We start from the raw sequence: 60,948 nt of genomic DNA, 5'->3' as shown, positions 1-60,948 counted from the left end.
ACATCATCCTGGTTGGCACCGTGATTACGTCACACATACTATTTCTCTTCCCGGTCCATCTATCTCTCCAAGTTCATCGTCTTCTTCAAGCTCTTCAGGTACTCCCTATCCTATATCACACTTTATGAACTGTGAAAAATTTTCTATGCGCTATCATGTCTTTATTGCAGCTATTGATACGGCGGTTGAGCCTCGTAATTTCAAAGAGGCTATGCAACATGAAGGATGGAGGGAAGCTATGTAACAGGAAATTTCTTCCTTAGAAGATAACGAGACTTGGTTATGGCAACCTTACCTCCGGGCAAGAAAGCTCTCGGATGCTGGTGGTTTTACAAGGTGAAACATAATTCTGATGGCACGGTTGAGAGCTTAAAGGCTCGTCTTGTTATATTTGGCAATCATCAGGTTGAAGGTATTGACTACAATGATACATTTGCCCCGGTTGCTAAAATGGTCACAGTTCGTGCATTCTTAACTATTGTTGCGATGAAGAATTGGAAACTTCATCAAATGGACGTTCACAATGCCTTTCTCCATGGTGATCTTGATGAGGAGGTTTATATGAAACCTCCCCCGGGTTTTCATACTTCTAGGTATGATTTGGTCTGTTGTCTCCATAAGTCCATGTATGGCCCGACAAGCACCTCGATGTTGGTTTTCTAAATTGGCCACCTCTCAGAAAAGGTACGGTTTTCTGCAATCGTACTCTGACTACTCTCTATTTACTCTGCAAACTGGATGTATTCAACTTAGTGTTTTGGTGTATGTTAATGATTTAATCATCCCTGGTAATGATTCTTCTGCAATTTCACAATTCAAATCATATCTGAGTGATTGTTTTCATATGAAAGATTTGTGTGTGTTGAAGTATTTCCTTGGTATTGAGGTTGCTCGTAGTCCGGAGGACATATTTTTGTGCCAACGAAAATATACTCTTGATATTATTGCATAGTCTGGTTTACTGGGGGCACGCCCGGCAGGTACTCTAATTGAGCAAAACCATACTCTGGCAACATCAAAGACTCTTCCTATTGCAGAGCCCAAAATGTATCGGCGTCTTGTGGGTCGTTTGATATATTTGTCTTTCACTAGACCTGATTTGGCATATACTGTTCATATTTTGTCACAATTTATGCAACAACCTCGTCAAGCTCATTTGGTGGCCGGTCTGCGTACAGTTCGTTACTTGAAAAGTTTCCCGAGTCAAGGGATATTATTGAGTTCAGATTGCGACTTACATTTGACAGGTTGGTGTAACGCGGATTGGGCTAGTTGTCCTTTGACACGACGATCCATTACTGGTTGGGGTTGTTTCATGGTAATTCTCCAATTTCTTGAAAGATTAAGAAGCATGATATTGTTGCTAAATCTTCTGCGGAGTCAGAGTATCGTTCGATGTCTAAAGCCACTGATGAGCTAAAACGGTTGAAGGCACTACTCGAAAGTTTGGGAGTTTTACATCCGCAGGCGATATGATGAGTCTCTTTTTTGATAGTCAATCTGCGTTATATATTGCGCAGAATCCGGTCTTCCATGAATGTACTAAGCACAATGAGCTTGATTGTCATTATGTCCGGGATGCAATTCAGGATGGGATTATTAGCCCGTCATATGTGAAGACGATGGATCAACTAGCGGTTATTTTTACTAAGGCATTAGGAAAGAATCAATTCTTGTACTTACTTGGCGAGTTGGGCATTTGTGATTTGCATGCTCCAACTTGAGGGGGTGTCAAATCTTGTATTATATGTAGCTAATGGGCCGGTGTTAAGCCCTAATCTCTTCACCTAGGTTGTATAAATATATTGTGAATATCGTAATACAACACATAGAGAATCATTTATTCTAATCTTCCTCTCTAATTTGACATTTAGTTTTTATGCTTTAGTGGGAGACTCAAATCCTACGTACAAATAATTTATATTTTAATTTTAGTTTGAGAATCTCTTTCAATTCTACACTTTACCTCTACATACCTTGGAAAAACTATTTTATTTTTCACTACTAAGTAGAATTAGGCCTCGAAATCTCTCCAATTCCATCCTACAATTGTAATAGATGATATAAAATCTTTTTTTTTTTTTTTTTTTTTTTTTTTTTTTTTTTTTTTTTTATATATATATATATATATGAAATAGATGATATAAAATCTAACCTGCTCTTAATCTCACAATTGCAATCCTTTATAGACGAACAAGACCTAACAAGCTATTAATATCATGCAATATTAATTAGGTCTTAAAATATCTTTAATAATAGACAGTACACCTCCACCTTTAAGTTTGAGCATCTATTTCAATTTGACAATTTACCTTTACATTTGTTGAAAAATCTATTTTTTCACTAGTAATAATTATAATTAGGCCTCAAAATCTTCATCCTCCCGCATTTGTAATTATATGTGAATATTACCTATTATAGACAATCAAGATCTAACCAGCTCCTGTTACCGTGCATATTATGTCTTGATTTCTCCAAATATCTATTCTCTCCATCCCAATATTTAGTTTCTATTTGTGTTTTTTCATGGTATTTAAGAAATAGAAAGAAAAAGTGGATGAAGGGTCTTCCCTTCAGCTAAATTTTTGTTCATTTCAGTTCAGTTAAGCTCCAATCAGTTCAGTTCAGTTCAACTCTAATCTGTTCATTTCAATTCAGTTGAACTCCTAATTTAATTCTCTCATAAAATGTTCATTTCAGCTCTATTCAGTTCAGTTCAGTTCAGTTCAACTTCAATCAATTTAGTTTAGTTCCCTTCAGCTCAATTCAGTAAATGTGAACAGGCCTGAAGTACATTAAAAAAAAATACAAAGCACAATTGTAAACAAAAGTTAGAGAGAAAATGTGAAAAAAGTAAAATGCAAGTGAAAAAGTAAAGGATAAAAGTAAAATGCAAGTGAAAAAGGAAAGGATAATTTAGAATGTATAATGAGTAAAGAAAAAAAAAATGAGGATATAATAGTTTTACATACTATCCAAAAATAAAATTTTGGGTCTCTAAAAAAGGAAAAAACAGGAAACCCCTTTCGTGTTTTAAGTGTTACACTTATCAAATAAGTCCGTGTTTTTAATAAGTGTTACACTTTTTTTTTTAAAAGCAAAAAGCTATATTTTGATATTATATCTTCAATCTCTTATAAACCCACTACTATTTTTTATATTATTTATTTCTTTTCTTATATTATTTACTTTTCAATAAATTATTAATCTAACTATATTTCTTTTACAATTTTTTAATATTTCAACTATCCCGCTTACTTTTTATTTTATTTAAGTTAATTAAAATATCTAAAATTATATGTCAATTAAAGTGTAACACTTATTAAAATGTAGGAGAAGATGGAGGGAGTATAAAATAGACACCTCTACCTTTTGTGAGTGCTGCCTTTTGTTTTTCTGATGGAAACTTGGAAGTAATTCGTGGCTCTACATACACTGACTGTCTGACACACTCGAATACAATTGCAAGCTTACAAACTCTGTTGCTACTATTTATAGGTTGATGTCGGTCAGATTTACTGCATCATATTTTTGCTTTTCATTGAAAGCTAAAGGTTTTCTACGGAGTAGTATATTGACTTTGCCGACATCCTTGATATTTTTAATTTAATGTGCATACTCCTTTGTCTTTTTGCCACTTACTTTTAAATACATAACATAGAACTCCAAACTTACAAATGTGAAATACTAGCTCTGCTTCATTTTATCTTAGAAAATTCTATCTACTTTATGTACTAAACCCTCTACTTCGCTTTTAAACCCTCATGTACTAAATAATCCAATCACCAATGATAAAACAAATTGATTAATAAAAGCCGAAGCAAACATCAAAATTTTAGCTTAGCTCATAAATCATAAACGGAGACAGAAATCAATAGTAACATATATAACCATAAAAGGGAAAGTGTATTAATATATTGGCTTGTAAAATAAACGAAAACGAAGGTAAAAGTCCATTACAAATTGAAGAAAATGAAACCCTTAAATCTAACTAGTACGATACAAATAAAATTAACATCCTAGCTAGCTTAGTCTTATGCTTTCACCCTTTTCCTTTAATTAATGAGTCTTGATATCACTTTCCTGTGCAAATTATAAAACACGGTTCAATTTCTATTCAAACAAAGATAGAGAGTAAAGATTCAATAAGGCAAAAGTAGCAAGACAATCACTACCTTAAGCATTGGTTGATGTAATTAAATCATCACTTAACCTTGCCCTTGGCATTAAACCCTTTATAATCTTTGATAGCATACTTTCTAATATTTTCCCGAACGAACTTTTCGTAAATGAATGCTGCCCCTCTGAATTGGGGTAACACCAGCCACACCACCAACAACAACTTCACTGTGTACCAAATTGGTATCCTGTAACAAGAGACGTACATACAATGGGTTATTATACTCTGTACAACATTAATCGTCTCATTATTACTTAAAACCATTTATTGTGTTGGATACGTGTACAACTGTCACACAATCCTATGTTCAGAGGCGGAGCCAGAATTTTAAGTGAGAGGGACCAAGATTATACGTACGTATTACATTTACTTTTTTAAAAAACATAATTAAAAAAAAAAAAAAAAACAAAGTTTGTTAGCTACAAGATTTAATCCCTTGACAATTTGAATACTATCACATGGAAAAAACCAACTCCTCTACACCAAAATACATGATAATTAAGAGCAAATTTAATTATTATGTGAGCCAAGGGGGAGGCCAATTAAATAGGTCACTTGAATGCAAATTACTCCTTAAACGTTAAACAAAGTGATTAAATAACTTGATTAACATTTTAATTAAATTGTATGATCACAGGAAATTTAAACATACCATTCAAGTAAAGGCTCCAATACCATCTCAGTAAGGGTGAGGAAAGAGTACAAGATCCAATATGCCAGCCATTGCTCATCGTCTTCTTTTGATGGGCTCTCTATAGCCATCACTGACGCATACCTAGATATTTTACACCGAAAGCCGAAAAATAAGTACCTCATATAATGATTCAAATTAGCAACATGAATACCATTCATTCAAAACCACTTTTGTGTGTTTTTAATTTAAATCGGATAGGTAAGATGAATGACTCAATTAAAGCAAACCCGAGTTCATCATCTAGCCTTTGACCAGGTTTGGTGGGGATAAGGATGGTGACCTAAAGTTAGCGTTAGCAAACTTGTGACCTTTAGCTTAATCCAACTGCACCGAACGAACTCTTTAATAGGTCCCTTTTTATTTTTTAAAGCGGACAAAAAGAAGAAGAAGAAAAAAAAAAAAGGCTTAGGAGAGACTGCTTTCAAGCCCAGGAAAATACAAGTTTATCATCATCATAAACAAAAAAAAAATGTTACAAATTCACGAAATATTCAATTGACAACATAATGATTTTAACTAGGATCAACATGAATCGAATATAAAGCATAAAAATGAAAAAAAAAAAAAAAAAAAAAAAAAAAAAAAAAACCAAACAAACTAGAAGAAAAAAAAAATTCTTTTTATTTTTATTTTATTGGAATGTTCAGCAATAAGTTTTTGGTGTTACTTAGACTGTAACTGATCCTGGTATCAATTTACACGTCACAAAAGAAACATAATAAAATTAGAAATTGAACACAAATTGAACAAGAATCTAGATGACACATTGATTAAAATTTTAAGAGTGGTGCTCTAAACCTGAGATCAAAAATCAGGTCTATATTATTTGTTATTCATTGTGAAATAACAAATAATGTAACCAGACAACAAATTGAACAAAATAATGACTGAGAGTGAAATACTTACAAGGGGTACAGCAGCATTACCACTGGCCTGCATCAAAATAACATACCAACAAATTTTAGAGAAACATTTATAGAAACGTAATCAAACAACAAAAACCAACTTAAAACTCTGATCAAAATTGCAATGAAAATAGGAAAAAAAAAAATATTACCCAAGAACAGAGTGAAGATGAGTAAGAAAAACCCAAAGTTTGCTCATGTTGAATTGCTTTCTTGTTTGAATTAAGATTAACAAAAACTATTTAAACAGACAAAATGAAACTTTAAAAAGAAGAAGAAGAAAGCAAAAGGTTTGAGAAGTCCAATGAAAAAACAAAGCAAGGATCTAAGTTAACTTGGAAATTAGGAATCCTAAATGAAGTTACAAGAAATAAGAAGAGAATAGCACGAGTTTATATGCACATTTGTAAAGGAGAAGTCACGTGGCAGGTGGGTATCTGATTCTGCCTTCGACGTGTCTTACCAAGCATTGCACCGTCCTACTTATCAATTCAAGTTTTATTTTTGTACTTTTTCATCATTCTATCTCTTCTCGATTTCGTTAATCATTTTAATTATATTAGATTGTAATTAAGGGGCGTTTGGTATAAATTCCGTAAACGGAATAGAAAGGATTTATATAACTTAGGGAAATGGTAACGATACATATTATCTTTGATATATGTTTGGTATGTTTATAGAATGGAAACAAATCGAAGAGTTGATGATTGAGGAGGGAAACACATTTTGTTTTCACAAGTTGGATAAAGGTAACAATTTGAGGGATTTTGTTATCCTTTGAAAACGGTATTTATTACTTGTAGCTCATACCAAACTAATAGAAATGGAAACACTTATTTGTTTACGTTTCCTACATTATAAATTTTCATACCTAACACCCCCAAAGAATGTACCAGTTCATGAATCATGATCCATCATTTGATGATAAATACTCCCTCCGTCTCAGCTTACTAGTATGGAGTATTATTTTGTTTTTTTTTTTTTAGTAATCGCGAAAACTAATTTAATCATCTTTTATGCTAATGTATACTTTGTATGTATGTGTATATCTTCAAAATATTCACTATTTTATGTATCTTCTTCTCGATTTTTTTTAATGCAATACGTACTTGAACTTTTTGATTGGGTCAACCAGCCAGATCATGAGTCAAATATCATGATCGGGTCGACCAAGCCAGATCATGAGTCAACCCGATCATGACTGAATAGAAAATTGAAAACGTACTCAACATTTTCCCAGGAAGTGAAGGATGAGACTTTATTTCCGTAAATTGTATCACTAATATTTTCGGTTTTTCGCTGATTAATCGGACCATTACCCCCCAAAGCCCCCCTTTAGGGGAAGGAACTGCAATAAGGCTGCCCCTTGCTCATTTTCCCTACCTTTTTGGAGTTCGGGAAAAGAGCGGGGCAGAAACAAGCGACCGGGCTCGTGAAATCCAATGAAAAGAGGCTCATAACATAATCCTTCCTTAACTTATTGAGACAGAAAGAACTCCCAACTTAGTCCCTTAAAGAGGAAGCTTAGTTATTACACTATTATTCATATAATCCACTTACCTAACTTTGATAATTTATAGTTATGGAACAATATAATCATAATCATGTGAAATGTTATTAAATCCATCTTAATTTATACTTTATTAATATCAAAATTTTATAGTTTTTATATATTAGTACTAAAAGATGCTATTGATTTAAATACAATGAAGCATTAACAAGTATGTAATGAAAATTGTTGCAATTAAAAGAAAATAGAAAATTTGAACTTTCTTAGAGATGGTCCTAGGTTGGCTAGGGCATCAGTTTGTGTGTTATGATCTCCGGGGTATTTGTTTGATAGAAAAAATGGTGAACATGGGTGCTAGAGATTTGGCGAAGTCTAGGTATATATAAGATCATATATCTTGGAGTCTTTAGCTACAAATTCACCGTTCATTTGACTTGCTACCATGACAGAGTCACAGAACACCTGCAGATTAGAAGCTCCAAGATCCTTTGCTAGGTTCATTCCTGCAATCAAAGTCTCATTCTCTGCATGCTTCATTGTTAGTAGCTTTAAAATCACAACAGATCAGCTAGATTGTACCATCATGTCCCCCTGTGGCAACTTCAGCACTACGCCTAGACCTGCACCTCGAAAATTTGATGACCCATCGACGTACAAGATCTAGGTTTCTGTGTTTGCGATCTGGGTGATTTTCTTTAGGTCAGGGCTAAAGTCAGCCACAAAATCGGCCAGAGCCTGCGACTTAATAGTTGTTCTTGGTTCAAAATTGATGTTGAATCTACTTAGTTTGATTGCTCATTAGTTCATTCAACCTATCAATTTTAGTCTGCGTAGCACAACCTTGATAGGGTAATTAGTTTTCACCACTATTGGGTGAGTTTGAAAGTAATGACGCAGTTTCTTACAAGCTACTATTAGTACTAACACCACCTTTAGTACTAACACCACCTTTTCAAGTGATGAGTATTTGGTTTCATCACTAAAGAGAGTTTTGCTAACATAATAAATAGGTAATTCACTACTAGAATCCGGGTAAATAACGACAGTTTTTCTACGACGGCCATAAAAATGTCGTGATATTTTAAATCTACGACGGTTTTTGTAACTATCGTAATATTATGACGGTTTTTTAGCCAATAAACTATCGCAATAAACACTAAAAATAAATATAAAAAAAATTAAATATTTACGACAGCTATAAACTATCGCAACTTACGACGGCTTTCAAAACTGTCACAATTTGCGACGGCTTATGGCTATCGTAAAGTTGTTTTTTTAAATGGTATTTAAATACCCAATTCAACAAGCCCACACCAAACCCTAAATCCTCTTCCGCCGTTTCATAACCACTGATTCCCTCTCCTCTCTATTTCCCTCTCAGTTTCTATCTCCTTTCATCCCCTTTCTTTTTCTCTGTTTCGCTCTCCTCTTCTCCACCTTCCCTCAGTTCCTCACTTCTCTCTTTTTCTTTCTCCTCTCTCTTTCTCGTCCTCCTTCTTTCTTCTCTCATCCTCCTTTCTTTCCACACTTTTTCGTTTATAAAAATGGCTAAGGTGGCTAAGTAAAATCATGTTTTTGAGGTTTAATTTCGTGATGTTGAGGTTTTTTCAGTCAAATTCGACCATAAAAATTCCAGATATGGAGTTAATATGGTCGAATTTGACCCTTAAAACCCAAAGAAGAGGAAATTTTTGAAGGTATGTAAATTATTTTCGTTCATCTTCGTTTGATTTTTGTTTAATTTGCTTAATCTTTGTTAAATTATTTTGTCGTTTATTTTCGTTTGATTTTTCTGTGGCATTTTTGTTTGAATTTTGTACTTTTTTGATAATTTCTGTTATTACATTAATTTTTTGTTTGATTTTCTTGGTTTTGATTATTTGATGTTTATTTGTATTTCTTGTTTGATGTTTGTTATTTTAATGTATTTTTGTTTTATATTTTCATTTACCTTTGTTTATGTTTATTATGTTGGGTTTTCTTTGATTTTATTTGTTGGATTTTAATTTTTAGATTTTTTTTTTTTTTTTTTGCAAGGTTAGGGGATTGTCGGTGGTGGTATTAACCGGTAAGGGGAGTTGTTGGATTTTAGATTTTTTTTTTTGTTTTAATTTTAGATCTAGGGTTGTTTGTGGGTTTTATGTGTTTTCTGGGTTTAATTTGGAAAATGTGTGGCGGGGCTAGGTGGTTTGTGATGGCGGTTGGTGGTAGTTACGGGTTGTACGGCTGGGCTACCGTGGGCGAAAGAGTTAAAGGAGAAGATGCTGGGTTGGGTGGTTTTGTTGTTTTTTTTTTATTTTTTTGCGATGGCTAGCTGTCGTTAAAGTTAGTTTTGCAATAGTTTTCATGGCTGTCGTAAATTTGCGACGGTTTTAAGCTGTCGCAAATGAATTATTGCGACAAAAAATGAGACTGTCGTTGAAATTAGTAAAACCTTCGTAAAAAAAAGTTTACGACAGTCAAATTGTCACAAAAATAAAATTTTGCGACAACGCTGATTGCGAAAGACGATTTACGACAGTTTACTGTTGCAACTATTTTTTGCGACAGTTTTTGCTACTTTTGCAACTGATTTTGGCTGTCACAAAATAGCTTATTTCTTGTAGTGATTGCTGACTTTCAGCTTCCCTTGCCAGGACAACACTTACAGCTTGTGTGCTAAATGCAAGGTAAAGCTGTAAAGACTCTCCTTCAGCAGGTTTATTAGACAGCAAATTGGTTGAATATTAATGTAACATATAATTCTAAAATATTGTGATCTCTTAATTAAATTATAAGATTTAAAAGAAACCTAAATCGGTTATTCAAATTATCTTATTAGGCGTGATTTTCAATAACACACCTTGAACATGCAATATGGTGATAAATAATAACAATAGAGTAAACATCAACATTGGAATCAATTTAAAAATAAATCATTAGTAAAATCAGATCATAATAATAACCCTAATCATGATACTAGCAATATAAAATAAAATAAGTAATTAAATTTATTAATTACTCACATTTTCACGTTACTTTAGATTGCTACATCTGAATAAATTGTTAGTAACTTCAATAAAAATATAAATCAAACTGAAACAATTAAATAAAATAAAAAGTAGGAGTTGATTTGGTCCAAACTCTCAACGATTCTACCTTTCACGCCTTGGTTTAAGTATGGAATTTTGTGTCAAGTATGGAATCCTTAACTTGGAGTGCTTAGGGGAAGTATTATAAGAGAATAGGAAGGTTAGTTGTAGACACTTGATTGTGTCTCCCCAAAAACCAAACCCAGTGATGAGTATCTTTAATGTCATTGATTATCGAGTAAGGTGACATGTTGAAGAGTCTCGTTAATTTTCCTTTTTCTAACCTTTCTTAGAATGTAAGTCAAAATCATTCATTTCGTGCCTTTAAACCCAAAATAATTCATTTCGTGTCCCTTAAAACCATTCATTTCGTGTCCTTTTTATGAAAAATATCCAAATCATTTTATTTTGGTCTATAATCTAGGTCCACTAATTGTATAGTTAGAAATTTAAATATTAATTCAAAAGCGCATGGTAGTCTTTAATTCTTTCTCTCTCTAGAAATAGAGAGCGTGAAATCTCTCTAGTCTTTAACTAGAGAAGCAGAGTTCCCCTGTGCGTGTTTTTTCCCCTCAAATTTGCCTTCCCTTTCTTCAAATCTCTCAACCTCGTTTACTTCATGCCCATGCACTATACACAACAACACCTGAACAGGATGGGAATTGGTGTTCCCAGACTTCAGGAGGATAGTCCGGAGGATGTGGGCAAGTATAACTTAGCTGTTGTGGCAAAGGTCTTGGATGTAAGGGAGTTTTCTGAAACTCAACTTCAAAATTGGGTGGACAATTTATGGAAGACTAATAGAGCTATTATAGTACAGAAAGTTAGTCATTCTAGATCCCTTTTCTTCTTCTTCTGTACTTCCTGGGAAGACAGGGAGAATTTTATTAGCCATGGGAACAACAAATTATAAGGGAGCGCTAGTGGTGTTCAAGGAATGGATCATGGGTTCGAAATAAGAGCTGATGGACTTCTCTGAGTCAGCTTTATGGATAAGGGTAGAAGACCTACCCACATAAGAGTGCCAGCCAAACCTAGCGAGGAGAATTCTTGGAAAGTTAGGAAGACTGATTAGTTTTGATCATGCTTCAATAGATGATAGGCCTCATAGCCTTATGAGAGCTAAAGTCATTATCCCTTAAACAAGGCTTTGATTCCTGGTTTCTTCTATGAGTACTCTGAAATTAAGGCTTTTTGGGTGTTCCTACGGTACGAAGGGGTGTTTACTTTTTGTAATAGCTGTGGAAGAGTGGGGCACAGACAGCCAGGATGCAGAACACCCCCTCATTTAGCACAACGGGAGGTGAGCTACAGAATTAGAGCCTTGTGTGGACCTGAACATGATCTGCTGTTCACTAGATCTCCAACTCTTCTGTTCTCAAAAAAAGTCATGGGGCTTAAGGACATTGAGCGATTTAGAACTACAAGGGTGAACTTGAGGGTGTATCCCCACCCAAGCCCTACCTCCCGGTCATCAGAACATACCCAGCCATATGATCCAGAGGATAGAGATGGTCAGGAGGAGAATAGTTCACAAAGTGGTGACTCCGAAAACTAAGACTCCAATGAGCAGGGTGGTGGAGACCTAGAACAGAGTGACTCATCGGATTCTTCCTCGGATGGAAGCTCCGGTGGCCAGGATAATCCAGGACCCAGTAATACGGTGAATAACTCACCAACCCAGTTGAACACCAAAGAGGAAACTTTGCCCAATTGGGAGACTCAGACCCCTTGTTCACAGGAAAAAAATCCCATTATTTGTTAGAAGAGGTGTACTAGAGATTCTCCCAATCATTATCCCAGCTTTACAGCAGCGGGGGAATCCGTTGGAAAACTGGATTAAGTGTACTAATGAAAAGGAAAGTGAAGCTCCGGTAGCTAAAAGGTTTGCAAGGAATTGGAGTGTGAGATCGGGTCCTTACACTACTTCAAGCTCAAGGGAGAGATACAAACGGCGTAAGTTAGGAATGGGATCCGAGTCACCTAACCAATTGTGTTCATCTGTCAACGGGAAGACTGAAGGGAAAGGGTCTAAGAGGAAGGATCCATCAGAGGATGAGGAGTGTTAGGGTCAGCCGGGAAAAAGAAGTTGTGTACACCAACTCATGGATAACGTGGAAATCCGACAAACTCCTATGGAGGAAGAGGATTTGAGCCAAGTGGAGTTGCAGGATAATGTGGAGGTGGCCGGTGGTCGGGAAAATAGTGCTTCTAAAACGGAGATGGCTAGTCAAGGTACTTGTTACACCTCAACCACCCTTTCAGATTATTTATTAGCTGTTGCTTTCCTGATTCGGTTGACTAAGTCTCTTACCTTGACCCCTTTAGTCAAACAGTCTATTTTAGGAGATCAGTTAAGTTGGTTTAATTTGCCCCCTCCAGTATTGGCAATGTGCACCCCTAGAACCTCAAAAAATGATTTCAGACCCTCTTTAAGAGTTTCTACCTGGTTAATGAGGGAATTTATGGCAACCACTAGTTTGTTCCCCCTGGATTTGGGTGCCCCAACCACCTGCATTTATGTTAATTCCATTCCTATCTTCAGTTTAAATTCCTCATATTCCCTTCTATTATTTCCTTATTTAAAGAAACCCCCACCTTTTAAGGAGAGCTACCAGTTAATTTTTCTCCTACCACTTGTCTTCTTCCTTACCTTTCCAACCTATAAAACTTCTTCCAATTATGGAAATGTCTCCCTTTCTGGGCCTCAATAAAGAAAATGAACGTGATGACACCTTTTACCCTACTTTTTTGGATACTGATCGTATTATCCTCGTAATTGACCCCTCAAGTGGTGCTTTCAAGCCAAAGTCAACCCTCACTACTTTATGGATAGCCCAACTGGAACTGTCCTTCCCCCGTGCACCAAAAAACCTTCTACCCTCCTAGAGGTTTTCACAGCACCTGTGTCACCATAGACCAACCCTGTTCAGACAAAGCCGGGGATGGTAAAGAGGTAGTGCCGACCTCGCATATGTAGCTGAAATTGAAAGACGTAGCTGGTGGTTCGGGTAGTTCTGGCTACTCACCATCGTGGTCGGAGGGCGACTCGGTGAATTCTTGTGGAAACTCAGGGGAGTTGAAAAACCCCCCTAATTCCCCAGCCTCGGTAAACTCTTTTGCCACTGCTCCGTCCTCGCTGTCTTCTGAGTCGTTTGACTCTATTATGAGTTTTAAGCTGCTTCAACTGAAGAGCGAGATAGAACCAGATACAGAGTTGGAAGACGAGTTCTACTCGCATGAGGAAAAGAAGATGCTCTATAAGAAGAGGAAAGGGATGAGATGTGTGAATGAAAAACCCCAGAAGAAGAAGTGGCACACGGCCTAACTGGAACATGTTCAGGACGGAAGGGGAGGGGTATCAGTTAAGCTGAAGAGAGTTAGGGTGGAGGAAAACAGGGGTTATCAGAGTGAGAAAAAAAAAATTAAACCTCAACTTGTGTATGGAGGGAAAGGAAAATGGAGGTTTGGACTTGATGAAGGGGAGGATTAGGGCTTGAACTCGGAGGATGATCTCTGGGAAAAATTTACTGATGCGGAGAGTAACAACGACAAGTCTGTCATGATCAAGGTGTTGAGGGTGAAGGGCGCGGCTGGCCCCGGACAGCCTTTGGAGGGAAAATGAAGGCCCTCAGCTGGAATTGCAGGGGGTTGTGTGATCGCACTTCCCCGATTTTCCCTTTTATTTTTATGTTATCGGATTAATATAATGTAGATTTTATTTCCTTATCAGAAACTAAATGTAGTATAAGTAGCTTAGCGACTTTGTTTCTAAATGGGGCTTCTCTGATTGTACGGGGGTCTGACTCGGACAATGGTGGGGTTGGTAATTTTTTGTGTTGGTCCCACCGTGTTAAGGTAGAAGTAGTATTTGCTAATCGGCATGTAATCCTTTGTATAATATTATCTATGAATGGGTCAAGTTGCTTTTACGCGTTTGTGTATGGTAGTTCGTACTAAGCCGAGAGGGGGATGGTGTGGAACAATCTCTCTTCTTTGCTCAAATTTGAGGACCCGCTAGTTTTGGTGGGGGATTTCAACCAAATTGAGCTTTCATCACAAAAGTTTGGGGGTAATCCTCATATCCCAAGCCTGACCAATTTCATCAACTGGAAAGCAGACTTGGGCCTATCTCAAATCCCTCCTAAAGGGGTCTTTTTCACTTGGACAAACAACAGAGCTTCCAACCCAATCCAAGAAACGTTGGATCGGGCCTATGCCAACGATGAGTGGCGCTTGGCCCACCCGGAGTCCATAACTTGGAATTTACCTATCATTTTTTCGGACCACGGACCAATTTTTCTGGACCCTAATCCATGCAAGGCTAAAAGAAAAGGCCCATGTCGAATGGACGCTTGGTGTTTAAAGATGAAAGAAGCCCGCTTAGTTGTGGAAAAGGCTTGGGCTTACACTGTGTTGAGCTCCCCGTTGTTCAGGGCCCAAAGGAAGATTAAAGCCTGCTTAAACGAACTAAGGATGTGGAGTATCCAACATAAAGCACAAGTGGGCCTTAATTGGAAGGAGTTCCAAGTGGATTTGGAAGAAGTCCAATCAAAAGATGAGATGCTAGGAGAGGAGGAGTTTGGGAAGAGAAAGGAAGCTGAGCAATCCTTATAAATTAAATGGTGGTACTGGAGGCAAAGAGCGAAGTCAAAGTGGGATGCTTTTGGGGACCAAACTTCGAGTTTCTTCTACAAAGTGTTAAAGAGAGAATGGCTAGAATGGAGATTAGAGCTTTACAAAATGATGAGGGGACTTGGCTCGAGGACCAGGAGCTGATCAAAGTAGAGTTCTTCAATTACTTTAAGGGAATGTATGCTGGAGGCCCAAATATGGATGAAGGGGTATCTCCAGAGGCCCATGAGTGGTTGGGGATCCTACCAAAGATATCTGAAAGCCAATCTCAAAGCCTTACTAGACCCTTTTCAGAGGAGGAAATTAAAGAGGCTGTATTGCACCCCACCCCTTAAAATCACCTGGCCCAGATGGCGCTCCCTCCCTTTTCTTCTAAGAAAATTGGGATAATATAAGGAAGGAGGTTGTTAGGGGAGTTCAATCTTTTTTCCGACATGGGCATATGTTGAAGGAGACAAATCGAACTTTTTTATCCCTTATACCGAAGCTGAAGAATCCTTCTGAAGTCTCAGATTTTCGACCCATAAGTCTGTGCAACTCGCTCTATAAAATCATATCAAAATGTCTGGTTAATCTCTTAAAGCCAATATTGGAGACGGTTAATGGGGAGTTTCAAAATGCTTTTATACCGGGTAGAAGTATGATTGATAATTGCTTTATAGCCCATGAGATTTTAAGCTCAGTTAAAAAGAGAAGGAAAGGCAGAAGGTTTGAAGCAATTCTCAAGGTGGACTTAAGCAAAGCTTATGATCGAGTGAGATGGGACTTCCTTCTTATGATCCTTAGAAGTATGAACTTCCCGAACGGTTGGATCCAATGGACAACACAGTAGTGAGATATGGTATCATGGTTAATGGAGAGGCCACTAAACTCATATTCCCCAAAGTTGGGCTTCGACAAGGAGACCCATTGTCGCCATATTTGTTCATCCTTCTAATGGAATGCCTATCCAGGAAATTATTAGTGTTGGAAGAGAGCAAAATCATTCAAGGAATCAAGGTTGCAAGAAAGGCTCCTCCAATTTAACATTTGTTCTTTGCCGATGATGCTCTATTCTGCTTCAAAGCAACTCCAACATCAATAAGAGCAATGAAAGCAACTCTCGATTCATTTTGCAAACTCTCAGGTGAAGCAATATTCTGAAGTATGCATAGAAAATAGATGGAAGAGAGAACAGGATTCAGCAATTTTTCCTAGCCGTGTTCTGGGCAATTTGGACCCACAAAAATGATGTAATCTTTAGAGATGTGAGTGTCAGTCCATTAGCTATTTTGGATCTGGTGCAGGTACACATTAAGAGATGGGGAACAGCAGCACAACTTAGAGACAAAGAGCGTCAATTGCAGCAAGGCTACAGGGAATGCAAGAGGAGGATACCTTCAATCTTCATTAAAGGACAAGCAACGACTCAGGAAACCCGATCAATTCTGGTGGATGCAGCTTGGAAGGAAAGCAAAGTGAAAGGATAAACCAGGGTGGGAGGTTGTTGTATCTTGGGTAGAAGATAACAAGGAGATGCATTCGAAAGGAGTAGCTAGAAGAATCTTTGCGACTAGTGCAAGGCAAGCTGAGGCTTATGCAGTTTGGTGGGCTATAAAGGAGCAGCAATCTAAATGCAGAAATGTGATCATCAAAACGAATTGTCAGGAGATAGTCAGGGCTTTACACAATCCACGAGATGCTCCGGTAGACTCGCAAAGCATAGCAGAAGACATCATCCGTATGACCGCCAAGTTTGATCTTGTGATCTGCATCAAAGTTCAAAGAGATTGGTACACGCTGCGCATGTTATGGAAACAGAGGAAAGGAAAAGATAGGGATCCTGTACTCTGTTTCTTTCTTGTTTTCCTTCTATAACCTTTGTAAAAAAAAAAAAAAAAAAAATTCAAAAGCGCACACACTCTTTGGAGACAGTTCATCAACTTATTATGCACATATTGTTAGGATCATCAATTTATACCACATATATAAATATATAATGCACATATTGTTAAGACCGTCAATTTATACCACATATATGATGCACATATTGTTAGGAACTCTTTGCATCTTACCATAGCTTGTTTGTAAGTATGCATGAATGAGAAAGCATTATTAAATTGTGAAATTAAAAATTGTGTATTTGTAATTCAATCGCTGCTAGGGTAGTGTTTGAGTAGCATTTATGAGTTCAAATTCAAGAGGTTATAAGCAGGTCAACTAAAATATGTTGCACACCTAAGTTGAGGCTAGCCTAGTTTATCTTGATGACAAACAAGAGTTATTTATGTAATGATAATTGTGTAAATATTTGACATTGAAAATCATATAGTTACTTAAAATGATAGTTCTTACGGTATAGTGTTGTACAGCTATAAAGTAGACAAAACCGATGAATTTAACGCTGTTCAATTCTTCTCCCATTGAAAGAGCTCATGCTTTCATCATCCGTTAAAGGAACTCAACTTTTTCTCCTTTCATTAAAATGGCTCATGAACCACCATTTATTCCACTTAGGGTTGTCAAAAGCTAACACGACATGATAACCCAACAAAAATAAACGGATTTGGGATAAGAATTCTCGACCTGTTTATTGGGTCGACACGAACCCGAACCCGAACCCGAAATCGACACGCATAACCCAATTATGTAAATGGGTTGAACGACAACCTGTTAATACAAACCCGACACGCTTTACCCAATTATTAAGTAGTAAATGAAACCTGGATTTTTTTATTCTAAACTTGTTATGTACTTGTTTTGCAGAAAGCATTGGCGCTATTCTAAAATTTTGGTAATTGTTTGACGGTTTAATTTGGCAGTCAAATAAACTTTTTTTAACATTTTTACATTTCATTTTGTGAATTGCTAAACGTCGCTCCCATTTTACATACTAACGCTCCATTTTTGACATGCAAGGAAAATATTGGCCTTTGTGTAAGTTGTATTGTATAATGGTATAGGGGGTTGTTAAATATCGCCTTCGAATATTACTAACGCCCGCAAAATAAAATAAAATAAAATAAAATAACTTACTTATCCTTATAATAACGATTATAAAAATAATTAAATTTACCACAATTTCACACTTTTACCGTACACAAAATTTTAACCGTTCTTTCTAGTGGTCAACGGCCACCAACGCTATCGGTCAACCATTCCAACCACCGTGATTTTCAAAATCAAACAAATTTTTAAATTGAAATTGTACGGACTCGGTACATTGCGATAATTTTATTATAAAATTTTGAAACCCAAGAAAACCCTAGGATTTTCGAAAATCCTAGGCTGAAACGCCTAGTTTTTTCGCAAATTCTGGATTTCAATTTTCAACCAAAAAAAAATTAGTACAAATTTAAACTATAAACAAACTAACGAAGCTATGAATTTTTTTTTAAAAAAAAAAAACAATAATAATAATCAACAATTGTGAAAAATAAAAAAAATGAATTTAAAAAAAAAATTAAAACCTAGGCAAATGCCTAGATTTTTTTTAACGTCCGAGGCTCAAACGCCTAGTTTTTTTTTAACGTCCTAGGCTCAAACAGCTAGTTCGTGCGGACAATCTTGCGGTTGTTCGAAAAATTGGGCGTTTGAGCCTAGGACGTTCGCAAAAATCGGGCGTTTACCTGCGATTTCTGAAAATAAAAAAAAAATAAAAAAAACAAACCTTATCTCCGGCGATCGACTTCCCTTTGTCCTTCCTCGTCATTATTGCGGCTATTTAGATCGTGAAACCGGTGGTAAAAAGAGTTGGTTGTTAAAAGAGGAGGATGAGGTGGTGGTGGGTTGTATGAAGAGGTGGTGGTTGTTGTTGTTGTTGTTGTTGTTGTTGTTGTTTAGGGAGAGAATTATGTTTAAGAGAGTGAGCAAGGAGTGAGAGTACGGGGGGGGGGGGGGGAGGGTAATTTTTTTGATAAATTAGGGGTATGTAATTTTATATTATTTTGCGGGCGTTAGTTAGATATTCGAGAGCAATGTTTAGCTTCCCAAAACCAAATGTCACGCAAGCAAAATTGGCGAATCATATAGATAAATTAAGAGATTATTAATTTCTTTTTGAATTAATTAAATCAAATGTCACACAAGAAAAATTCGCACTTTCTATTATGCTCCCGAAGTACTGTGAGCATGGTACTCCGGGTTAATTATACAGCTTTTTATTAAAATTTAAAAAACAAAAAAGGGGAAAAAGGAGAGTGCGTGCGATAGAAAAAAGGGGAAAAAGGAGAGTGCGTGCGATAGAAATTAGGGGAAAACGAAGCAAGCAAGAAACTTAAAAATCATATTTCAATATCATTAATGAGGGCTAATTGAAAATTATGTTGAAGTTCTGGAAAAAAAAACTATAATGATGAGATAGCTAGATTGTGATGAAGAAAACTGAAAGAAAAGGTGAAATAGTAAAATAAAGCAAACAAAAGTTTGACAAATTAAAATAACTTAAGTTATAAACAAAATAATACAACCTTTAAGTAAAATAGCATAATTTTTCAAAAAAAAAAAAAAAATGTTCACACAATATAACTAATTGATTTATATATAAAAAAAAATAACACAAGATGTAAGCAAAAATAACATTATATTTGAGCAAAATAACCAAAGGTATATATAATCTAAATTAACACCATGTTTAAACAAAATAACAAAAGAAATAAATAGCACTATTTTAATTTTAAGCGCAATAACATTAAATCATAAAAACATTAATATAAGGTTTTATACTAAATAACGCAGTATAACAATAAAAATAACAGGATTAAGTAACATATCGCAAATTATATTAAAATAAAAAAATCCAAAGTAGTTTTTGTAAGATATCACATGGTTTTAACAAAATATCACAAGGTGTAAGCAAAAATAACATTATATTTGATGAAAAATAACATAAGGTATAATCTAAGCTCAACAAGAGCAGATTTAGTACCTCTACTTTAACAGTATATTTGAGCAAATGAAATGCAACAATTCAAAATTAATAAAAATTAAACCCTAATTAACAAAATAATTTACAATTCTTCAAATACTTACTTCTATTGATGCCATTGAAAGTATTTTAGGTTAATTTTGGACATGCTTGAGGAGAAATTTTATCTTAGAAGAATGCAATTGAAGAATTTTCAACCATTTCAAATGGTGAAATACAGAGAGAAAAAAGAAGAGTGAATTTCGTCCTCTTGTTTTTGCAATTAAAGAATTGATTTGTTTTTCGTCCCTTTTTATATATATGGGTATGTTTTTACGTTATTACATTATGCTTATTTGTTATTTCATGAAATAAATCTTAGCGCACTTTTTTAAGTTGGGTTTCTAGCCTATTAATTTGATTGGGTCTGGAGCACAATACTAGATACTCCAAGATTACCTAATACTAATTGAGCAAAATTGGCGAATCATATTTTTCAGTTTAAATTTATTAAATATAAAATATTATCTTTTGATATTAAGAATTTTATCTAAATATGTAACAAATTTTAACACATAAATACAAAAAAAAATAAAAAAAATTCAAACAAATCGTGCATCGCACGGGTTTCATCTCATTTTTCTTTAATTTTCACTAAAAAGTAATTTTCTAATCTCCCCCCTCTTGATATTTTTTTAATTACTATGTTGAATACTTCCTCCGTTTTCTTTTACTTGCAACACTTCCCTAAAAAGGAAATATCACACTACTTACAACACACTATAAAAGGAAAGTTACTTTAGGAAAAAATTATACTATTTCCCTTATTTAAAGCACATGGCTCACTAAATTACACTTCTAACAACCACTCATCTTATTTTAAAGTTTATTATATCATGCAAACTCAACTTTCTTAATTACCGCGCTAAAGGGTGTGTTGCATCTAAAAGAAAACGGATGAAGTATTAATTATTATTATTATTATATATTATGTGTGTTAAAAGGTTATTCGGGTAGCCTATTTAATAAACAGGTTAGGTTTGGATCAAGATCGAGTTTTCAACCCATTTAATAAATGGATTAGATTTGGGTCAAGGGTTTTTGAACCCGTTTAATATTAACACGAACACAACACTACACGTTTAACATCCCTAATTCCACTACCATATCGAAAACCCTAAAAATAAAATAAAGAAACAAGGGACATGGTTATCCCCAAAGGGTTTGGGTTTGTCTTCATCTTCAATTTGTCCATTGCAAGTGACCATTTCTCCATTGAAGGCTTGAGAATAGAGGAGAGCGGGAGGATGAACTTCACAGCGTTAATAAAAAAGGAGTTGATGAGTTTTGTTGATTGAACTTTACATATTCACGAAATTACCTAGATGCCCTTACAAAATTGTTATAGTTGATATTTTTACCCATAACATTACAAATTTATTATCAAGATAAACTTGTAGTTTCTCATAAAGTTTGGTGTTGTCTGATCTCCATTTAACATGAATAACAGTATAACACCATATGTTATCCTTTATTTTCACTTTCTTACTCCGTACATTTTTTTAGGGAACCGTACAATTTAATTAAGAAAGGCAATCTCAACATTTATAGTGTTTATTTGAGATGCTCTTTGCAAATTTATTTTAGAGATTAGATCATGGTTTTTATTTGCATTAATTACAAGGCACGTGCATGTCTCGTATTTTGAAGCTTACTTACAATGTCGGTGGCATGTGTGATCAATCTTTGTTGAGCTTTTATGTCTTCCACAGTTCCATTATGCTCTGAGAAATCGCTGTAAAAGAGGGAAAGCTTAGTGTCGAAGGAGTCTTGGTAAAGTTGTAAGGATTTAGAATAAATGAATAACTTTGTATCATAGGTGATAGGTTCATAATTAACATCGACCAAGCCCATCTACCAAGCTAGATCACCATTGTCCAAGACTTTGAAAATTCAGCCCAACCTCCTTCGTTTTAGCCCAAGTCCAATTTAGATTGGTGTTTTTTTTAATCTTAAAATACTTGTTCAAGGATTCCCTCTTTGATTAACTTTGGCTATCAGTCTTATGGCTCTTATCATTACCTAGTAAATTAAGGGGTTGTTTAGTTCATCATATTTTTGCTTATCTGATATGATATGTTCTAATTTCACTAAACTTTAGCCTTATGTATATAATTATCAATAAAAAAAGAAATATATCAAGTGAAATCTTGTTAGATGCATATTAATGTGTATTTTATTAATATTTATGTAATTTTTATAATTTTTTGTTACGTAATTAAAGCTATTTTGTGTTTAAAAAACCACACATAAAATGATAATCCTATCTGAACTTATTTTTCTTATATGATTTTTTAATTTGATCTGAACTTATTTTTCTAAAATAAGTTAAAATTTGTTGAACTAAATAAGGCCTAAATGACCAATATTAAATTAATTGACTTGAAATTCCAGCCAAGTTGAAAGTACTTAGGCCATGTTTGATTCACCTTAATTTTGCTGAACTAAAATTATTTTTATTGAACTGAACTTATTTTTACTGAACTGAACTTAATTTTACTGAACTGAAATTATTTTTACTGAACTGAAGTTATTTTTAATGATTTTCTATTATAATTCTTCTTTAAGAAAATTGAATGTTACTGAACTGAACTTATTTTTACTGAACTGGAATTATTTTTACTGAACTGAAATTAATTTTAGTGAGCTGAACTTATTTTTACTGAACTGAAATTATTTTTACTTAATATTATTTTTTAAGGTGAAAAGAATAGGGCCTTAGTCTAATTTTGACCTGATCCAAGCATATCTTATTTCCTGATATTAGTGTTTCTAATAATGATTATTTTACTATATTGGCTACACCATCATCGAAAATGGCATGATTCAAACGTGAAATCAACTCAAATAAGTCTTACGCAAAATGACTTGACTCGAACTAATTATTCGAATGAGCCGATTACCATTGATTACGTACCACCTCTATTATAACTTGTTTTGGAATTAAAAATTAAATTTATGGATATTTAAACTTCAAAAAGGTAAGTACGTAGATGCCTATTAATTTTAAGGTCATTGATAATTTATGTTCATCAATCCTAAGGTAGTACAAATTCAAGAAATGACGATCCTCTCCGAGTCTATCCTCCTCTCTTTTAGGGTTTCTCTAGTTTTTGTCGTTTAGGCTGAAAATAGTATAATTTCTTATGAAATTAGACTATTTCAACCATTTTTTCCTTTAAATTTTAGTTTTGCATTTTTGGTTTTTATAATTTTACACGAGTAGTGTAGAGATACTTGTTCGTCTCCATATCTATGGTGGAGTCGTAGTTTTTATTGGTTTAGTTGTTTGGTTATGTTTAGGGTTTATTTCTGTATTAGGTTTATCAAAAAAGTAATCATCTTTTGCCCTATTATCAGTTTGTTGGCTGGTAAAAATTTGTTCAGAGATCGCAACAACTGTCAAGTTTTCAAATGTGCTCGAGTGAATCAGATGAAAATCATCCTTACGGGTATAATAAATCGTCTCTGCGAAAAGGCTGTATGTTCCAGCGATGTGTGCGAGAGATATACCACAGTGCAAGCTCTATCCAACTATCATAGTTTTTTTCATTTTTGAGGGACCACGTTAGGCTTGCATTTTATATTAAGTTTGTTCTCCTCCAAAGTAGAAATGCTTTGGGGGAACGTATCCATACAAACAAGTTCATCATTTCCATGAGTATCCCATCTAGAAACTAAATGGGCTACGATATTACCTACACGTTTTACATTAGAAATGCTAAATAAATCAAAAGATTCAACAAGTTGAAAAATGTCATAAAAAATCAAACAGAGAGGAGACATTCCTGTGGTCATCTTATCCACCCTTCGAGCTACAGAGAGAGAGAGTCACTTTCCACCACACGCATCTATACCCAAATCATCTAGCCACTTGCAGACCATGTCGAACAGTAACAGTTTCAACTTGATCCACACTCCAAACACCAACAGACTTGCGAACTGAAGCTAGCACAATCTCACCCCTTGAATTCCTAACAACAGCCCCCAAGCCAACATGAGAGTTAGCAGCAATGTGGGCGTCAACATTTATTTTGAATACACCCTTTGGAGGGCACACACAACTACTGGCAGAGAGGAAGTCCATTCCAAGAGGGTGAGTAAAAACTTTGTGCGAGTAAGAGCTGTAGTCAGATGCATTTTTCACAAAGCTTATTCCCATTGAAACTGGACCCAGGCTTCAATTCTATTTTCAAAGATTAGTTTATTCCTACAAAACCAAACTGATAAGGCCATTGTAAGAATTCGATTAAGCACATCCTTAGACATCTTGCTCGTCATCCATATCATTTTTTCATTAAAAGATGCAGAAGAAGAATCTTAAATCAGATTGTTAAACTCACTGCTACCCCAGACCTCTCTAGCAACAAAGCAATAAAAAGGATATGATTGATAGTCTCACTTTCAGCTTCACATCAACCACACAAGTTATCAGCAGCAATGTGGCAATGAAAAAGATTTGCTTTCTGTGATCATACACTAAAGTACGGTGGCGTCCAAAAGGGAAGAAGATAGAGCAAAAGAGTCGCCAACAAGTTTTAGGAACTTGTAAACCATTCACAGGGTGAAGGTTACACCCCTTCACGATCCTAGAGATCGTCAACTCCATAAGGTCTTGAACCAAATAAGGGTTCGGGGATGAAGGTACAAATCAAACCTAAAAGAGATTGAACCTGCCCTAATAATAGGCCTCTACTTTATTCTGATCATATTCATGTGCGCTTTCTAATTAACATACAATCAATAGGATTAACCCTAAACCTGTTTATCTATGTTGGTTGAATTTAAATGCACAAATAAATCTATTATTTGCGATCACTTGAACTTATAATCACATTAACCCTAACAAGATTATTAATTGTCTTATATAAGCGTGATTACAAGTACCAATTCCCTTTAAACATGCATAAAAGTGTGATCAAGCAATATCAATAATTATCATCAAGCAACATAATAAATAATCATAAACATCATGATAATAACAATCATCATAACAATAATCAAAATAATAATTATAATCATAATCATAACAATAATCATCATAATAACAATCATATTAATCATAATAATATTCATATTAATCATAATAATAATAATTATAGCAATAATAAAATCATAATCATAATCAAAACAATTATAATAATAACTATAAATCATGTTAAATCATAATAAAAATAGCAAGATCCTAGGCATGATACTAACAAGATTAATAACAAACCCTAGCATGTCACTAAGCAATAAAAATCAAATCTTTAACCCTAACATGATACTAACAATCATAAGTATTAGGAAGAACATAGGGAGCATCATACTTTTAATCATACTTGATATTAAAATTACCATAGACATGATACTAGAAATATCATAATAACAACATAAACATGATTTCTACATCATAACATCAATAAAAACCATTAAACTACTTACTTTGATGCCTCGTACCTCTTTTTAATAACAAAATACACACGTTAGTAACTTCAAGGAAAATAATAAACAACAATTAAATTAAATAATTGAAAGAGAGATTTGGGACCAAACCCTCAGAAATTAAACCTTTCACGTCTAGGGCGAAGGCAACTTCGAACTTGGCTAGGTGTTTCTAGATCTTGTGTATGCGGAATTTTGTATGTAAAAGCAAGTTTAGAAAAGAGAGAGAAAGAGAGAGAGATGGTGAATGATTAAGGAAATCTTGATGAGAATTAGCGAATGATCAAAGAGAATGAAAGAGAATTGAAAACTGGTTGTAGGTGAATGAAAACGGAGTTTTTAATACGTTATTTATAGAGAAAATCAGCCAAAAAGATAAAATATCAAAACAGAGCATTGGCGCACAGAAAAACGAACCAGCACCAACGCTGACGGTTGGCTCCAGGCGCCAACGCTGACGGTTGGCTCCAGGCGCCAAGCGTAGCGCCAGGCGCTACAGCTGGCGTTTGGCGCTGATTTCAGATTTTCACGCGTTTTCTAAAATCAGATAAATATTGCCGTACAGGAGGATAAAATCGTATCTTTCCTCAAAAAATGCTCTTTGATTTTAATTAAAACTCTGAAAAGTCAACCAAAGTCAATTTATCAATGCTAATTGAATTAGGAATGAAAAGAACATTCTAGAAGAATCTAGAAGACTAAAACCATTCCTAATTGCATTAGGAATGATAAATCATATTAGGCCCTCCCCTAGATCATTGGGCCGCATATAAGACTCAAACCGGGCTCAGTTTAGTAAATTGGCCATAACTTCCTCAATATTCATCGGAATTGGGCTTATAATATATCGTTGGAAAGCTCTTGTCAAGCCTCATCCAACTACACTACTATTGGACCCATATCATGGACCAACCAAACTGGATTGGCTATTTTCTTAAAATAAGTTTTCAAAAACAGAGAGAAGGGAAAAGAAATTAAAACTATCCGCAACACTAAACTTTCCACACTTTCACTTCATTCGATTATGATTCGACGAGAAAGGTACTCATCACCGGGTTTAGTTTTGGGGAGACACAAATGGGTGTCTACACTTTCACTGACAGAGATCCTTTGCCAGCCCTCCATATGAAGTGATTGATTTAGCTTTGGTTGTCTGCTAATTTCCCATACTAGCTGCCATATATCTCTGTCAATATCACATAGATTGTTGTTCAAATCAGACAAGTGACCAAGACGACCAAGCCAATATCCCGATTTGACACTATACTCTCCATTTTTCAAAGGCCACCAAAAAAGAGAATCACTCGGTCTAGATATGGATAGTGGAATTGGCAGTGTTTTGTTAACATCTTCGCTGAAAAACATAGAATTAAGGACCTCAAAGTTCCATTCAGAACAATCAAGATGCATCAGGTCAGCAACTACAAGCTCAGAATCATAATTTGGACCATGGCTATGGACTGCAGTAGATAGTTTCCTAGGAAACCGCTAATGGAACCACACACGAATATTGGACCATGTTCCTACCCTCCATTTCATTCCTTCCAACAACAATGATTTCAAACCCCATAAGCTAAGCCACGCATAACTAGGACCGTGTCCCTTATAGGCCTCAAGAACAATGTCATGTTTTAAATATTGAGCCTTCAACGCAATGTGCACAAAAGAGTGTGGTCTAGTGTGGAGCCGCTACATTTGTATGCAAGAAGGGATTGATTAAAAACTTTTAAGTCCTGAAACCCCATACCACAAGGACTTAGGCCTACATATTACATCCCAGTTATGCCAATGCATCTTTCGAGATGATTCGTTTAATCCCCACCAAAAACGAGCCAATCAGGAGTGTATTTCATCAATGAGCCCATCGGGGATTTTAAACATGCTCATTATGTTAGTCGGGATTGCTTGGGCTACCGCTTTAATAATAACTTCTTTCCCGGTCCTCGAGAGTAATTTCACCTTCCAACCTTGGATCTTTTTCCACATCCTCTCTTTCAATCTTGCAAACATGACCTTCTTTGACTTTCCTATTATTGTAGGTAAGCCAAGGTATTTCTCATGTTGCTTAACTTCTTGAACACCCAAAATTTTGACAATTTCTTTTCTCCGATCTTCATTCACAAATTTGCTAAAAACGACATATGTTTTGGTAAGATTGACACTTTGTCCGGATGCTCTCTCATATTTGTTATTACTGAGCATTCACTCACAGTTGCCTTTGCAAATAAGACACTATCGTCGACGAAAAAAGGTGTGACACTCTAGGTACCCGTGGAAAATTCTTGCTCCATGAATTTGGTTCTCTCTAGCTGCTTTTGTCAATAAAGTGGAAAAAACCTCAGCCACAATAAGAAATAAATACGGAGAAATTGGTCCACCTTGCCGGAGACCTCTTCAGGGGATAACCGAGCCCAAAATTTTCCCATTAATCTTAAAGGAGAAGGAAACACTTGAAAAACAATCCAGAATTCGACAGAACCAATCATCATTAAACCCCATCTTATACATGACCCTTTCAAGAAACACCCATTCAACTCTATCATATGCCTTGCTCATATCAAGTTTCATAGCAATCGACCCAGTCTTACCACCCCCACATCTCTTCATAACATGATAAATTTCAAAAGCAATGAGAGCATTATCAATAATTAGCCTCTTCGGAATAAACGCACTTTGATAAATTGAGATAATTTTATCCAAAAAAGGCTTGAGTTTATTTGCCATCACCTTTGAAAAAATACTATATAGTTTTAGGGAATATTTCAAGAATCCCACACTTGAGCCCCACTTTGATCATACACTTAAGTATGCTGGTGTCCAAAGGGAAGGAAGCTAGAGTAAAAGACTCACCAACAAGTTTTAGGAGCTTGTAAACCGTTCACAGGGTGAAGGTTACACCCTTTCACGATCCATGAGATCGCTAACTCCATAGTGGTCTGGAACCATGACTGGATATTCAGAGAAGAGGGTACAGATCCAACCTTAAAGAGATCGAAACTGCCCTAAAAATAGGCCTCTACTTTATTCTTCTCATATTCATGTGCGCTTTCAGACTAACGTACAATCAATAGGTTAATCCTAAACCTGTTTAATCTATGTTGGTTGAATATTAATGCACAAACAAAACTATTATTGGCGATCACTTCAATTATAATCATATTAGCCTAAACAAGATTATTAATTATCTTATTAAGCATGATTACAAGTACAAATTCCCTTTAAACATGCAAGAGAGGGCGTGATCAAGCAATAACATAATAATATATCAAGCAACATAATAACAAACCACCACAATAAATATTCAATAAAGCATAATAATATTATTAGTAAGATCCTCGGCATGAAACAAGATTAATAAGAATCCTAGCATGTCACTAAACAATAAAAATCAAGGTTTTATCCCTAACATGATACTATCATGATAGAAGAAATAGTTTTCAACCTAAGCATGATACTAGAAAGCAATAAAAACATCCAAAGATGACACTAGGAATTAAAATAATATAAACATGCTTTCTATATAAAAAAAATAGTAAATAATAAAATTACTTACTTCGATACCTCGTATCTCTTTCTAATAAGAAAATACACACGTTAATAACTTCAAGGAAAATATTAAATCAAACAATTGAATTAAATGAATGAAATAGAGATTTTGGGACCAAACCCTCAAAAATTATAAATCTTTCACGTCTAGGGCGAAGGCAACTTGGTTAGGTGTGTCTAGAACTTGTGAAAGCAGAATTTTGTAAAAGGGAAAGGTAGGTTTAGAAAAAAAAGATAAGAATAAGCTATTGCTCGAGAGAATTAAGGATGATTGTGAATCTTGATGATTCTCAGTGAATGAAAACGGGGAAATACAAACCTATTTATAAAAAAATAGCCCAGAAACGATAAAAAAGAATTGAAATTTGAATTATAATAAAACTGACCCTTGTCGCTAGCGACAAAGCCCAGCGCGAAACAGCAAGCATCACGCATGGTGACAGGCTCTGTCGTTTGGCGACAACCTTGTCGTTAGGCTCTAATTCAAAGATAATACACGCTATTGTACGAAATCCTCTTATTAATATAATTAAGAAATTAAACTCCGTTTTTATCAATTTTAAATCAGATTTTATCAAAAAAAAAAACACTTGTTTTATTCCAAACCAAATTCACTATTTTTCTAAAAAAATAAAAAAGGTAATTATCAATCCTAACTCTATTAGAACTCAAAAGAACCTTCTAGACTAATCAAGAAAATTAGAATCAATCCTAATAATTTTAGGAATAATAATTAAGGGGCTCTTCACTAGATCATTGAGCCATAAAACCATTTTAGACCCAATTTAGTATTTTGGCCATAACTTCCTCATTGTTCATCGGAATTGGGCTTATAATATATCATTGGAAAGCTCTTTGCAAGCTCAACCCAACTACACTATTATTGGACCCCTATCATGGACCAAGCCAAATTGAACTAGCTATTTTCATAAATAGAGTGGATTTTAAAAACGGAAAGAAATATTTTTATTAAAACTACAGCATCACAAGACTTTTCACACTTTCACTTCATTCGATAATCAAGCGACGTGAAAAGTATTCATTTCACACTTTCACTTCATTCGATAATCAAGCGACGTGAAAAATATTCATCACTGAGTTTGGTTTTTGGGGAGACACACATGGGTGTCTACAATAGTACATTGTAACAACTTAAGGATCTAAATTTCGTCATATGTTTTGGGGACTCACATTTCGGATAAGACCACACAAGTCTTATTCTCCTCTGTCAACTCCACATTGCCATGCCACCAATTTTTAACAAAACATACAATATCATTACCAACAATATGCCAAAACTTATGAAAAAATAATGCATGCATACCGTCGGATCCTGGGGCCTTATTTGGGTGCATTTGGAATAGCGCCTCTTTAATTTCCATTTCCTTCGACTCGTCTCGGCATTCAAACACATGTTCATATCATTAGAGACCACTGACTCAATTCCTTCCATTGCTTGCTCTGATTCCGTGGGACGTCCCGTACAAAATCAGGATTGGAAATAATCAGCCACTACATGTTCTAATTCTTCTTTACTACCACGCCATACACCCTCTTTGTCAATAAGCACAAAAATGCTATTATAGTGTCTTCTTAAGCTAGCTCTTTGATGAAAGTAGGAAGTATTCTTGTCCCCATCATGTAATTCATTTTCCCGATCCCTTGAATGCCAATAGGACTCCTCAAGCCGATGAAGATCATCAAGCTCACATGAAATGTTGTTACATTCGGCCAGCATTGCAGCATCGAGGCTATGGGTTTGGGCCTCTCTAAGTTTCTCTTTGGTGTTTTTTATTTTCTTTTTTAAATCACCGAAAGTTTTTGCTGCCCATGAGGTGAGGGATTTAGCGCATCTCGTGGAACGTCTTGTGGTGAGTTCACCAACACTCTTCACTCCTTTTCCACACTCCTCCCTTGACAACTATGGCACTAGCATTAAGAATAATGGGTGCATGGTCGGATTGGTAAATAGGGAAGTGGCGCACCTTATAGAAAGGGAAAGCCGAACACCATCCCACGTCACCAAGAAAGCGATCAAGACGCTCCGTAACAAAAGTTGTTGGTGAAGTACTCTTTTCCAAGTAAAAATTCTCCCACAATATCCCAAGTCTTGTATTACACAATCATCAATCGCCCCTCGAAATACATCCATCATCACCCTTTAAGGTTTCGACACTTCACCCTCTTTTTCATCCAAGCTAGTAATTTCATTGCAATCGCCAAACATCACACACGGAAGAGCACTACTAGCTTTAATACTAGCCATAAGCGACCATGTACGGTGTTTTTTTTCTTGTTCAGGCCACCCGTGGATGCCCACTACTCTCCAATTCTGAACATCATTATGATCACAAATGTCTACGGTAAAGGATATTCTGAGTAAGAGACCGTCTTCACATTGATATCTCTCCATCAAAATCCCATACCACCAGAATTCCCATTACTACTAAGACATACACCATTTACATAACCACACCGGTTTTGAATCCTCTCAAGACTATTAGCATTGATTATTGTTTCCATGATGAAAACAATATTTGGCCGCTCTCTCCGACAAACACCAGTCCCTGATAGCGTCACTTGTCCATGGGTTGCCAATCCCACGGACGTTTCTACTAAAGATTTTCATTGTTATTCGAGGGTGTGGAAGCCACTACCTTCTACCTGCATTGTGTTCAAGGTCACTTCATTCATCATACTCCTTTTTGTCTTTTTCCCAAAAATCACATCATCAAAAAAGTCTACAGGCCTGTAGACACCCATTTGTGTCTCCCCAAAACCAAACCCAGTGATGAATACCTTTAACGTCATTTGATTATCGAACTAAACGAAAGTGTGAAAAGTCTAGCGATGAGGATGTTTTTATTAAAATATCTCTTATTTCTGTTTTTGAAAATATTTCTTTTCTTACCTTATTTATGAAAAACGTGCATTCCAGTTTAGTTTGGTCCATGATAAAGGTCCAATAATGGTGTAGTTGGATGGGTCTTGAAAAGACCTTTCCAATGATATATTATAAGCCCAATTCCGATGAATAATGAGGAAGTTATGACCAAAATACTAAACTGGGCCCGAATTGGTTTTTATATGCGGCCCAATGATTTAGAGGAGGGCCTATTATTAATTATCATTCCTAAAGCTATTAGGATTGATTATAGTCTTCTAGAATACTCTAGAAGGTTCTTTTAAATCCTAATGGAGTTAGGATTGATAATTATGTTTCAAAGAGTTTGAAATTGAATAAAACTACTCCTTTTTAGAATCCTTGTTTTGTACGAAGTGGAATATATTCAGATTTTATTTTTGTGCCTCATAATCTTTATCCAAATTTTATATGGTTGGATAGATATTGAAATTATATTTCCAATGATATATTATAATATTAAATCCGAGTTATAACGAAAAAGATATGAATGAGACATGAAAGTGTATCCAAAACTGACACCCTTCCACTATTTCGGCCATATATTTTTATATACAAAATATTTTAATCTGATTTTAAATGGATTGGAAATTAGACTGCAATATCTTTCCAATGACATATTATATGAATTATTTGAACTTCCGGATCAAAAGATATGATAAAAACAAAACACGTGAAAATGGTTATTAGCGTATGACGACAAGCATTAGCGCCTGGCGCTAACCTTCAGCACCTTAGCGCCAGGCCTAATGTCCAGCGTCTGGCGCTAATCGTGTTTTATTCTCGTTGAAACTCTGATTTGATTTTTTATCCATCCGACTGATTTTCTCTATAAATAGCCTCTTAAAATTCTGTTTTCGATCATCAATTCTCAACAATCATCAATTCTCAACAATAATCAACTCTCATCAAGAATTTCTTGATTCTCTCTCTCTTGTAAGCCCAATTCCAGTGATATATAATGAGGAAGTTATATATTGTAAGCCCAATTCCGATGAATAATGAGGAAGTTATGGCCAAAATACTAAATTGGGTCTGAAATGGTTTTATGGCTCAATGACCTAGTGCAGGGCCCATTAATTATTTATTGCTAAAATTATAAGGATTGATTCTAATCTTCTAGAATAATCTAGAAGGTTATTTTAAATTCTAATGAAGTTAGGATTGATAATTATCTTTTAAGAAATAAAGAATTTGGTATGAAATAAAACAAGTGTTTTATTATTATAAATCTGATTTAAAATTGATAAACACGAAGTTTAACTACTTAATTATATTAGGAAAAGGAATTCCATAAAAAAGCGCGTTTTATCTTTTAAACTAGTTTCAAACGACAACCTTGTCGCCAAACGACAGAGCTTGTCGCCATACGTGATCCTTATCGTTTCACGTTGGGTCCTATCGTTCGCGACAGGAGTCAGTTTTATTTCGATTCGAATTCTAACTCGTTTCTATCATTTCCAATCTATTTTCTCTATAAATAAGGTTGTATTTTCTTTTTTTTATTCATCAACAATCATCAATTCTCTCAAGCAATAGCTTATTCTTCTCTCTCTTTCTAAACCTTCCCTTTTACAAAATTCCGCATTCACAAGCTCTACACACGCCTAGCTAGGGGTGAGCAAAAATTTAGGGTACCCAGATATGGAACCGGAACCTGTTCGGAACCGCAGGTTCCAAACCCGGAACCTGTTTATCAGGTTCCGGTTCCGGGTAATAAAATTAGGAACCTGTTGCAACAGGTTCCGATTCCGGGTAATAAAATTTTGGATCTAGAACTTGTAGGGTACCCTGTTAGTACAGGTTCCCTATAGGGTACATGAAACCGGAACCTATATGGTATTAAAAGTTCTAGACAATTAGTGTTGGTTTGTTATATTGGAAGTACTATACTAAAGTTGTAAGCTTTTATTGTGATCATCTATTTTAAAAAAAAAATTTGTCACAATTTATCAAGTAACTATTAAACTTACTTTGACAGACAGGGTACCCAGTTTAGGAACCGAAACCTGCAGGTTCCGGTTCCGGTTCTCAATTCTTAGAAACCTGTTGCAACAGGTTCCGGTTCCGATTCCTATTTTTAGGAACCAATTGCAACAGGTTCCGGTTCCGGGTCCTGATATTTTTACAGGGTACCTTGCTACGCTCACCCCTACGCCTAGACAAGTTCGAAGTTGTCTTCGCCCTCGACGTAAAAGGTTGATAATTTCTGAGGGTTTGGTCCCAAATACTACTTCAATTATTTAAATTAATTGTTTGATTTGTTATTTCCCTTGAAGTTACTAATGCGTGTATTTTGTTATTAGAAAGAGATACGAGGCATCGAAGTAAGTAATTAGATTACTTCTTAATTATTCTTTTGATATAGAAAGCATGTTTAAATTATACTACCTCCACTTCGCATTACTCGCAACAAAGGGGTAATATTTGTGAGATAAAATATTCGTTTGTTGCGAGTAATGCGAAGCAGAGGTAGTATTAATTTTTAGTATCATGCTTAGGTTGCTTCATATTTCTTCTATCATGCTAGTATCATGTTAGGGCTAAAGATTTGATCTTTAATGCTAAATGACATGCTAGGATTTGTTTTTAAACTTGTTAGTATCATGCCTAGGATCTTGCTATTATTATTATGCTTTATTGATTCAATATGTTGCTTGATATTATGTATTATTGTTATTTCTTGATCACGTCCTCTCTTGCAGGTTTAAAGGGAATTTGTACTTGTAATCACGTTTAATAAGATAATTAATAATCTTGTTTAGGCTAATATGATTATAATTCAAGTGATCGTTAATAAAAGATTTGTTTGTGCATTAATATTTAGCCAGTATAGATTAAACAAGTTTAGGGCTAACCTATTGATTGTATGTTAGTCAGAAAGCGCACATGAATATGAGAAGAATAAAGTAGAGGCCTACTTTTAGGGCAGGTCCAATCTCTTTTAGGTTTGATTTGTACCTTCATCTCCGAATATCCAGTCATGGTTTCGAACCATTATGGAGTTAGCGATCTCATGGATCGTGAAGGGGTGTAACCTTCACCTTGTGAACGGTTTAGAAGTTCCTAAAACCTTTTGGAAACTCTTTTACTCTAGCTTCCTTCCCTTCGGGACGCCACCATGCTTAAGTGTATGATCACAGTGGGGCTCAAGTGTGGGATGCCTGAAATATTCCCAACACCTTCACACTTGCTTTAGGGATCCCTGTAATAAAGAGACAGGGCACATGATTGAGATGGTGGATCTTCTTGTACAAAGCCTTTCTTTGTCACTTGCCAAGGAGAGGCAACTCAAGAGGAATCATTAAAAGCACGTTTCAGGGATGAATTACCAAAGCTCCTGTCACAGTCCTTCTCACCATGACCTAGAATACCACACACATAGCAGAATACGGGATGCCTCTCATAAGCAATCCTGAAGGAGTGTTTTACACCTCCCCTCATCTTCAGTTCAACATAGGATTTGATCGGTTTGCTTAAATCCACAAGCACCCAAATTTGCAATGATTTATTCATGCCCTCACCAAAAAAACGGTCCATTGTCAAGAAAGTGCCCAATTTGTCTCCTAGTTTTCGTACATTCTCCTCATTATTCCTCCCTATGAAGGGAAGGTCATACACCCTAATCCAAAAAGGAATTGAGTGCAAAGGTGTTTCCAAGGGTTTAATATCTCCTTCAATATTACTTAGCACTAGCATGTCTGACAAAATCCATTGTTATGCATCCATGACATTTTCTTTATCCTTCTAGTGATGAAATTGAAAATAAAAAATATTTTTTTCGATGCAACTGACCTCTAGCCCATGTTTAGAGTTCCATAACCGTTTCATCATCGTCATGAAAGCATTAGCATTCACATTCCTGCCAGTCCAGACTTTCCTTACCACCGCGAGGGACACGCGAGCCTTCTCTTCCTCCTCCTCATACACCACCTATTCAACATCAGTATCATTGTTCCCCTCCTTTATGGTTGGGGATGATCTTCCATTTGTCTGCTATAGGTTCGAGAGACATAGTGGAATGTTCAGAAGCCATTGAGGAACACAACTCGGAGAATCGAGATGCAACCTTCGAGAACAAAAGAACAGGCTAGCAATCGATTGAAAAATCGCCCTCCCAAGGAAACCCTAGAGGGAAAATATTAGGCAAAATAATTTAGATAACTTTGTTTTAAAATAAGAAAAATTATTCAACGATCATAGCTTTTATAAAGAAAACCTGACCCTAATTTGATTTAGTTTTATGTATTTATTAATTTAGATTTTAGTTGTAGATGATGGATGACTTGATATTAATAAATTGATTTATTTCCAAATAAAAATATGTTCAAATCAAATAAAGAGTACCAAATTACCAATTAACTCACAACTTCAATATGCTCTGAATTATCCTATTTATCTATCTCACATTTGTCAAATTGTCAATTATGAACCAAAGGAGTTTATTTAGTTCATAACTAATGTAAATGTGTATTAAATCCATTTGTATATAGCATCCATGTCATGCAGGGCATTTAGGAAAACTTGTGGTAAATTTAAGGTTTTGAACAATTGTTGGTAGTAAAATAATAAGTAAAAAAAATTATTGGTGGTAATTACTAAAACGTGAATTATATATATTTTTATTATTATTATTATTTTTTTAATGGAATCATGGAGGGGAGGGAAGATTAGTCCCTTCATCTCCTTCAAGAGTGACCTGGGTTCGATCCACACCCCTTAAAATAAAGATAAATCAAAATATCCTTTGATTTGATTCTAACATACTTCCTCCGTTTTCTTTTACTTGCAACACTTCCCTAAAAAGGAAATGTCACAATACTTGCAACACACTATAGCAGGAAAGTTACTTTAGGGAAAAACTATACTATATTCCTTATTTAAAGCACATGGCCCACTAAATTACACTCCTAACAACCACTCATCCTATTTTAAAGTTTATTATATCATGTAAATCCAATATTTTTTAATTACCGCGCTAAAGGGTGTGTTGCATCTAAAAGAAAACGGATGAAGTATATATTAGCATAATTTCTTAGGTAGAAGACATTTTTGGTCATATATTATACCAAATATACTTTTGGAAATAAAATTTGGAAGAGAGATTAGATTATTCCAAGATTTACAAATCTCAAACACTTTATAAATATTTGTATAGACACATTCAAATGTAATTATGTAAAAATTCAAAGGTAAGCATGTTGTATTGTTTTGGACAAATAAGTCGTTGATCTAAACCTAAAATTTATTTTCAAAATACATTATTATCTAAACGACCAAACTTGCAAATTGGCTAATTATTACTACTATGTAACGCATTACAACAATTCATAAGTAAATAAATATATAAGCGCGTAATTTGTCGTGTAAGCTATATTTTCCCGCCAACCCGATATAGTAGTTGAGCTACTTATTAAATTCGTTCAACTTTATTAAACAACCGCATTACAATGTGTTAAATTGTCTTTCTTGTCTTAATTATTTTCATTAACATCTTTAATACACTTTGACAAGATTTAATTATTTTCCCACCAATATTTGAATATTTTTATCCTCTCAAAAACGCAAAAATCCATACATCTCCCGTCTTTTTTGCGCTCATGGTACTACAATTTTTCATAACCCAAAAAAAGTAAAAAATAAAAAACTTTCTTTCAACACAAATTAAGGCACCAAAAATATGACAACTTCAGCTAAAAGCACAAGCTTTGATTATGTAAAATCTCAACTTTTCCATTCAAGAAAGAAAAATATTGAAGTTGTGAGTAATTTTTCTCCTAGTGTAAATGGGTTCAATAAGAATTGTTTTGATGGCTCGAAATCGTTTCGATTGTACAACAGGATTCATCCGAATATAGATGTCGTGGTAAATGGAAAAAAGATCAATGGTAGTGCTAGTGTTGGTGAAACATCATACGTTGGGTTGAAGAAATGTGAAGTGATAAAGTATAAAGAGGAGGATTTAGCACAAACATGTATGTTGGGAAAATTTGTGGAAGGAAGGTTTGTTTATAAGCAAACTTTTATAATTAGATCTTATGAAATTGGTCCAGATAAGACTGCTACTATGGAAACATTGATGAATTTGTTACAGGTTGGTTAATTTCTACTATATAACAATTTTGTGAACTAATTTTATTTATTTTATTTTATTGGACTTTATTTTGTTCAACTGTTTAGGCTAGAAGACTAGTTTACTAATTAGTTAGTCATTGGAATATGAAAACTAGTTCTTTAGTTTATATTCAATTATAAGTCATTCAATTTAGTTTATATGCTAAGTTCAGATGTATATATGGACATCTTGTCACATGAGAACAAAAGGAGAAAATCTCATCTATGTTATTGTTGACTTCAAAATTTGCTAGATGTATTAGCTGCTTTGACCCAATGAACCCGATGAAGATTTAAGTTTATTATGTATGGATTGATAGTGTTTTGACTTGTGAGTATGTATTTATGGTCGAAACTCGAAACTATATCAAGCATTTAATCTTTTATTTGTGAAAATAATGCAGGAAACAGCTTTAAATCATGTAACAAGCTCTGGACTAGCTGGAAACGGGTTTGGTGCAACACGAGAGATGAGTCTTAGGAAACTCATTTGGGTTGTGACCCGTGTACATGTCCAAGTTAACAAATATAGCTCATGGTATGCTCTGGTTATGATTTCAAAAAAAAAAAAAAAATGCTCTGGTTATTCGTAATTGTTTAGTACCTTCAACGTAATCTACTACTAAATGCATGATTGACAAAAAAGATGATTAATTTCATTACTTATAGGGGAGATGTAGTTGAAATCGATACATGGGTTGATGCAGCAGGCAAAAATGGAATGCGTAGAGATTGGATTATTCGAGACTATAGAACTCAAAATGTCATAACTCGAGCAACAAGGTACAATTTAGTTTTGCTTCAAAAAAAAAAAAAAAAAAAACAGGTACAATTTAGTTCATACTCCTTCCTTTCATATTAATTTCAAATTACATGAATTTAAAAAAAAAAAGCAGGTACAATTTAGTTCATACTCCTTCCTTTCATATTAATTTCAAATTACATGAATTAAAAAAAAAAAAATTGACATACTAACTGTTTTATTGTGATCATTTTTGTACAAGTTTTTCCATTATCATATAGATTGAGATGATTTTGGTAGAAACTCTGTATTGTTAATTAATATGAAATGAAGTAAAATCATATTGAGTTATTAATACTTTATATCATTTTAACTTAATTACTTTTGTCTAGGCTATTATTTTGTCTAATTTATTTGATTTTTTGTTGATTTACATTAAAAATTGGCAGTACATGGGTGACCATGAACAGAGAAACAAGGAGATTATCAAAAATCCCAGATGAAGTTCGACAGGAAGTCGAACCCTTTTATTTAAATCGATATGTATTTGCAAATGGAGATGATGATCCTGATAAAATCAACAAACTCACTGATGACACAGCTGATATTATTCAATCTGGCTTAGCTGTAAGTAATTCTTTAATTTCTCATCAATAATTGAAAATTTTTATGCTATATGATTTTGAGCGAATATGTACATGGTATTTATGGGACCAAATGTGATATATATGGTAAGATAAGGAAAGAAACACGGTATAAACTGTTAGTAGAGCGATTCAACCAAAAGCTTAAGCTAATGGTTGAGGTCCACGAATATATTTTATACTCTATTAATATATTGATTTTTGGTTATAAATGCAGCCTAGATGGAACGATATGGATGCTAACCAGCACGTAAACAACGTCAAGTACATTGGCTGGATTTTGGAGGTAGGTTTTCATTATTTCATAGGATTTATAGTCCTTCTGTCCTAAACTAATTACAACAATATAATTGACAATTAATTTTAAATTATAACTTGACTTGTTATTTGAATATGATGTAAGTTGAGGACGCCACGACATAGATGAGGCAGTGAGGGGGCGTTTGCCACCCTCATTTTTTTTTTGATTTTTGATTTTTTTTTTGTTTAAGAAAATTTTTCAATGAATTGTACATTTGTACAACTATGATGGTTGTAAATCGAACAATAAGTAACCGGTGGTTGTTAATTGACAAATATTGAAGGATGGAAGGTTGGTGATATATAGTAAGAGTGGTTATGCATTCAATGGCAACTGGCAAATGTTGTTCAATGTGGTAGGAGTGGTTGTTGATGTTTGGTGGTGGCGGTATGTTGTTGATGGAGGCTGATTGTTAGTGGTAGTGAGAGTCAAGGGTAGTTCTGAGCATGTGCAGGGTGGTCGATCGTACAAACCCCTAAGTGAAACTACTAGGGTCCTGATTTTTTAATTTAGTAACATATTTATCCTATAAAAATGATTTTAGGGTTCAATTTAACAAAATTACACCGGACCACTTTCAGTGTTAGCATTTATAGCCCCGTCTCTAGTGAGAGTGGATGAGGATAGAGAAGGTGATCTTAGTGATCTGTTTTATTACTGATTTTTTTTATTTTTTAAATTACTACCTATATACTTCGCATATATAAATCGAAATCGATTGATGTCGAAAACAAGTAGACCATGGTGCCGATTTTGGATCCATACAGTATGCTTTAGGAACCTATCCTAGCTCATAAAATTATGGGCCCATAATCAACCAAGTACTATTACACCTTTTTTCAAAATGGGTACCAAATAGAACCAGCTCTCAAGTCTCAAAGTAGGTTCTTAGCCTATAGTTTTGGTAGTTTCATTTTTTTTTCATATATTTCCTCCGTTTTTTAAATGAAAAACTTCTAAGTTGACAAATAGAAATCCGGACATGTGGTATAGGTCAATTATGCAGAGTCAACATACTTAAAACAACTTAACCCCATTTAAGCAACTTTTTTTTGGGGGAGGGGGGGTTAGAGAGCCACAAGGACAGGGATGAGAATCGATTACAGAATCTTCTGGAGCCGAGAGGGAAACTCTAACCACTTAAGCTATCCCTCACTCTCTGAAGCAACAATTTTTAAGTATGAAGCAACAATAATAACTTCTTTACATGGGCTGACCAAAATTTGAATTTGCTTGCAGAGTGTACCATTGAATGTGTTGCAAGATTACGACATGACAAGCATGACACTAGAATATCGACGTGAATGTAGGCAAGCCAACGTACTTGAATCCTTGACTACCATGAAAAATGCTGATCCTTTAACTACCATTACCAAAGATATTGAAAGCACTCATCTTCTTCGTATGCAAGATGATAGAGCTGAGATCGTTCGAGCTAGAACAAAATGGCTTCCCAAAAATATGATAGATCAACAACCTTGAAATTTAAATTTGATTACAATGAAGATGCATTCTATTTCTTATTATTTTAATTGGTTTCCCTTGGATTTTAGATTAGGTTATTTGTATGAACGGATCCATGATCATAGTAAGGAGACAGATTTTAAACAATTCAAACACTATTATGTTAACTTCAATTCATCTGTAATATAATGTTTTTTGTGATAGTATTGAGAAGAGTCCTTAAATATATCATAAAACAGCATGATTTTAAGCTACTACTAGCTTTCTTACCTCTTACGTTATCATAATTTAGTAACAAGACAAGGGATGGATACATTATATTGTGTGTGTCATCATTAGGAATTTAGATAATGAAAGGAATTATAATTTAAATTTATTTTTAATACATTCACGTAAACAGACCAGTAAAACAACGGTATTTACAGAGGACAAGGAGACGGGATTTTTTAGCTTAGGTGTTTATATAAATCATATATTTTCTTCTCCGGCGTTGTATCCAAATAAAATAAATAAGAATTTGAATTCCATAATTTAATGCAACCTAATGGTAATTAGCCTAACGTGGGCCAACATAATATGATCAACCTTTTAAAACCTAATGGGGTTGTTTCATGACATTCTCAAGCCTAAAAGAAGATACGCCTGCTGTTTTTTGGGCTTCACATGATCACAGCTCTTTGGATCAAACTGGCTTTGAAGCTCACGCCTTGCCTGGACTCATACACAGACTTAGGCATGAGCTCTAAAAACTACTAGTGATCATTAAAAAAATTACAATGGCCACCAACGGCAAAAAGTCAAAAATAAAGGGCTCGCGCGCGATGGGCACGAAAGAGTTAGCTCTTGCATAAAAGTTGTATTAGCGCATAGTTACATCTTTGGTTTGGGTGGTAGATCTGGTAGTTTTAATACGTATTATTTGGTTTATGTGCCTATATAGTGGTTTTGTAGAAATATAAAAAAGCCACCAAAATCTTTAATGATAATTATTTTGTAAAACCCTCAAAAGTTTTGCAGTGTTATTTCAAAATTATTATTAAATAATATTTGATTGATTTGCATCCCTTCATATCTTAAGCTAGTTTAGAACTCTTAATTGATTTACATGATTCAATAATACTTAACGTATTTTTCTTCAAACGAATTTTTTGTGAGCTCGGTGATACGGAGTAATAATATGTGAAATGTTCGTTGTAGCTAAAAACTTAATAATGTAAGTTCAATGTTCTACGACCATCTAATATCTATATCTAATACTAAAGCAATAATCACTTAGTTATATTTTTTCTCTTAAATTCTCTCCATATTTAATACATTTTTTTTCTATCATTGATTTCCTTCGATTTTAGGATTTTAAAGTTATTTACACCTCTTGATAACATCTGCTCAAATATCATTATTTAATATGAATGTCATTTAAATTTCACGTTGTTTATGTGCGTGCCATCAAATAATGTACAATTAAAAAGCTAATAAACCTTAACAATATTTATAATAATTAAAGGACAACAAAATTGTAAATAAGAAGAGCAACCACGAAGCAGTAAAAATAAATCATCTCACGGTAATAAACAAAGTCTTCGTACATACAATTTTGTTTCCTTTTTAAATAACAATAATAACATATGAAGTACAAAACATTATAATTTTTTTATTTTAAAAAAAGGCATTACAAGTTTTTGTTAAAAAAAACTTTGTATTAATTTATGGTATGTTTAACGAAAAAAGAACCCAATTAAATAATTAATGAGAGTAAACATATTACTGAATATATATTTTTGTACATATTTTTGAGGGTATAGTTGGTAGCACACTATTCCTAAGAGTTATTTTCTACTTTTCATAAGGTAGGGATTTAACATAATTGATACAATGTGGTTGAAGAGAATCATATAAATAAAAGTGTAAATGTTGTAATATCAACCAATAACACAAGGAAAATTTGATAATTACCACCATCTATATAGTAGGCAAAATTGAAAATACCACCTCACGTTTTTAATTTTTTTAAATTACCACTTAGTTTTTTCCAAAACTTTTTAAACTCCCACCTGTTTGATGAATGACGTTATCATGGGGCCTAATTTCGCGTTTTCCCTCTCTTTCCCTCTCTCCTCCCTCGAATTACCCTGTCTCCCTTGCCCAAATTGCATGATTTAATTGTGTTTTTGCCCCAATTACTTGTTTAATTGTCCAATTTTCATTTTATAAATCCTAATTTTTCAATTTTAGCAAAACCCCTTAATTGATTACCCACAAACCCTAATTACCCTATTCAATTCAATTCGAAATAGGTAAGATTGCAGAAATGTAAACCTAATTTGAGTAATTGAAATCGAATTTCAAAGAAGAATTCGAAAAATGGGAGAAGGAAGGCAAGGAAACAGTGAATTCGATGGAGGTGAGAGGAAAAACGCGAAATTGGGCCCCATGATGACATCATTCATCAAATAGGCGGGAGTTTTAAAAGTTTTCGAAAAAAACTTTAAAAAAAAATTATAAAAAATAAAAAATAAAAAAAATAAATTGAGGTGGTAATTTAAATTTTGTCTACTATAGATGGTGGTAATTATCAAAATTTCCATAACATAACTTTAAAACAAGCACCAGCAATGACATGCAGTTTTTTTTTTCCTTCAAAAACACTCAATCCCTTTTTTTTTTGTCAAAATCTTTATTGATTTTTTTTTTGGTTTTTTGTTCTACACATATCACCCTTTGGGCTAATCCAGCTTCGGGGATCAATTCTGGGTGGTTAGGTTTTAGTCCCCCTTGAATTGTTGTTGCGAGGAATCGAACACATATCCTCCCTACAAGTGTAGTCCCAATCACCACTACACCAACATCCAAATAGTATCTTCATTGAGAGTTTTAGTATAATATAAGCATCATAATATTATTCCAAATCTTAAATGAGTTTGAGGAATGAAAATTAAAATTTAGTTGAATCTTAAAGAGTCTTAACATAATTATAAAATATTAAAAAATAAAAAATGATGTGGCATGGAAAAAAAAAATTTAACACAAGACAATGCTAATCTTTCTCTAAATATTGTTTCGTCAGTTTGGACTAACAAAATATAATGCGGCCTTTTGATATCCTCATTTGGTTGGATGATATCCTCTATTGGATGGATGATATCCTCTAGCTATATGATATCCTTTATTAGATGGATGATATTTTTACTACCTGGATGATATCCTCTATTGGCTGGATGATATCCTCTACTAATTGTATGATATATATCCTTTATTGGATAGGTGATATATCTTGTTTGAGAATATGTATAATTTGTTTGATGATATGTATAACAATGGCAGAACCTCCATTGAAGATTAAAGGATAATTAAGATCTTTTAGAAACTTATAGAAGCTTCTAATTAATCCTAATTTGGATGATATCCTCTATCGGCTGGATGATATCCTCTAGTAACAGGATGATATCCTTTATTAGCTATATGATATCCTTTATTCACTAGATGATATTTCTACTACCTGGATGATATCCTCTATTTGCTGGATGATATCCTCTATTTGCTGGATGATATCATATAGCCAATAGAGGATATGATCTAGCCAGTGGAGGATATGTATAAATTATAGGAGGATACAAATTATTTGATGGAGGATATATATTGGGTATAACATAACTTGCTTATTTCTCAACCAAAAAACATACATATGTTATCAAAATGCTCAAAATTCAACATACAATCATATGGAAGAATCAATATCAATAATTATACATCACATAAGAAAGCCCCAATTAAATTTTTCGGGCATTTTACGAAAAAAAAATCGAGAATTAAACTCTCTCTCTTCCGCTATGAATGATCTCGCTTCTCTCCTTCGCCATTGATGTCATCATTGTCATCGTCATCATCGCCTACAGAGAGAGAAGGAGATCCACAATTGTTGTCATCATTGTCATTGTCGTCTTTATCGTCATTGTCATCGTCATCTCTTCCGACTGACGAAACGCTGGGTGCGGCTTGTCGCACCCAATACTTTATGATTCATTAATAGTTATTTTTTCATCTTAATTCTTCCATACACATTCACCTAATGAGATAGTATTCCAATACTCTAAAACATCACTTAAAATTATTTCAAATTAGGTTAAGCCTCGTGCCATGCACAGTAATTTAAAATAACTACTTTTCAAATTAACACTATATCAAATTTTATGACTTTTGTATGATATATTTATATCAATTGAATGCTAAAGAACAACAACAAAAATTGTTGGAAAAAATAACATTTAAAATAATCAACATGTGTCGTTCTTGGCAAGCATTATTGAAGTTTCCTTAGAGTATTACTTGATTAAAATTATATTCATAAATTATTTAAGAAAATAATGAAAGAATCATTTCTTGATTTGATATTTGTATTTTATTGTTTAAGTTTGTAGCTTTTATTACATAATTAAGAATAAAAAACCTTGTTGTAATTAACGTATGTAGTACATAAAATGTGTTTCCTAAAAAATATACTCCATATGTCATAAATTATGTTAATAATATTATTTTTTAAGTTTATATTGTCAATATGTTATTTTATTGAAAAATACATTAAATCTTCTATTATAATTTTTACATAATTAGTACCTTAAATTTGTAAAATATTTGTTTTTTAAATTGATTTTTTTTCTAAAAAAATAAAAAATAAAAAAAAAACTAAGGACACACCAAAAGATAACACGTGTCATTGCTGGTGTATCTTTTGGTATATAGTTATTGATGATTGATTGATATCTACATTACTTACAAATTAAATATTTAATATATATTTATATCTATCTAGATATATAATACTAAAAACAAAAATCTATTATATACTATTATTAAATATATACAAAATACTCACCAAATTATATCACTGTGATAGTTTTGATTCACATATTTTACAAATCTATAACAAAATACTATTACTTTGTACATTAAACAATTTCCTATATCTATTAATAATAGAAAAATACAGCATAATAAATAGGAAAATTTGCAAATTACCACCCAAAAATAGTATCAATTTCTAAATAACCACCCAATTAAAATTTTATTTTAAATTACCACCCACTAAAATAATTTTTTATGCAGATTACCACCTTTTTCAATTTTCCGTTTGATTTCAGGTGAGTGGGGCCCACCTAACGGCTAGTAACGGCTATTTTCCCCTTCCTAATTGAATTTCTCCCCGATTTTCCCCTATTTAACATTACTCCTACCCTAATTTGCGATTTGTACATCAAAATTTCCCCAAATTCCTCAAATTTCAGGCCCTTGTATTTGCTGTAACATCTTGAAGAATCGTTAGAGATGAATTCGCATCAGGTAACCTATTACATTCTTTAAATTTACAAGATACTAATTGTGCTGAAATTGGGGAAAACTTGTTGATTAGTTGATTAGGGTTTACTTTCTTCGCTAATTAGGATTATTTTCCAATCGAATTGAGGGAAACTAAGTGTTTAGTTAATTAGGGTTCATGTTGTTTGCCCAATTTAGGTGTTTTGTCATTGAATTTATGTTAGTACTGGGTAAGTTGTGTTTGCAATGTTTACACTTAATTAAGTACTCTTAGAATTGGTTGAAGCATGTTTTAAGCTGTTATGTTTATTTGTTGTTGGAATTATTGTGGCAGAAATGGAAGAGAATAAGGTGGTTCTCAGATTTAAGTATTTGACTATAGTTATTGACCTTGAAAATGTGATTGGCAAAAGTAACTTACAAGATATTGCAATAGCATTTGAAGATCAACTTCGTGATATGGATGATCCTATAGAAGGATCAATTGACATTTTGTACCCCATATTCCAGTACTTATATAAAGGAAAGTATTGGACTTTAGAAGATGATGGAGATTTGTTCAAGATGATTAGGAGATTACCTAATCAGGAGTTTTACACCATACATGTTGGAAGCACAGATGAGCCTGGTTTCTTGGCTGACTGTATACTTGAGTACAGGATGAAGCAAAATGGGACTTGGCCACCCCCTGGTTATCCTGATTATGGTGGCCAACCACCACAGTGAATAGGTGTGAGTAAGCAGTGTTGTGTACTTGGTTGGTTGTTGTTATTGTTGATTTAACTGACTTGTTTTATGCTCATTTTAGGTCTGATAATGTCTTGGAATAACACATCTCCCACAAACCAGAAGAAATGCAACTGTGGCTTGCCTTTTGCAAAGTTGACATCATGGACTACTTCTAACCCAGGCAGGAAATTCAAGGCTTGCAAGTTCTATGACCCTAACACTGAAACTAGGGGGTGTAAGTGTTTTGAATGGGTTGATAGTGAAGGGACTAAGTGGCAGAGAGAGGTGATTAACCAGTTGGTGCTTGACAAAAAGTTGATGAAGGGTGAAGTGAACACACTCAAAGTTCAGGTTGATGATCTCACTGCCCAAAGAAGATGCTTGCTCAATGAGGTGGATACTCTGACATTGAAATGCAAGGCCCTAAATGGTGACAGGAAGAAGATGCTCCACAGCAATGGTGGTTCTGGCAGCAAGCTTTTGGTTATTTAGTTCTTATGTGTTTAGTGTTATTAGTTTTAGGTAGTGTTGTACTTAATAAGTTGGTTTGAGTGGGAGGTGTGCTGATTAAAATGATGATTTGTGGTGTTATTTGTATGTAGTATGAATGAAACAAGTTATTTTGGTATCAATGAAACAAGTTATTTTGGTATCAATTTTGGCATGAGTTGTTTGTATTTTGGCATCAATGACACAATCACATAATCATTGAAATAAAACAACAAAAAGTATTAACAAAATTCAAAATAATTATCTTGCCAATGCAATCAACAACTAGTCATTCACCAATTCAAAACAGAATCCAAAAGATTGAAACAAAGGCAGTCATCATTGTTCAACTACTTAAAAAAAGACTTAACATTGTTCAAATACTAAGATTGTTTAAAAAAAAAAAACTTTTCATTGTTCAACTAAGATTGTTTCAAAGTACTCTATTCCCTAGTCATTCTAATAGTGTGCAACTTTCTTCTTGGTGCTTCTGAATCTTGTGCATAGGCTGTGGCAGCTGTTGTAGTTGAAGCCTAGCTCTGCTGAGTCTGCTGTTGAGTCTGGTGTTCACTTTGATGCTGACTCTGCTGTTGACCACTCTGCTGCTGCTTCTTTCTATGCTCTTCCTGGGGGAAATTCTTCCTGGCTATACTATGTGGTCCAGGTGTACCACCAACAGCACTCTGAAAAAAAAAAAAACTTTTAGTGCTAAAAAACTTAAAACCTACACTACAATTAGCATAAATTAACTTTAAATCACCTTTCTTGATGCCCTTTCTGCTTTCATCTTCCTTTGGTCATTCACCCACTCAGTATTCAAATGTGGTCTACCACCTTCTTTCTTAGGGGATGATACAGCCACTGGTGTCACTGATGGGTTGTTGCAGGTCTTAGCATAGTGTCCAAGCTGGCCACAATTCTTACATGTTGCCCTTCTCTTGACTGGTTTCTCTTCTTGCTGGCTCTGCCCCACAATTTCTCCTTGTTCCAGCTTTCTTTTCTTACTCTTAGGCCTCCAAGGCTGTACTTTGATGGCTGGTGGTAGTGGCTCCCTTAGCTTCACCTTCTCCCAATGGTTTGGACCAGGCATAGGTGCAACCTCATACTTGTATGCTAACATGTATGTGGACACAAAGTAAGCACTGTCCACATACTCTTCAGGATCTGCCCTTTTGTCCATGATGCATGCATATGCATGGACACAAGGGATACCAGTTAGCTCCCAATGATAGCAAGTGCAAGTACCTTTTCTTAGGTCCACTTTAACTATGTCAGAATTAAGCTCTACTTCATAAGTGTCACCTCTAGATACTTGCACAATGCAATGCCTAGCTGCTGGTTCTATCCTTTGGAATGCCTTTCTTACATATGGAACTACTTTTCCCTCCATTTTTCCATAAATTTCCCATTTATCATTGTTTCTTTTCATCATATACCTCCTAAGCCACTCCATCTGAGTCAATATGGGCTTATCCCTAGCTTCTTTGATCACAGCATTGAAAGTCTCACAAACATTCTTAAGCAACATGTTTGACTTGGGAATGAACTAAAAGCATTTCTAGACCAATGCTCAGCTGGGATGTCACCTAGGTATTCAAATGCATCCTCAGACAAGAACCTTATTGACTCCATTGCCACTTCAAAATCAAACTACAAAAAGGACAAGAACACATTTACAACCACACTTACACACACACCTACATAAACAGATTCAGCTAAACAAACAGCCACACACAGTCACAGAGATTCAGTCACAGTCACAAAGATTCACTCACACTCACAAGTCAGTGACAGTTACTCATTCAATCATTGACTCACACTCACAGACAGTCACTGATTCACTCACACACTCACAGTCACAGACAGTCACATATAGCCAATTTGAGGTGAATGTATACCTGTGTTGTAGCCCCTAGCTGCTGCCCAAAATAGCTCTTTGAATGTTGCTCCACTAAACTGCAACTTGAAGTTGGCCCAAATGTGTCTGACACAATACCTTGTGTCTGCATTAGGGACTACCTGCTGGAAAGCTTCTAACAACCCCTGTTTTAAAATCAAAAGTGATGCATTACATAAAAAAGAATGTATGTTAGGTTGAAAAATAATATATTAGTAGTAAGTAATTCATCACCTTTTGTCTGTCTGACATAAAGGTGAACCCAAGCCCTTCATTTTCATCTTTTAAGGACTTCATTAGGCTCTCTAGGAACCACACCCATGTCTCTGTGTTCTCTATTTCACAGGTAGCCCATGCAATGGGATAAATATTGTTGTTGCCATCCTTCCCTACTGCAACAAGTATCTGCCCTGGGTATGGACCCTTGAGATGACATCCATCAACCCCTATTAAGGGTCTACAACCAGACAAAAATCCCTTTGCCATAGGAGCTAGGCAAACAAACATCCTAAGGAATAATGGGGGCTCAGGTTGCTCAATCCCATCAATAACAACATTACATTGTGTCCCAGGGTTATACTTCATGAGAGCCTTTCCATAGTCCCAAACTCTGGCATACTGTTGTGCTGCTAAACCATAGATCATTAGCTTTGCTCTTGCCCTTGACATCCAAGCTTTGCTATAAGTTATTTCTATGCCAAGATCAGTTAACACCCTCCTAATGAATCCCTTTAGCTTCCACCCTGGATCACTTCTCCAATCCTCAATGTACTTCTCAGCTAGAAATTCAGCAGTAAGATTGAGATTGCTTTTTACCCTTACACACCTATGCTTAAGATTCACATTCTTAATCAGCCAAAAATCTTGGTTGACAGATCTCCTAGCAACCACCTTAAAATGGCATCTCATCCCTCCAACACAAGTACACTTAGGCAGCCTACACTTTTTTACATTCCATTTACACTGACATCTCCTCCTGCAGTGGATGGTTAACTTGCTGCTGTCATTGTGCAAGTACCAATATTCATATCTATTCTCAACAGCATGAACCCTCAATGCTCTCCTAAGCAGTTTACTGTTGATAAACTTCTGTCCTTTCACCAAGACTATTGGTTTCTTGAAGTCTGTTGAGGCATGAAACCATGGGTACTTGTCTTCTTCATCATCAGAACACTTAGGGCTATCCAACTCCTCTGAATCAGAACTAAACTCTATCTGCAAAAAACCTTCTTTGCTCAACAATTCACTTTCAATGATCAACTCCTTGTTCTGCAACTCATCCTCTCTCTTATCTTTCACACACTCCAAACTTAGGTTGACCTCTTGAATTATGTTCTGAATAGTGTTGTTCACATTTTCTTCAAGTTCAGCATCCTCATCTAACCCCTTCTCTTCCCCTATATCCCAATCAGGGTCAGTGTCATAACAATCAGAGCTGGAGGAGCCAGATCCAGCTTCTGTTTCCAACTCAACCTCCCTCCCTGTCTTCTTCTTCCTCTTACCCTTGGTTGTACACTTTCCCTTTCCCTTCACTATATTTCTCCCAGAACTACCTTCCTGTTCCCCTTGCTTCTTCTTCCCTTTAACACTCTCAGAGAACAATCTCTTCCTTGATGATTTCTTCCCTGTCACAGTCTCATATGGACCTCCCTCTTCAGCCTGATCTACAACCTTATCTGTATTTTCCACATTCAGCTTAAACCTAGGGCTTCTCCTAAGTTCAGTGGGCTTATCAGCTTTGGTTTTTCTGTTTTGGGTGGGTTGTACAATATTGGGTACTTGGCTAGTACAATACACTACAACAAACCCATTCTTTGTCTTTGTCTCCAAAAAGCCCTTTACATCATCTTCACTCAAAATTTCTTTTTTACCATTTGACCAAGTCTTGCCCTTTTGTTTGTACCAAATATTCCATGAGTCTGGCACATGTAAGTCTAGCTTCACAAACCCCCAAATACAAGATTCCCTCAGCAAGTCCACTGACATTTCACTCAATTTACACTTATACCTCCAATATTCCCAGCCACCCTCATAGCCACAGAAAGTCTTCCCCCTTATTCTTTTGTTCACAAACACACCCCCTAACCTAACCTTAACATCAACTAATTGAACAGGACCAGCAATCTGTGCATGTAATAGCAAAATAAGGAGATTTAGGAAAAAATGAAGACTTTTTTAAACCAAACATACATACATAGCAGCAATAAACATATACCCTATATCACTGTCCTACCAACATCTATACTTAAACAATTAACCAACAATTAAACAATAATTGAAATGTATTAAATAATTCAACAAAGTACAAATTAAACCCTAACTTTCAACAAAATTGCAATTCTACCATCACCAACCAACAACTTACAAAATTAAAGACAAGGAACTAAATTGCTAACCTCTGACGTTGCCATTGACAGCAAGCAATTGTCAGGTCAATGAACTCATCACGTGGTCCCCAGCAGACGCCCAACAATGGTGATTTTCGCAAACAACCTTCAAGTTAAACCCCAATTACACAGGAGCAAATTTTTCTCTCAACTTAAACTAATTTAGGGTTTTAATCTACAATTTAGGATCTAAATTTGAAGACCGGGTCAGAATTTATGGAGTTAGGTGAATTTGCAGAGAGAATTGAATGAGAAAATTGAGAGAGGAATAGCTTACAATGTGAACTCGAAAGAAAATAAAAAAATTTAGGAGGGAAATAACGAATGTGGGCCCCACTCACCTGAAATCAAACAGAAAATTGAAAAAGGTGGCAATCTGCATAAAAAATTATTTTAGTGGGTGGTAATTTAAAATAAAATTTTAATTGGGTGGTTATTTAGAAATTGATACTATTTTTGGGTGGTAATTTGCAAATTTTCCTAATAAATATTACTCTATATGCCACATCATTAATACATCATAATAAGGATTCGTAATACGGATACACAAATTATTATTATTATTATTATTATTATTATATCTAAAAACATACAAAGTTATAGAACCTATAGAAAATTAGTGGGAAGCCGAGATACAATCTGCGCCCACACTCCTCTAGCTATAGAAAAGCCGATCATAGTAAAGATATGAGCTACAGCACGCGCCCCAATGTGTTGAGTCTTCGAGAACTTCTGGATCCGCTTCAGCAATGCAACAGCCTCCTTTTTTAACTCCCCAAGAGAAGAGAAAGAGAAAGGAAGGAAGCCATATCCAATTGCTTGACAACTGGATTCGTACTTGACCCGCTTTCGATGAGCCGCATTAGTCACTACCCGTCTAGGAACAAAGTCAGAAAGCCCAGACTGTGTCAATGGAGAAGACCCTGTCAAGTCAACACAGACATCGCGACCACTATCCCATGAATAAAGTAACACATCTGCAGGCCTGAGAGTCCCGTCGTTCCCTCCAGATAACCCAATGTCCACCTTTTTTCTAGCAGAAATCCCTGACTGATAGCAAATATAAACAAAGGTATCCGAAAAACATTGTGCCGATATTTAATACCCACCAAATTGCACTTATCAAAGACATAACTCCTTCAATCTCCCACTTTTCTGTGACAAGTGCGCAATATTCAAATTCCTTAAGTCAAAGTGTGTCGATTTGATAATATGATTGCATCTCATGTCATGATCATATTAGTCTACAAATCTTTTCTTCAAATACTTAGTTAGATTCACAGAACAAATGATTACTATGTAATGCATTTGAGCACGACCATGCATTTTTTGAATTCTCCCTCTTCAAAAGGCTAAGACACATTCTTATTTAATAGGTAGACTCAATCCAATCTTGTGGCAACCAAAGCTCCCAATCAACTCATGAAGCAACCGAGAAACACCCTTTATAATCCCCAGTTACGGCTTGACGTTTGAGTGTAACACAGTTAAATCAACCATTGAATGGAATCAGTGTTCCACTCATGTCAAAGGAATCCACTAATATATCTGGAAGTTCTATACTTGAACTTCAAAGTAGGTCTATAGTTCGATCATGCATCATTCATGCATATCCATGTGATTGACCGCGCATCATCACTATGCTCCTATATCCCATGAAACTGCACTATCCAATCAATCTTACATGCTAGTTCAATTTAAGAAATCATTTATGTCCAGTTTAATGATTCTGAACTAGGAACTCAAATAATATATGGATTTTGTTCACCTGTGGGGTTTCATTCACCGGGTCATCAACCTGATGAGCCCATCAATCCATAATTATTTTGGACATTTTATTTAACATCGAAAACCATAATTAAATAAGAGAAATAATAAAATTTCTGATTAAACATAATTCTGCAAATGAATGTATTACATATGTAACTTATTGTAGGGAATATTTCAAGCATAATCCCTAGCTTGAACCCCACTGTGATCATACACTAAAGTACGGCGGCGTCCAAAGGGAAAGAAGATAAAGCAAAAGAGTCGCCAACAAGTTTTAGTAACTTGTAAACCGTTCACAAGGTGAAGGTTACACCCCTTAACGATCCAGGAGATCGTCAACTCCAATAGGTCTGGAACCATGACTGGTAGTTCGGGGATGAAGGTACAAATCCAACCTAAAAGAGATTAAACCTGCCCTAATAATAGGCCTCTACTTTATTCTGTCGTATTCATGTGTGCCTTCTGACTAACATGCAATCAATAGGATTAACCCTAAACCTATTTATCTATGTTGGTTTAGTATTAATGCACAAATAAATCTATTATTGGCGATCACTTGAATTATAATCAAATTAACCCTAAACAAGATTATTAATTATCTTATTAAGCGTGATTACAAGTACCAATTCCCTTTAAACATGCATAAAAGGTGTGATCAAGCAATAATAATAAATATCAAGCAACATAATAATAATCATCAAAATAATAACAATCATAAATCATAATCAAGTTAAAGCATAATAATAACAAAATCCTAGGCATGATGCTAACAAGATTAATAACAAATCCTAGCATGTTACTAAGCATTGAAAATCAAATATTAAACCCTAACATGATACTAACATGAATAATAGGAAAGACAATAAAAGGCATCATAAAAATCATAATTGACATTATATTCTTTACCCTAAACATGATACTAAGAATTTATTGTTGTCACCCTAAACATCAAATTAAGAAAAACATCCTAACATGATACTAGGAATCATAATAACAATCTAAGTATGATTTCTACATCATAATATCAATTAAACAATTAAAACACTTACTTGGATGCCTCGTACCTCTTTCTCATAACAAAATACACACGTTAGTAACTTCAAGGAAAATAATAAACAACAGTTAAATTAAATAATCGAAATAGAGATTTGGGACCAAACCCTCATAAATTAAAACCTTTTACGTCTAGGGCGAAGGCAACTTTGAATTATGCTAGGTGTATCTAGGTCTTGTGAATGCGGAATTTTGTAAAAAAAGAGGGTAGGTTTAGAAAAGAGAGGGAGAGAAGCTTTAGCTTAGAGAGAATGAATTAGAGAGAATAAGATTTGATGATTGTATATGATCCAAAACGGAGTTTTTAGGAGGCTATTTATAGAGAAAAACAGCCAAAAAGATAGAAAATTGAACTAGAGTTCTGTCGTGAAAAAACAGAGTTAGCGCCAGACGCTGACATTAGCGCGCCAGGCGCTAATGCAGGCGTTAGGCGCTAATCAATTTTTTGACACGTTATCTAAAATCAGATAGAAATTAACCGTAAAGGAGGATAAAATCGTATTTTCTTCAAAAACACTCTTTTATTCTGATTAAAACTCTAAAAAGTCAACAAAAGTCAATTTATCAATGCTAATTGAGTTAGGAATGAAAAAAACCTTCTAGAAGAATCTAGAAGACTAAAACCATTCCTAATTGCATTAGGAATGATAAATCCATATTAGGCCCTCCTCTAGATCATTGGGCCGCATATAATGTTCAAACCGGGCCCAGTTTAGTAATTTGGCCATAACTTCCTCATTATTCATCGGAATTGGGCTTATAATATATCGTTGGAAAGATCTTTTCAAGCCTCATCCATCAACACCATTATTGGACTCATATCATGAACCAAAATAAACTAGAATTCACGTTTTTCAAAAATAGGTTAAGAAAAGAAACATTTTCAAAACACAGAAAGAAAAGACATTTTAATAAAAACATCCTTATCACTAGACTTTTCACACTTTCGCTTTATTCGATAATCAAATGACATGAAAGGTATTCATCACTGGGTTTGGTTTTGGGGAGACACATTTGGGGGTCTACAGAAGCCCCCACTTTGACTGAGTTTGGAGAAACGCAAGTTTCGAAAACAAAAGTCAAAGTATCGATAGAGACGAAAAATGATTCAAAACGTTTTGGGATCCTAAATCATTCTTGTAACGCCGTTACCTGCAAACTAGCATTAGTTAAACAGATAAAAGAGTTAAGAAACACGAATCTTGCACCGTCGAGCACACGTCTCTAGAGGTAACCGATTTATTGTGACGATCTTCCGCAAGCTAGAGAATACCTCCTGAAGACTGCTACGCCTGTAACTGCCTCCAATTTCCGCTGTGATAGTCTTCGAAAAGATCACTGCTTGTTGATCCTTAATGCTGCTATGCTAGCATGTCGGCGTTTTGCTGCTTGTAAATCAGTATGTCAGTGCTTTTGCTGTTATGACAATCCTCTTTTCTTTGGGAATAGTTGCCAACACAACTCTTTTATGATGTATGACAATCCGATTTAGGGAAAGTTGTCTATGCTTCGTAACAATCCATCCTTGGAAATGTTGCCACGATGAAGCGACAATCCTTATCTCAAAAAATTTGCCAAAATCCATTTTTGGGAAAAGTTGCCAATGCTTCGTAACAATCTGTCATAAGAACTTTGCTACGATCGACAATCCACATCTTGGAATATAACCTCTTGAAAGCAATCCACATTGGAAATTTTCCAACGCTATGCGACAATCCTTTTAGGAAAATATTTCCACAATTGACAATCCGTATCTTGGAACATTTGCCAAAAAAGAGTCGATCGACAATCCACTTCGGGAAAATTTGCCACTTACTGAAATGAATGACAATCCATGTTGAGGAATTTTTGCCGAAATTTATGATGAATAGAGACCTACAACAATCCTTTGGGAAATTTTACCATAGGGAACTGGGTGTATGACAATCCAATCTCGGAAAACTTGCTAGCGATGACAATCCGAACTTGGAAAAAATTTCCAAACAGAGAAGGAGAACGACAATCCAATCTTGGAAAAATTGTCGTTGAAGAAGATGCACGACAATCAATATTTGGAAATATTGTCAGTTGGGGAAGACAATCCAATTTTTGGAAAAATTGTCGTTTAAGAAGAATGCGCGACAATCCATATTTGGAAATAATGTCATTTAAGAAGAATGCGCGACAATCCGTATTTGGAAATATTGTTGTTTAAGTGCTTGCTTTTAAACCGATATGTTGGTGTTCGTAATGAGCCAGTGTTTTAGGCGCTTAAGCTAAGTGAGACGATTTTTTGGCAGGTCAATCACTTATTGCGATTGTAATCAAGCCGACTACTTAATCATGTCAAATTGCTTATAGGGGCTAACTGGCGTACCAAGGAGCCCAAAATTGCTGAAAGAGATTGAAATAACTGCTCTGAGAGGCTTCGAGCTCTGTCGCTGTTGAAATATCGCTGGCGCCAAGAATTGGCTCTGTCGCCTGATAGGACGTCGTCAACCTATCAAGAAATAAGACCTAACTCGATCCTACTAAACTAGTAGCAAGGGCAAGAAAGGGTCGAACCCATGAGAGGCGTTGAATCAACCACCAAATGTTATTGTTTAAACAAGCTAGATTAAGTCGGGGGTTTTAAGTTGGTATTACGTCACACTATTCTAATTCAAATCAACTAATTCTAAGAGGTGATTAACAATATTAAGAAGGCCTAGGGCATGGGTTACACCACTCAACTTCATCACGGACCACAAGTAGCATGCATAGAAATGGTGATTTAGGGGATAAATTAGGGGAAGTTATCAAATGCACCCAACTACTCTCTCAAGCTAGAGGGATTACTTGACATCAAAACCATAACCTACTCTCGTGATTATGGGCAAGAAACAAGTGTTAAAACATCCTCACGATAACATGCAAATTCCCTTGACTAGAAATTCCTATTCTCATGGCAAATCAAGTCAATCAAGCATAAGGGAGCTTCCTCAAGTTCATCTCTCGATCCTTCGTTGAGGAAGCTAGATAAATAATTCAAGCAATGGCCAATTACAAGAATTAACAATGAAACCTCTTAAACTCAACTAATTAACACCCCACAATTAACAAATTAGTACATGCAACAAGTGTTGGTGATTACATTGAGGGTTCACCCAAACCCTAGAAATTAGACTACTCACAATCCATGGAAGTTAAAGCAATTAAAGATTTCAAGGAATTCATGAACAAATTAAAACTAAGAATTAAGTAGAATCTAACAATTAAACATGCAAAGAACAACCAAACAATTAATAAAAAGCAAGAATTAAAGATAGAAGAGAGAAAGAAAGAGTAAGAAAAATTACTAGAAACTTCAATAATTGACTAACAATGGTGGAACTTGTCTTCTACAATGATTGGATTGAAAACCTTCAAAACAAGAACTAAAATCTATGCTAATTTGAGGATTTTTGTGTTTCAAACTAAGAGGAGTATGAAAATCTGGAAAGAAATTGGGAACCCCTCTAAAATGGTCCAAAGGGGCTATTTATACTACCCCCTAAAATAAGAGGACGGAGAAAACAAGAAACGGGTAAACTGTAGGTCTGCACGGACGTGCTGAAGTTGGCACGTCCGTGCAGACCAAGGCAGAAACTCAGTTTAAGACGACCTGCTGCAGCACGGGCGTGCACCTTTGGCACGTCCGTGCTGCATCATCTGCACGGACGTGCAATATTTGGCACGTCCGTGCTGCCTCATAATCACGGAAGCACGTCCGTGCTGCATCATCTGCACGGACGTGCAATATTTGGCACGTCCGTGCAGGCCTTGGCAGAAAGATGGGTTCAGGTCTGCACTCCTGCACGGACGTGCAACATCTTGCACGGTCGTGCAGGGTCTTCTGGGCCCTTTTCTTCGTGTTTTCTTCTACGATGCTCTTGTACTTGGATTCTTTCCATCATTTCCTTGCTTCTAACCTCGGTTTGGTAACCATGGGCTTCATTTGGTCGTCTTTGGACCTAAAATCTCAACAAAAACACTAACAACCCGTGAAGCATAGGATACACAAAAATTGCATAATAATAGGGTAAAAGTGAACCAAAACACAAATTTGTTCAGGTAAACTAGGTTCAAATACGCCCTAAAACCGCATAAAATAGCAAGTTATCATCGCCAGACGCTGGGATCTAGCGCCAGGCACTGAACTTTGTCGCGAGACGACAGATGTTGGCGACAGCCTTGTCGTCTGGTGCTGGAGTCGAGTCTTACCTATTTTGTTATTGCTGCCGTTGTTGCTTGGTTTTGCTCCGAACTTTGAGCTTGGTCGTTTTCTTTCGACCAAATCCGCTCAAATCTTTTGTAAATTAAAGCTCTTCATCTCTAATTTACTGATCCATGTAACTCCTCTTATCTTGGAGGAATCTCATGTGTCATATTCGCGGGTTTTTTTTCGAAAAAAATCCGGGAATGTCCTCGCTTGTTGGGTTTTACCTGCATTTATATCTTTGACTATAGGACTTTGCTTATCTTTCTTTAGGGTTGACCTAAGACTTAGTGTTGCTTGACTCATTGACTTGACACAACTCAAGGTATGAACTTGACTCGCTGTGATTGACTCGAGGTTGACTCGACTCAAAGTGTTTGACACATGTGTTAGACACAAATCAAGGTGATATGACACGACATGACTCAATGTGTACATGACTCGTGTGTGCATTGTAATGTGATCGTGCGACTCAAAAATGCAAAAAAGCAAAAATTTTCCGTCATTTTTGTGGAAGGTACCGACTTTCTCCTGAAAAAGAAAGACGCGAAAAAAGAAAGAAGCGAAGTTTTTGAAGGTGCATGTTGAATGAGCTTAATCAAATGTTGTCCCTCACGGTACAAGGATTGTAACATCTTAGACTATCCTAGTTGACTCGATAATGAAAGTATTTAGGTAACTTAGGCATGGAGGCTAAGCACTTTATACTTTGTGATGCAATGATGATTGATGTTGATATGACAAGGCATGCTTCAGAATTATGTTAAGATTTCATGACAAAGGGTTCCTAAGGGAAGTATATTTGGTAATGTATCTGTGCGGTGTGTGATAGTGACACTAACGCTTGGCCGCAAGGGCTAAGTGTGTGGAAAATATATTGAAAAGAGTCAAATGATGGTGACTCTTAGGCTAGGGTAAGCTAATGATGTAAGGATCAAGCCCCCAAGTCTAGCTCTAAGTAGATAGGGATAAGCATAGGAGATCGATCCCTTGATATGATCATGGTGTAAGTGTGTGAATGTGAATATGAATGCATTCTTATTACGGCTGCACCTCGTTGTGAGGTTGCCTACGTATCCGTTAGGAATCAGGCCGAACATAGCTCTAGCCGAACCTCGTACAAGTATGTGCATACCTCAAAAAGGTCTTTTTAAGGGTTGTAACGTGGTTAGGCTAAAGGTTGAAGGAGAAGGGGATAAAGGCTCAAGACCCTCGATAAGCCCCCAATGTGTGGAACTTTGCTTTTATATTATCATGCTTGAGGTTTCTCACTTTTGAGTTCTTTTTTTTTTTTTTTTGATTTAGCATTTATTTTATTTTTATATGTGTGGGCAATCCCGATCATGCGGTCTATCACTCACTTGGCATTCATGTTTCTTAGGCACGGTACCGAGCACTCGATAAGAGACGCAATCTGAGACATGTTCATATCAAAGACATGTTCATGTCAAAGACATTGGAACACTTGCCCTTTTGTACACTTTTATTTATTTATTTTTCTATTTTTTCTATTTTAATCTTTTGAAGTCACTCAAGCTTTTTATGATATTGAAAACTGCATAAGTTTCACACAATCCTATCCCAAGGTTAGGTAGATATAGGTTGAAAAATGACAGGTCTATCGTTAGACGAGGCTCAAAGTGTTTTATGAAGAAAGGACTGTAAATTAGAGAGGTGAAAGGCAATGTGATGTGGCTACAAGGGGTGCCTCAAATCATTGATATACCTTGTGCTTAGCTTGACAATGATTTTTTTTTTTATATTTATTTATTTATATTTTTTTTAATGCAAGGAAATAAATACTCATTTATTAAAAAGGAAAAAGAAAGATTCTACAAAATTAATCTAAGGGAAAAGAAAGGTGCCTATTCTAGACTTATTTGGGGAAAGGGTAAATAAAAAAAGAAATAGAAAAAAGAGGTCATGAAATCTCGTCGTTGAAGCTCGCCTCTGTCTTGTGTCGTTTGCTTCATCATCACCCAGTCTTCCCGTTAGC

The 60,948-nt window shown here is 35.1% G+C and overlaps 2 protein-coding genes across 2 annotated transcripts; one reads left to right on the top strand and one right to left on the bottom strand.

The window, feature by feature from the left end:
- Positions 1 to 3,885: 3,885 nt before the first annotated feature.
- Positions 3,886 to 6,163, bottom strand: LOC110723383 (HVA22-like protein e). The gene is made up of 5 exons (XM_021902725.1): positions 5,932 to 6,163; positions 5,781 to 5,807; positions 4,833 to 4,955; positions 4,176 to 4,367; positions 3,886 to 4,083 (listed from the first exon to the last, which is right to left on the bottom strand). Exons 1-4 carry the CDS (start codon positions 5,976 to 5,978, stop codon positions 4,205 to 4,207), a joined length of 360 nt encoding a protein of 119 aa, XP_021758417.1. The 5' UTR covers positions 5,979 to 6,163; the 3' UTR covers positions 3,886 to 4,083; positions 4,176 to 4,204.
- Positions 6,164 to 37,244: 31,081 nt separating this feature from the next.
- Positions 37,245 to 41,355, top strand: LOC110723382 (palmitoyl-acyl carrier protein thioesterase, chloroplastic-like). Its single transcript, XM_021902724.1, has 6 exons — positions 37,245 to 37,930; positions 38,355 to 38,488; positions 38,620 to 38,733; positions 39,142 to 39,319; positions 39,554 to 39,622; positions 40,877 to 41,355. Exons 1-6 carry the CDS (start codon positions 37,517 to 37,519, stop codon positions 41,117 to 41,119), a joined length of 1,152 nt encoding a protein of 383 aa, XP_021758416.1. The 5' UTR covers positions 37,245 to 37,516; the 3' UTR covers positions 41,120 to 41,355.
- The last annotated feature ends 19,593 nt before the right edge of the window (positions 41,356 to 60,948 follow it).

The sequence above is a fragment of the Chenopodium quinoa genome, unplaced genomic scaffold (genome assembly GCF_001683475.1).
Source record: "Chenopodium quinoa cultivar QQ74 unplaced genomic scaffold, ASM168347v1, whole genome shotgun sequence".
NCBI classification, from domain to species: Eukaryota; Viridiplantae; Streptophyta; class Magnoliopsida; order Caryophyllales; family Amaranthaceae; genus Chenopodium; species Chenopodium quinoa.
Note: the sequence above shows the minus strand (reverse complement) of the source record. Positions and strands in the feature narration are given on the sequence as shown.

Excerpts from the sequence above, each read along its gene's own strand:
- LOC110723383 (XM_021902725.1), bottom strand. The coding sequence starts at position 5,978 with ATGAGCAAACTTTGGGTTTTTCTTACTCATCTTCACTCTGTTCTTGG. Across the intron at positions 5,808-5,931 it reads CATCTTCACTCTGTTCTTGG|GCCAGTGGTAATGCTGCTGT; the intron begins GTAATATTTTTT and ends ATTTTGATGCAG. Across the intron at positions 4,956-5,780 it reads GTAATGCTGCTGTACCCCTT|GTATGCGTCAGTGATGGCTA; the intron begins GTAAGTATTTCA and ends TAAAATATCTAG.
- LOC110723382 (XM_021902724.1), top strand. The coding sequence starts at position 37,517 with ATGACAACTTCAGCTAAAAGCACAAGCTTTGATTATGTAAAATCTCAA. Across the intron at positions 37,931-38,354 it reads CATTGATGAATTTGTTACAG|GAAACAGCTTTAAATCATGT; the intron begins GTTGGTTAATTT and ends AAAATAATGCAG. Across the intron at positions 38,734-39,141 it reads GTCATAACTCGAGCAACAAG|TACATGGGTGACCATGAACA; the intron begins GTACAATTTAGT and ends AAAAATTGGCAG.